We start from the raw sequence: 72,089 nt of genomic DNA, 5'->3' as shown, positions 1-72,089 counted from the left end.
TCACATAAGCTTTGCGCATTAATTTTTTATTCCTATAGTCTGCACTGGCTAAGCGTAAGCTTAAGTTTTATAATTTGTTATGAAATTTGTACAGAGACTTGGGGAAATGTAAATAAATTAGCAACGCAAATAAAATGAATTGTTCAGCATGAATTGCATATTAAACTGTTATAATTTGTTACTAGGCGCATGTGCTCGAAGAGAAGCTTAGAATATATTTTATGCTGTGCTCACTGTTGTTGTTGTCTGTCTGTCTGTCTGTATGGCAGCATTGCTGAGAGTCGCTGCGAATGGGGCACAATAAATTCCCATGACAACTAATTTAGCTGGCGGCCAGGCCAGAACGTTGCAAGTTGCAAGTTGCTGCTGCTGCTGCTGCCTGCATTTGGTTTTCTCATCTTTGCCGCCGCAGCATTTTATTGACTTTGAATTTTTAGTATTCGTTGCATTGCGCGTTTTTTTTTTTTTTGCTTTTTGGACAAATTATATGGCCCGAACTAATGATTGTCTCCATGGACTTTGAGTTGAGAGCTGAACGCGCGTTTGGGTGTCAAACGCCCACAAAGCGAAGCAGCAGCAGCAGCAAAATACAATTATTAACGATAGGAAGTTGCTTGTGGCATGTGGCAAGTCCGATGACATTGATGCGCGCGCTGCTGCTTGTTGCAAGCGTGTCCATCAGTTTGAAGCTGCAACTGCAACTGGAGCTGCAACTGAAGCTGGAGCAACTGTCTGTTGTGTTTGGCTCTTGGCTATAATTTCACACCCACGCGATTGCGCTTGCGATTGCAATTGTGGCATGTGGCATGTTGTTGAAACCTAAGCCTAAGTTTGACCCACAAAAAACTGCTAGCAATTTAACACTTTGGCAATTTGCTTGGCGTTTCTTCGCCGCAAGTTGGCCAAGCAAATTTGTCCCAAGCGCATTGTCAAAACGTTACATATAGCAGCTAAGTAACTATAAAGCTGCGCCCGAGAGAGGCGCTCGCATTGTTAATAAAGCTTAACGTTTTATGGCCACGTTGGCAGCGTCTTGTCAGCCATACTAAAGTTGCATAACTGCGGTTTAGAGCACGCGACATTTTGTCGCAAGTTTACGGTCGCTGGTCGAAGCAGAACTAGGAAGTTGTTGCATACACTAGACTACACTACACTATGCTACACACACACACGCGCACACACACAGCTGTAACGTAAGCAGAGATGAGCACAGCGCAGATAAGCGCAGCTAAATTATGATTGGCTCGCTCTTGCTGTCTCTTTCGCTCAATGCCACATGCTGTTGGCTTATCGATTACGCTCAACAATTGGCCATTGATTAATTGATAAATTGATATGCTGCCGGCCATAACATAAAACAACAAACTTTGTTACTCGAACAGTCCAAACTGCAACATTTGCATGCAATTTGCGCAAATTTTATGTCTTGCTCAGACGTTTACAATAACAGCTTGGGAATTATAAAATTGTTAAACACTTTTTGCATATTTTTCTATATTACAAAAATATTTTGAAAAAATTAAATGTATTGCTGTAAAATGTTCTACTATTAAATAAAAAAAAACATTTTAAAGTTTCAGCCAATAAAATTAATTTAAAAAAATATTTTCATTGCTCGTAGTTTAAAAAAATGTACAACGCTGTTTTATAATATTTAAAATATATTTTTAAATTAAGCATAGAACGAAATGCTTATGAGCTTTAAATTATATTTACTGCAGCAAAATTGTTTACTTTAAAATTTTCTTATTAAAAAAAAATTAAATTCAGTTGCTTGTAGTTTTAAAAAATATATTGTAAATTTATTATTGAGGACTTTTAGCATAGAAAGAAAATATATAAGCAAAATTGTTTACTTTTAAATTTGCTTATTGAAAAAATTAAATTCAGTTTCTTTGCAATAGATTTTAAAAATATATATAAAATATATAAATATTTATTATTAAGGAATTTAAGCATAGAAAGCAACGCTTAAAATTTCATTTACTGCAAAAAATATTTACTTTTAAATTTGCTTATTAAAAAAAATTAAATTCAGTTGCTTTTAGTTTTAAAAAATATATTGTAAATTTATTATTGAGGCATAAAGACAAACTTATGCGTTTTAAATTTAATTTACTGCAGCAAAGTCTTAGAGCAAAAATGTTTGCATTAAATGTGCAAATTGAAAAATTCAAATTCAGTTGCTTGCAGCTTTAACTTGTTGTAAATTTATTAACGTAGCTCTGCCTAAGCAAAAAATCAAACTAGCGTTAGGCCTATCAAATATTTATTTACTTGAAAAACATTTACTGAGCGACACAAAGACATAAAGCAAGCGACGCTTAACGCTTTAAACTTTAAAGTGCTTACAGCTCTTGAGCTCGAGTACTTATAAATGAATGCATGAGAAATTAAATATATTCTTTTGGTTTTATTGACTGCACACCGCAAATGTTTAGAGTGCTGCGCATGTTTTTGTTGTTTGTGGTTTGTTATCAACATTGGACGCAACATTTTGTACGCTCGGCTGAGTTTTCATAATTTTCTTAATCAGTCAGAAACGAAAGAATAAAAAACGAAGCAGCAAAAGCAGCAACAGCAGCAGCCGCAGCCATGTGGCATATGAGGCAGCCACTTGCTATAATTATGAGACTATATATAATATATATGTGTGTATATGTGTGTGTGTGTGTGTGTGTAATTAAGTCAACATTTGGCGTCTGCGCGCACTAAGCATAGCAAGTGCGCGATTCTCTGTCCAACCCACTGTCTATATATAAAACTATTTTTTTTTTAGTAAATTATATAATCTAAGCTAACGCTCTAGTCGTCATTGCTAGTACATTGGCTTAACATTTTGTGTTTTATTTTTTCAAGTTTTTTATTTTATGATTTATGATGCTTGAAAGATAAATTTACTCAAAGCGCTTGTTAACTGCTGCTGTCAATAGTCGCTCAGCTGCTGCTGCTGCTGCTTCTTCTTCTTCTTCTTTAGCTGATAGTGTTAATGATGTCTCGGCTTGATGTCAATGCACTATAGCGGTGAAACTGCTTAATGCCCAGGCAAGCATTCAAGTTCAACTTGGCAAGCATATTACGCATACGTTCCGTCTAACGCAGGCGCATATCATAAATACATACACACACACACACACATACACACATGAACATGTAGTTGCAAGCACTTGTAGCTTAGCGATAGCCGATAGTCTTCGATAGTCGTCATGCCAGCTTTGAAGCTGCCGCCTGCGCATAAATCAATATAAATGCAATAGCAACAACAACAGCAACAACAACAACAGCAGCAATGCAATTGCAACTTTGGCGTTGGTGTTTGTGTTTGGCATTGGCATTGGCATTCATATACCCCCCCACACCCCCCAGCCCGCTTCATTGCTTAATGTAAATTTCAGCTGGCTACGAAATTTTTTGACTTTTCTAAATTTTACGCAGTTTTTAATGCTGCAGCTATACATATATATGCTAGATATAGCATTATAGAATATAGACACAAGCACTGAGCTAAAAACAAGCAGCAGCAGTTAATAACTTGTGAAATTTAAATATGTTTCAGTTACATACAAATATTAGACTCATTTAAAAAGTGAATTAATTGTTGTTAAAACAAACTGTTAAGCTTAATATTAAGCATATATATTAAATAAAAATATATTAAATAAATAATTAAATTAAAATATTTAATAAAATATATAAATAAAAATAGTATTAAATAAGAATGTTTGCGTAGCTTTGTTTGAAATACTTTAACAGATGGTTATGCCTATGTGCCATAATAATATCTAAGTAGTACATTTTTCCATATTTTTATGGAGTTAAATGTTTAATTTACACTACATACCATGCTCAAGTAAATAAAAAAAAACTCTACACTCCCAGCAATAAAGCAGTGAATGGGCATATCAAATAATATATGTACATCTATATTTATTTACCTTGTCCACCTGCCATAAGCAGTACAGCAACATGACCGTTGCTTATTTGCTGTAGTCCCTCCTCCCGATAGACGTTCAATTTGTTTTTAATTTAAATAAACTTGCATAAATGAATGAATTGATTTTTAATAGATTTATTAACTATTTAACTAAATATATTGAAAAGTTTAGTATATATATATTTTCTTTTAATTTTAAAACAAACTTGCATTGTTTTTTTAAACATTTCGATGCAAACGTTATAGAAATCAATTTGATTTTAATTTTGAAAGCATTTTTAATACATTTAATTAGCTAATTAACTAAATATGTTTATAGCAAACGAGCGTTTTGTTTGGTGAACAAAAGCCACAATTGTTAGCTCGACTAATTCAGTTAACAGGATTTTGTGTTTAATTTGGATTGACAGCTTTGTTGTTCGTAGCGTGTGAATCATAAACTTCTGGCAAACAACTACAACAACTAATTAAATCAAACACTTTCAAAAACCAAAATACAAATACATACATATGTATATTGATGTTAATCTACAAATAAATTTTCAATTTCTAGCACGGCAGGGTGGCCAGCAGCACGAAGAAGAAGAAGAGCAGCAGCAGCAGCAACAAGTGTTGTGTGTTGTGTCTCGACAGCGCAATAAAAATTAATAAACGTTGAGAAAATTTTCAACGTTGTTGGCGACAAGCAGGAAATTTAAATGGAATTCATTAGTTTGAAAAGAGCAGACACATAAATTTTAATTAAACAGTGAAAATTCTCTACTTTTTTTTTTCCAATGCGGCTGCAAAATTACAACAAATCGATTACCAGCAATAAGAGCAACAGCAACAGCAAGAAACAAAAAAAAAAGTTTATGTAAATGTGCATTTAATTTAAGCACAAGTGTTTATGTGTGTGTGTGTGTGTGTGTGAGATTTTTATAGTGCGCTTTGCTTGGCGCATTCGTGCTTACCGTTAGCATAAAATGCTCGGCAAAACATTAATTAAATTAATTAAGCAACTCGTGCCAAGCATTTCACAGCAATAACAACAGCAACAACAACAAAGTAGCAGCAGCTTGCTAGACGGCACGCCAAAATCCAATAATAAATTGTAGGCAAGGGTAACAAAACGCATAATTAATGCGCTCAGTGCCCAGAACCAGATTAAAGTGCGCGCAGTCGCAGTCGCTGCTGGCGTCGCTGCTCGCATTTATGCTAACCCAATTTAAAATAGAGAACTATCAACTGCTGCCGCTTCTCATGCATTGCATATATACAAAAAAGTTAAATCGTTTTCATAGAATATCATAATTCTATATCGCCCCCTCCTCCCCCCCTCCCACCACAGCACACTTGACTTTGCCCGCTGGCCTGATAGCTGATTCGGAAGCATAGATAGAACGCTTTAAGTTATTTATGACTGTTTGATCGCTCTGTACTCGCTTTGCGGCCTTTCCTCCTCAACTGGCTTAAGAGCCGGTTCGACTGTTTGCAGGTGCACACCAAAAAAAAAAATACACACACACACACATGTGCACAATATTTACAACTTTAATTTTTAGCAAGCTAATGCAATTCATAAGTATTTTCTATGCCGCTTTCGTAAGCGTGCAGTCAAGTTCGTTGCCTAAGTCTTTTGTTTTTGGCAAGCGCAGCTAAAACTAAATTTAATGAACTCATAAATGTGCACTTAGTAATAAATTCTTTGTTTGCTCAAAAAGAAATAAATTAATGCAGCAAAAATATTTAATTGAAATTTCTAATTATTAAAAATATTTTTAAGCAATATTTTTAATTAATTGTCAATTCGAATATATATATATAATAAATATTTTTTCTTACCTCGTGTAATATTATTTTATTTTTTTAATAACATAATTTTTTTCATATATTATTTTATGTTATATACTCAATTTATTTATTTACAGTTTTAATTTATCTTTTCATCTGTGCTGTGATTATATTATTTTATGCATATAATATTATTTTATATGTAGTTACTAAATTATTAGTTCAATTTTGACTATTTATTTTCAAATATGCTTTTATTTGTTTCAAATTCTAATTAACTTTCATCTGGTGCTGTGCTAATATTTTTTATATGTTTTATTTTTAGTTTATTTATTCAGTTTCTTCATTTGTTTTCAACATTTTTTATTTAACTTTTCATCAGTGCTGTGATTAAAATTTTTTATATATTTATTTTTTATGTTTTATACTTAATTTATTTATTTAGTTTCTTTATTTGTTTTCAACAACTTTATTTAACTTTTCATCAGACGAGACTTGTCAATCAACAATTCAAATATTCGTTATTTTCTCCGCGTTGAAATGTCTCGCATTCCGCATTCGCTTTTTAAAATATGTCAATAAAATTGCCAAAGCAGCGATTTAGATTCCTCACAATAATGGCCAGTTAATAATGGAGTCTGAGTTTTTGCACTTTATGAGACATTATTAATTAATTTTGCATGCTATTAAGAACTAAATGTGAAAATTAGGCATAACAAATAAATTGCCATGCAAATATAAATAATGTATACATATTTTTCTTTTTAGAAAGGTAAAATATATTTATATATTGGGCGCTACCTAAAAAAAAAAAACGAATTATTTGCATTTTTCATAAATTCTTTTCTTTTTCTGTGTGCAAAAATTTGAAATGCAAATCGACAAAAATGTTGAAGCAACACGTGCCAAGACGCAGACAGACAGACAGCTCAGAGACAAATCAATTGATGTATTGATTGCATGAACAAATCGCAGCAAAGCAAAACACAAAGCAAACACACACACGAAAAACAACATCGAAATCTATTTGACACGAGTGTGAATTTGAAATAAAGTAGCGCTTAATTGCGAGCGATTAATGAGGCAAGAATTTCAACAATAATAACATTGGCTGCAGGCAAACGTCGTCGAGAGGTGTCTGCTGCTGCTTCTGCTGCTGCTGCTTCTGCTGCTGCTGCTGCTGCTGCTGCTGATGTCAAATGTCAAAGCAATGGCAAAAGTTTAACGGTGCTTTCAGCAGCAGCAGTTTTCGCTTTGAGTTTCAATCAACGCCACAACACACACACAACCAACTGCCCGCTGGCTAAGCAACGATCAACGACCAATGACCAATGACCAACGAGCGACTCAGCGACGTCAAGCGGAAGGTCACGCGCACGCAGCTTGCAAGATAAATACAGCAAAATATATATAAATTGCTAAATGAAAAACATATACACATGCATGTGTGTGTGTATAAAAGTTAAAATATTGCTCGACTTGCCTATAACTTTTCATTAACAGTTAAATACTTCATTTAGTTACATTAAATTTGCTTTGACTTTAAAAAAATAATTCACATATATGTATTGTAAATAATTATTAACCAGCATGTTGAAAATAATATTTAAAAATGTTGCAAACAAGTTATATAAATTAAAATAGGAAAAACATTTGCAAAAAGAGTAAGAGAAAAATTATATTGCAAATGTTGGCAACATTTTTTGATAAATAATTCAATTCAAAAAATTAATTTAAGATTTAATTTTTCAAATTTTACATTTTTAAATATACTGTATTTAAATATAATTCAGCAAAACCAATGAAAATAAAAAATGTTTCAATATTTAATATGAAAATATTATTATATATTATATGAAAATTATATTGCAAATGTTGGCAACATTTTTTGTCTGTTATAAATTCAGAAAAATAATTTAAGAAATCATTTGTAATATTTTACATTTAAATATACATCAGCAAAATCAATAAAAATAAAAAATATTGCAATAATTTAGCAATACTTTTAATATGTAAAAAAATGTCTGATAAAGGCAAAATATATAATTATTAATATGCTGCAATTATAAAAATAGTCTAGCAATAAATTATAATATAATATAAAAATATATTTTGTATTCTAAATGTTTCAAATATATGCAACATATATTCTTAGTCTTTAACTAAGGTTAACTAATATATATAAAATGCTTTTAGCTTTGGTCTCTAAACTAATTTAGAATAATTGTTTACTTAATATAAAAATTATGCCAAACTGTATCAATAATAATTAATATATATATTTGTATTAACTGTTTGCTTAAGCTGCATTAATATTAGTTAAATATACAAAGACGCCTTTGCTATTTTTGCGCCTAAGCATTAATGAGTTATGAGCAAGCCAAAAGGCATTAAATAAATAAAGAGAGACAAAAGTTTAAGTAGCACAATTGAATGCAATTGTGCGTTGCCAAAACCAAAAGCGTGCCACCTTGCGTTCAATGCCTTGTGGCAAGTTATTGCGAACTGATTTTGATACGCGTCGCGTGACACAATTTACACACACATGTGCGTGTGTGTGTGTAAAGTACTTGGGTGGTTGCGGGAGCACAGGAAGTGCACACAGACTTGACTACAAAATACAAAATATAATTAATATGGGGAACGTTTGACAGGCGTTCGTCGTAAATGGTGCGTTAACTTCCGATTGGTAGTAGCGTTGCTCATTTTTGGCAGCAAAGGAGTTACATGTTGCTTCATGAGCAGCAGAGAGGGTTGGGGGGAGCGCTCAGCTGCAGCTGTTGATATGCATAGCCGATTGCCACCTGTGGTTAGGCATAGAACCACACGCAGCCAGTCAAAACAAATAATAATAAAGAAAAACAAAAAAAAACGCAGCAGACGCATAAAATGAAAATTAATTATTGAAAAATATTGCTACGAACTTGAAAATACACTAACAAAAGCTAAACAATAAAAAGAATGAAAAAATGTCAGCAATAAAAAATAATTATTAGTAAATATTTAAAATATTTTAGCAGCATTAAAAACTATAATTTTTAATTGCATTATTTTTATATTTAATACATTTTTTATAGCACTATGCTCTAAAATTCTAACTCTCTAAAATTCTGAGAAAATCAAACGCATATAGAAAATATTATGAAATTAATTTATTTTCAAGCAACGAAAAATGCATAAAATCAATGTAAATAAACAAATGGACAGACAGACAGTCAAAGCAGCAACAACAACAAGCGAATGCCGTTAAGTTATTGTCAGCTAGCAATGAATTGTTTATTATTGTTTGGCAGTCCAGTGCTGGCCGCAGCTTTAAATACAATGTTAATTAAGTTCCATCCAATTCTTGGACAGCATCAATAACTTAATAAATTGCTTAATTAAATGCGCGCACAAACGCAACGGGTGGCAGTAAACTAAAGTGAATGTTCGTCTATCTGGGCAGATATATCTCTCATTGTATCGCAATCGCTTGTGGGGTTGACAATGTTTGTATGGAACGCGCAACTAATTTCAGCACATTAATCAAAATTATGCCGCCACTCAAATGTTATTGAAATTCTCACTTCAGTCAGTCCGTCCAGTCAGTTGAAGCGACCAAAAGGCAGACAAAAGGTGCATAGAAAATTCTTAGCCATTGACAACTTGTTTAACTGTTTAACACTTGAAAATTGATTTTAAATCAGAAGTTCATATTTCAATACGTATGAAATTAAATGAATTGAGCGTTAATATAAACAGCAAAATAAATGTAAAAATTATAATAAATATATTAAAATATAAATAAAAAAATTAATATAAAAAAAATATTATGTAATTAATTGATTAGACTTAAGCTCAAACTTTTCAATATTAAAAACCATTTTGTAATAATTATAAAGCTAAAAATATATATAAATATATAATTAATAATTATATAATAATAATATAAATATATATAATATATAAGATAATAAATAAATAAATTAATAAATATTTACAGCGCTATATAAAAAGATATATATAAACTGAAGCGCGCATGAAATAATATTATAATAATAATATTATTATTATAATATTTAAGAATAACAAATTGTAATCAAATTGTAAGCCATAAATTAAAATACTATAATATATGTATATATAAATAAAAAATTAATAAAAAACAATATATAATAATAATAATAAAGACAAATCAAATTGTATTAGATTGTAAAACTGACAAGCAATAAATTAATCATTTTAATAAGCTACAAATATTTTAACTAAAAATATAGTTAAATTAAATAAATTAATAGCAGAAATATTGAATTTAAATTTATATAAATTATATGCCTGATATTAACAATTTAAGCATTTCCTACACGTTTGGCTTAAGCTCTGCGCCAAGCTAATTTCAAATTTAATAAGCGCACTTTGGATTAATTAAAGCAACTGTATTGTGTTTAGCAATTTGTGTGTGCTTGCCACATGTGGCAACGGATTATGCAATCAGTTGGCAAACTGTGCGTTGAGTGGCTGCTCCATTTGCAATTGTCGCCCGGAAAAGTCAATCGCAGTAGTCTGTGTAGTCTAGTGTAGTCTCTAGTCTCTAGTGTTGCATGCTAGGGCGCGGTGTGTGGCATCGCTGGTGTCTATTGGAAGCATTTAAATTTGCCGTTGCATTAATCATGCTAAAAATTATTGCAACTACGAGCAGCAGCAGCAGCAGCAGCAGCTTTTAAAAAGATATTACCAATGTGGGAAATGAAAATTATATACAAACATAGTATATCAAATGTCAGGCGCTTGACATGACGTGTCTCTCTGCGCTGTGTGTGTGTGTGTGGCGCGTGTGGGACTCGTGACAAACATAAACTGGCAGCATATATATATATATACATATGTTCTACTACAAGATCCTCGCTCTAGTCAAAGTCCAACAAATAAATAGCATCAATCAGCAGTCAAGCTTGTTGCACTAGCGTGTATCGTGTCACGCTCACTGCGCTAGTGCCAAAGCTTCTTTTGTGTGTGTGTGTGTGCTGAGCAATATAATTTGATATAATTTTCTATAATTAAACTATTAAATCAGCAAATCAGCGCTCAAGCTAAAGCTGATGCTGCTGCCTGTCCAGACATTGAATAATTGCATTTTAATATCTCTATGCTTGCTCTCTTTCTCACTCTCTGCCTCTCGCTCTCTCTATCTACACTTTGTTGTCCAAGTCACGAACTTTGTAGCAGCATAAACAGTTCTTAAATCCAATGACTCAATTAACAATTTTATTATATTATTATTAATATTGAAAAAAATATATTTAAACATATATTTATGCAAAAGTAAAATTATGCAGTTATTAAAAAGAAATAAGTGAATAATTAATTAATAGCAAACGTATTTTTGTTATTTGCGAGAGTGGTGGCAGCTAATTAAAATTTTAAGCATAAACTGAATGTGCTGCGTGCATTAAAGCAGCTCTATAAAAAATTTGGCATCCCTAGTGCTGCTAGTTTTTTGAGATCTTGTTGCTCATACAGACGAACGCGGACAGAATATCGATTTAGTTCGTCTTGCTGCTGCTTATACAAATTATCAAAGTGCATAAGTAGCATAAACTTAATTATAATATGGCAAATTGATTTCATAATTAAATTAAATATTCAGGCACTAACAATTTTGTTTTCTTTTTTAAGTCTTCACATTCATTAAGTGCGCGACGCTAGCTTTAATAGTTTATAGATTCTTGTTGCTCATACAGACTTTGATAATTTGTATAAGCAGCATAAACGTAATTGTAATTAAATAAATATTGTAAAATCAAAAATACACTGTCCAAAACTCTATGAGCGAATATGGAAATGCTAGCTTAGCTTAAAGTGTCACAAAGTCTCAACTACAAACTCACATTTTGAGGAGTTTAAAACAAAAATCAGCAACAACAGAAACATGCAGCAAAATGCAAACTCTTGAAACATTATTTACACAAATATTTTATATGAGTGATTTTCGAATTTTCGTTCATCATTTGTTTTCTATTTGTCAAAATTTATTGTAAGCGTAGTATGTCAGAGCTGGAAGTTGTGTTGCTTATGTTGATCATGACGCTGCTGCTGCGGACGCAGAGCGTGCAGCTGCAACAGGAGTCGCCGGAGCAGATGCCGACGCCGACGACGACGCCGACGCCGACGGCGGGCCAGAATACGAGCTCCACCCCAGTCCCCAACAAGCAGAATTTGCCGCAGCGCTGTCAATATTTGCAAGAGAATCAGGAGCTGTTGCATTTGAAGTGCCACGGACGCTATCCACTGGTGGCGTATACGAAATTTCGCGACACATTCATGAAGCAGGACGATAAGATGGCGTTGTATATGACAACGGACAAGGCGACCATAATGGTGGCACTCAAGGAGTCCGAGCTGCACGACTGCAAGAGCATCCAAGTGCTGCAGGCGAATGAGTTCTATTGCTTCGACGAGGAGGGCGGCAAGCAGGAGATCAAACTGGAGTCGGCCGCAATTTATTGCTTTCCATTTCATATTCAGGTGACGGACGATTTGATGCACGAGTGCATGATCGAGCGCACGGGCACAGTGGATGAGGATCTGGAGCGGGAAACGGTGTCCACCAAACGTGGCATTATCCATTATGCATTCCGCACGGGCGCGGCATTGCGTGCGGCAAGCAGCAGCAGCAGCTTAATGTTGTTCTTGCTGCTGCTGCTGCTGCTTTGTTGTGGCTCTGACCAAAATTAGCAATCGTTAAGTTTTATGTGCAATATGCGCATAAAGATTCATCAGCCCGAGCAACAACAATGCGCTAAATGCTGCAAGCTAAGCTGCGCTGTTGTTATTTTCTTTCTTTCATTTAAGCGCGTTTTTTTTTTTTTTTTTTTTTTTATATAAACATTATCAACAATGCAACAATCTCTGTAAATATTTAATAAAGTTGCGCAGTTTACTTTAATTGGTTAACGCCCCAAAAATATTTTATTCATTTGCTATTGTTGTTGTTGTTGTTGTTGCTTCAACATCACGTTGCAATTTGAGAGTCGGTCACCTGCATGCGCCTGTGCGTATCAATTAATGCAGATTGCGAAAAGAACAAAAAAAAAACGAACAAACGCATTGCGTTCCATTTGCATTTTTCCCATTCATCCGGTGCGCTGCCTAGGCACTTACTATATATATATATATATATATTCGTATATTTGTCTGTCAGGATTAGCGGTTCGCTGCACGGAAAGCCTTGGCGTCGTGCATTGCCCTCGGCCGACTCCGGGGGTGAGACTTGTTCCAAGTCTTTAAAGGGGCTGCTCAGACACCTCGCAAAGCTGTTGACACAACATTTGTTGTTGCATTTGCAAATATGCCGTTGTCTGGCCTCGCACAGTGGTGCCAAACACACGTAAAATGTGCGCAAATTCAAGCAAACTATTTTAACAATTCTTTAATTCAAGCTTGCATTCAAAGTTTAAATTAATTAAATAAATTATGCTTACTAATTTGCTAATTTTTATACGATTACTCTAAAGCAAAATAAATAATTTTTTTAGCTGCCAAAGCTTGACTCAAATTAGTAAATTTTATTATACGCCAAGTTTTATAAAAAAAATGTTAAGCAATATTTGTAAATATTTATAAAATAAATTTAACTGCAGGTGTTGCAAAATTTAAGTGTAATTTTGCAAAAACTTGTGCTTTGATTGAATAAAATATTAAAAAATGCATATAAAATATAAAAAATAAATTTAGCTACATCAGTTGACAAGTGTTGCAAAAATTTAAATTCAATTCGATTCAAACAACAAATGCATAGCATAGATCAACAATTTAGTTGACTAAAATATAAAAAATGCATATAAAATTTAAATCAATTTTAAATTCATATGCAGTTTAAATTAATTAAATTAATTATTTGTTAATTTTGATACGTATACGATTCATATAATAAATTTGACTACATCAATTGCCAAGTGTTGGCACAAATTTAAATTAGATTATTATTGAAGCATATAAATTAAAACAATTAAAATTCACAGCAAGTGTCTAAATTAAATGACATTAAATGATTGATTATGTTTGATTACGATAGTTGAAAAATGTCAATAAAAAATTACTAAACAACAATAGGCCAGAGTTGGCACAATTAAAACTTCAATTAGCCAGAAACCTGAGCATATAAACGATAAAATTAATTTATTTTTCTACTTTTGCCCCCTGTCCGCACCAACCTACAACGCAGACAAGTGTCGAACTGCCGCTGCAATAATTCATTCCATTTGCCAATACTCAGTCATTTCAATTTCAATTGAACGCGCAGCCCGCGGCGCAACTGCAGGCGGCAATGCGTCCTGGCGGCGGCGTCGGCACGGCTCACGCGGATGCGTCACGACATAAGCTGGTCGCAGTATATACGTCTATCAATGTAAGTACACACGTGAGTTCAAATTGAATGCCACCAGTGAGCTGCGCGCACAATAATGCGCTAACAACACGCAGCACGAAAAAAAAAAAACAAAAAAAAAAACCCACGACAACGTAAAAAAAAAAAGTCAAATGTCGCACAATTTGCATAAATGAGCAGACCCACGGGGCAGCAACAAACGGTGCCAATGCTGATGCGAATTCCTGCCACTGTTGCAAGCATGGCGACGGCAGTGCAGCTTGCTAAAGTCCATCATAAACCATAAACATAAACAATAATTAGGCTTGCAAAGTGATGCTCAAAAACGGTCTGCTGCTGCTCGCATGTGCCAGTGCAAGCTGGCTTGGCTTAAAGCAATAATAACGAAACTGATTCAAAATTAAACAACTACATTTAAGTTTACAGCGACGCGACTGCGACGAGACTGAGCGTGACATTATTAATTGGGCGCCCGCTAAAGCGTAACAAACATCTTTCGTGGATTCATGTGCCTGCTAATAAGACAGCGCGGGTAGGCGGGACGCCATACAAGAAAAACATCATTCAAAAGATAAAACAACAAAAACAGCATAACGCAGACAAAGCAAATGTGCAGTTAACTTAACGGTGTTGCGTGAAGAAATACATAAATAAAAGCTACCAAAAAAAATAAAAACAAATGCCGACACACAAAAAATAATATGCGACAATACCATGCGCCCCCCTTTTCGGCCCTTGGCCCAAACCAATCGATGCTGACTTATGAACTTTGCCTCAAGTTCTGCTTGAAACTTTACCGTTCATCACTCGCTATTGCCAGCTCACTCGCACACTTTTGTTAACAATAAAACGAGGCAGCCTTTTGTTTCATCTTTGCTGTTCGTTGACATTTGTCATGAGAAATATACAAAAAAAAAATAAATAAATTAAGGCAACAATTTCCAGGCTAAACTAAATTTAAGTTAGCGTCACTAATATAAAGCAATTTTTTATTTGCCTTTGCGCTTTGTTATAAATTATATCATCGATTTGCTGCGCTCGTTTATTCAATTGCAAAATCTGCGCCTATTTTTGGCGCATTTTTATGCAAATTTTAAGTTATGTGTTTCAAATTATTGAAAGGTCTAGACGCTAAGTTGAACTCTTAAAGGGCTACTGTCGCTAGCTACAGTGCAGCTTCGTTAATGACTAACAATGCGATTGAAGTAAGAAAAGTTTATAGCTGCTAAAATATTTGAAGCATTCTAAATTCATTTATTTGTTTTTGTTTGCAGCAGCACCAAGTATCACTAACAAGTTACTACTGTACTTATGTATATTTATTTATTAGCTAACACTAAGCTGACAAGCTCTGAGCTGTATTAAAAATAAGCTGGACTTACCATATTTCCACTTCAAGTGTCTGGCTGCAAATATATTGAAAAAAAAGCAATAAATTAATTATACGTAAGGCCATAAATTTCAAATATTAATACACTAAAAATTGTTGTCTTTTATTTTTAGTCAAAAACCAACAACGAAAATCTAATGCTTATAAATTTAGCTGCATGTAGACAATACTAATAATAAAATGTAGAAAAAATATATAAATAAATTAATAAGAAGCAAAATTAGCATTTTTTGCATTGCATTTATTGCTTATTTATTGTTTTTTAATATTTCGCTAATAATTATAATTTAATTTATTTAGCATTTTGCATGAGCAGCTTCAATTGCATTTATTGCTTATTTATTGTTTTTTAATATTATAATTTATTTAAGCGCATCTTAAACTCACTATAGGTGTTTATTTTATTTTAAAAATAAATACACAATGCAAAAAAAATGTTGGCATTTATTTTTAGTCAAAAACCAACATTAAAAACTGAATGCTTCTAATTTTAGCTATTTGTACACAATACTAATAAAATAAAATATATAAAAAAATATAAATAAATTAATTACAAGCAAAATTAGCATTCTTTTCATTGCATTTATTGCTTATTTATTGTTTTTTAAAATTTCGCTAATGATTAGAATTTAATTTATATTTGTTTATTTTATTTGTGTGCTTAGAATTTTTTTTTATTTATTAATGCCAAAGCTAAGTATGCTAAGTTTTAAATTAATACGCAGCAGCTTGCGAATTTTTTCTTTATATTTTTTGTTTTGTTGCTGCCTGTCATTAAATTCATAATCCTCGCTGCTAATTGTGGGCCAAGCTCGAGTACCTATAAAGCCGAAGAGAAGAACGCCCACTTAGGTAGCTTGATTGCTGGTGGGCGTGTGAGCAGCAACACTTGAGCGTCGAGAGCTGTGAGTGTGAATTCTAAGCAAGTGCATGTGCATGTGTATGTGTGTGTGTGTGAGGCCTTCGTAGCCTTGTTAGCACTAGCAGCTGTAGCATCATTAATTAGGCAAGCCATAACGAGGCGCAGACGACTGGAATGTGGCAAGAACGAAAGAGAGGGAAAGAGAGAGAGAGAGCGAGTCTCTCTCTCAACGCTGATAAAGTTATAAACGAAGCGTTTGCGATTAAAGTTGATTGTCAAAAAATTTGCAAACAAATGAAATATTTGCTATGTTATGATTTAGTATAGAACGTGGCCAGGTAATTGCTAACGCCACAAACTGTGGCACGGGGCCCGGTTTTGCGAGATGGCCAGGCCACCTGTAGCCAACGATTTGCCAGTTGCGCCCCGGACACTAAATCGAGTCGCTCTGTTGCATGCAACGCCTTCTTAATAGCATTTGGAAATTTGTCAATCGCTGTTGGCAGCAGCAGCAGCAGCAGCAGCGACGACGACGACGCTGCCTCGGCCCCCGTCGCTAGCGGAAGTGTAAAAATTTAAAGCTAAAGCGGTTCTGCCTCGCTCGCTTAGGTTACTGCCACACATTCGACTTGGCCAGGCCATCTAACGAAGCAATTAATTTGGCTTGCCACGTTCCTAAGCCTCAGCTGCTGCTTCTTCCGCTGCTGCAACAGCCTCTGGTTTGGCTGCTGTTGCAATTTAAGCTGATGTTGCACTAAGTGCTGCCAATGGCAGCGGCATCATTTAAATGACGAATCGAGCCAGCAGCTTCAACCGGCTAAACAACAACAAAATGCTCGTGCCACGCGCCATTTGCAGCAATTTGATATATACTGACAACTGCCTGTTAAATGTTGCAATGTTGCACAGTTGCAAGTCTGTCTAAGTACGTGCGAAGGCCATAATAATACTGTTAATTTGCTTGCTGCCAATAGCTGAAGATTGAGAGAGGGTGAGGTGAGCGGGCGAAACTCGTAATGAACTCAAGTGTTTTACTAGATTTGAAGACATTAATTGTTTCTATGCCAATAAATCTTAAAAAAAAAAACAAAAATGTTGTAAGCAAACAGTTGAAGAAAAAATTAAATTAAAAAAAAATAGTTAACAGTGAGGCTTTGTTGGCTTTATTTTTAAAAAATTATATTTTTATTTTAATAGAAAATTTGAAGAAAAAAAAAACTAAATTTAAAAAAAGTAGTTAACTATGAGCTGATCAGAAAAAATATTGTTGACCTGCATTTTATAAAATTTATATTTTTATTAAAAAAAAATTAGTTAGCTAAGAGCTGAGCAGAAAAAATATTGTTGACCCGTATTTTATAAAATTTATATTTTTATTAAAATAAAAAATTTTCAAAAAAAGAGGTCAATTGAAAAAAATTATCTTTTTGTTATAATAAAAATTTAAGAAAAATAAAACGGTCCAAAATATTTAAAAATAGTGAAGCGTCAACTAGTTCAGCTTTTGCCAAAGGGAACATTTTTTTTCACTGTTTACTAAATTACAATAATATGAATTATAATAAAATATTTTTTTGATATAGTTTATTTAAGCTTTTAGTATTAATAAATACATAACATTTAATTGGGTCAAGTCAAGTCAAAATTGAAAGCTTGCCTAAATAAATAATTGTTTAAATAAAATATGAAATATTTTTATCAAGTTTTTCTACCATTTTTTATATAACTGCAAAGAATATTTTAGCCAATTTTTATTTAAAAAATTTAGGCAATAAGTTATAAGCAGCAAAATATTGTACACTTGCTACAAACTCCCAAAAGCTTTGTTGAGCCAAAGTAAAATAAAAAAATTAGCTAAAATAAACTTCAAGTTGATTTTTGGACTTTTGAGTTTAATTCAATGCAGCTTAGCTGCTCGACAAATAGATGGACAGCATTTGATCGCAAGGGAACTGCTGAACTGCTGCCTGAAATGCCTTGTGCCCAAACAAAGGCAACAGCAGCAGCAGCTCATCTAAGCTATAGAAATACCAAACCATTTTCGTTAAGCAGCAAGAACTTCTTTTCTTTTCTTTTATAACTAACAATTTAAATGCAATGTGCGCTTGGGCTGCATATATGCGACTCATTATGCAATTCCACAGAGAGCGAGCGAGTGAAAAACTGAGAATTGTGTTAAAAAAAAAAAAGTGTAAATAAATGTGGCAACTACAAGCAGCAGCAGCAGCAGCAGCTATGATTAGCTGTAACGTGTGTAGAAACAAACAAACAACATACACATACAACTGTGTGTGTGTGTGTGTGTGTGTGTTTGTGTACATAGCCAGGTGGCAATGACAACGCAACACTTGATGCATACAACATGTCGCTTGATTACGCCATAAGCGGTAATACCAAGTTCAAGCTGCAAGCTCAGCTCAGCTCAGCTCAGAGCTCAGTGTGCGAAAGAGAGCGCGCGAACGAGACAGCGAATTACAAGAATGGTGTTAATTGTCATAAAACGAAACAAAAGAACGCTTAGCGCAAGAATTAAATAAATTGTAGCCGTGTCTCTCTCTCTTTGATGATAACACACAACACGCGGCGTTTCGAGCTTTACAATCTAATGTGAGGTGGGGTGGGTTGGGAAGTATCAGCAACTTGCTTTGTCTTTGTCACATTCTTTGCCAAAAAATTCACTACACCCCGCACTTTGATTGCTGCTGCTTTATGGCGTCATTATGCTAATAGCCAATTGTGCACTGTTTACTCGCCAAAAAAAAAACAACAAAAAAATACGTAAGCCTAACGAAATTATTGTACAACATTTACAGTTGGCGACAATTCCATTCAAATATGCGCAAACGCATATTTCATTAGCATATTACTATATACTAGCTATAGCTTTTGGATATTGATTGCTATTTGCGACGCCAGCATGACCCAATTTATTAAACAAATATTATTTACTTTGTTTTTTCCGGTTTGGCTGCGCAGAACGTTGCTTACGATATGCGCATTTACGATATTCGCACTTACGATATTCAAGTAAAGTGCTTATAAACATAAGAAGCATTTACGATATTCATGTTAAGCGATATGCTATTTTACGATATACAAATATCTGTTTTTACGCTTTGACTAAGCGAAAAGCATTTACAATATACAATTAAAATGCATGTAATAAGCTATTAAGTAAAACATATGATTTACGATATTCGTTTGAGTGATTTGCTATTTTACGATATACAAATAAACGCTTTTTACGCTTTAGCTTATGATACAGTGCGCAGAATGTCGCGTACGATATTCGCACTTCAATTAAAATACATGCGATAAGGTGCAGTAAATATAACAAATATAATTTACGATATTCGTTTGAGTAATATGCTATTTACGATATACGCATAACACAATACGTAAGCTCGTCAAAATTGCATGCAAAAGAATTGAAAAGCTTACACTTCTTTTTATTTTTGTCAGAGTTTCGACCCATTTACGACTTATCAGACAATATATGAGCTTAGCCATATGACATACGATAAGTTAACAATATAAAGGGTTTATGCCAAAATAAAACAAAAAAAGTTCAGTTGAGGGTATTATGAAGAGGCGCAGCAGCATGCCAAGGCACTCAGACAGATATTTTATGGACGATATAATAAATGACGAAACACACACACACATGTGTCCGTATGTGTGTGTGTGTGTGTGTGCAGACTAATAAAAAGCCATTAAGGCAAGTTCAGGCAGGTCATGTGACTCAGAGAAGAGACGCCGTGGTCTGTAGTCTGTGTCTGAGTCTGCGGGATCGGGATCGGAACTACCAGGCAGGCAGTCTGGCCCTGCTCTCGCTCTCGCTCTCTCACTCTCGTTGGCGGCGGCGGCGGCAGCGGCTGCTGCGTGAGGCTCATAAATCAGTGAAATTAGAAATGGCATCAGCACTAACTGCCAGCTTGGCAAATTCTTTTTTTTTTTATATACATAAATATCTTTTTTCGCCAGCTAAATGCAATTTTCAAATATTTTTCTACACGCCCCAAAGAGCGAGAGAGAGAGAGCGAGAGAGAGACAGCAATGCAGCTTGTCTGGCGTCTGGCTGCCCTTCGAATCTGCGCCACCCAATCTCCAATCTTCAACAGCAGCCTCCTTGGCTTTGGCTCTTTTGGTTTTCTTTGTTTTGGCTCTTGGCTCTTGCCTTTGCTTTGTTTCTCAGAAAGCAACTGTATTTGAAAAGGAAAAGGGAGAAACTAGTTTGCAGTGTTTTGTCTTTTTGCTCATTTTCCTTTTTTGCACACATTTTAGCTTTAAAATTCTTTTGCTTTGCCAACTCCTTTGTGCCAGGTTCTTAATTTGCATTGATTTGCTGCCTATTTTTATTGCTAGCACACATTTAAAACTTTAATACAAAAACAAAATAAAATAAAGTACTAAATCGTAAATTAAATTAAATTTAAATACAACAACAATAAAATATAACTAAAATTTAAATTGCATAAAAATAAATAAAAGAAAATTATTTAAAAAATAATTGCATACAATTTCATATATAAATAAAAAATTTAAATTTAAATGTGTATATAAATAAAGCAAATTAATTGCATATAAAAATAAATAAAATAAAAAAAATTGTATAAAAAATAATATAATATATATCGAAAAAATTGCGCTAAGAAAAACTTTTCTAGGAATAAAAAAACATTTTGCAGTTAATGAGCTTTTAAAACCTAAATGGTGAACCCCGTGCCACAAGCGCGTGTAGCATGAATCACATAGCATAGCCAGTGGCGTAGCCAAAGAGGGTTACAAGTTAAAAGTGCAAAATATCTGGAAAGTTTCAAAGTGCCGCCTACGCTAATGGCAGCAACAATATTGAAATTGTTATATTAAAGCGCTTAAATAACAATTTCTGACGCTGGGCGATAACAATAAGTTGTATGCAATTTATAATTTTATATGTAAATATCTTATCAATTGATTAGCTTTGATTGATAAGTGCGACAAAATGAATATAAAAATGTAAGCAGCAATTACAGCCAGTTTCAGTAGCAAATTTCAAAATGTGGCAAACTGTTGTGTTGCTATTGGTGGTGCTGGTGGCGGTGGTGCAAGCGCGTTCCGGCGTTGAGCTGCCGCGCATAGAATTGCAGCGAGTGAGGAATGTGAGAACACAGGAGTCGATCAATGCGGAGTGCAGACATTTGAGTGCCAAATATAATGTGATGGCTGCCAGCAGCAATCAAACCACTGAGCCACTGACCAACGATATTAATATGGAGTACTATGGCTCGATAGCCATTGGCACACCACCGCAATATTTTCAGGTTATGTTCGACACAGGCAGCTCCAATCTGTGGGTGCCCTCGTCGAATTGCTTCTCCGCCGCCTGTTTGCTGCACAATGTTTACAACTCGGCGGACTCGACAACTTATGCAAATGTTGGCACTGATATTTCATTGAGCTATGGCAAGGGCGGCATCGACGGCGTGCTGGCCTCGGATGTGCTCAACATCAGCGGCCTGATCATACCCACGCAGGTGTTTGCCGTGGCCACAAGCGAGCTGGACAGCACTTTCGATGATGCCGGCTTCGATGGCATTCTGGGCATGGGCTACCAGGCACTGGCGCAGGATAATGTAGTGCCGCCTTTTTATAATCTCGTCTCGCTGGGCTTGATACCACAGCCTGTGTTTTCATTCTATCTAATGCGCAATGAGGAGACTACACAGGGCGGCTACTTGGTGCTGGGTGGCTCCGACTCGAGCTTGTATGCCGGACCGCTCACCTATGTGCCTGTCACCAAGCAGGACTATTGGCAATTTCAGCTGGACGCTGCCTCACTTGGTGGCCAAGTGCTCTGCAGCAATTGTCAAGCTGTTGCCGACACGGGCACTTCGCTCATTGCCGCGCCCCTTGATGCCTATGAAACTATTTTGGCTACAATTGCACCAAATGGAAACTTGGATTGCAGCACCATCAACAGCTTGCCCATTCTGAAGTTAACCATTGGCGGTGGCTACTTCAATCTTGCGCCACAGAACTATGTCCTGGAAACTGATGGTATCTGCTTGCTCGGCATTGTTAGCATTAGCACGGACTTTTGGATCTTGGGCGATGTTTTCTTGGGACAATATTACTCTGAATTTGATTTGGGCAACAATCGTGTGGGCTTTGCGCCCATTTCAGGCGGACACTGTCCCAACTCAGCGTCAAGAGCGAGCTTCTTCTTATTCTAGTAGCCTTTAAATATTAATTTTTTTTTTGAGTGCAATGTTTTTTAAAGTTTGTTTTGTGTATTGTATAAAAATTAAGTGATTAATTATATTTTGTGTGTCTAAAAAATGTATTTACTTGTGCTAAAATATATAAATAAATAATTTAAAAATTTTTGTAACTTACTCTGAGCAGTAGAAATATAACAAATAATTTGAAACCCTGCAAAAAAATATTTTAAATATTAAAAAAAATAAGCAATGTATTGGAAATGCAGAAAAAATATTTAGAAGCATATAAAAAGTATTTAGATAATTATGCAAACAAATTAAATATTTTATATATGCAAGAGAAAAAAACATGCATTTTATTTAATTAAATAACGCTAGAAAAAATATTTTAAATATTAAAAAAACAAGAAATGTATTGGAAATGCAGAAAAAAATATTTTATATAACTATGCATAAATTTAAATATTTTATATACTCAAGAAGAGAAAAACAAATGCATTCTTGAAAGAAGAAAATAATCATTAATAATAATCCTAGAAAAAATTTTTTAAATATGATATTAAAAAAAGAAATGTATTGGAAATGCAGTAACTAATTTAGGGATATATAAAAATTATTTTATAAAACAAGAAAATAAAAAAAAAACATTTTTGCAAGCAAAAAATCATTAAGAGCGTTAAAAAAATATTTTGAAAAATTTATTCAAGCATATTTAATTTATTCGAATTAATAACGCAAGCTAAGCCTACATAGATATAGCAACCGTTAGATTTAGCCGCCAAAGAGCAGAAGCTTCTACGAAATTGTGTTATCAACTGATTTGAAATGAATAATGTGAAACACTTAGGCAAATAATTAGCTTAGTGCGCATTTGAAGAAATCAAAAGCCACCAGCTGAGCGCGCAAATGATGACTGATGCAGCTGCTGGCAACTTGTCATTGACGCATTCGTGCGATTCACACACTGCAGAGCAAGCGTAGCGGACAGACAGACGGACAGGCAGTTGGTAAATTATGCTAGCTGTTTGCCACAGTTGATAGCAATCCGGTAGCTGTGGCTATGGCCAACATGGGTGTCTGTGTGTCGTATACGTAATGTGCGCTAGTAAAGCTTGGCATTAATTGCATTCGCATTGCTTTGCTCAATTAATCTGCATGATAATCGTATTAATTGCCTGTCTTCAAGCTGCTGCTGCGCTGCTGCTGCTGCTGCTGCTTCGTTTGCTTTTGGGCAATCAAAATGCAAGACACTGCCGCGAAAGCGAAAAGTTCTAAGCGCAGTTAAAACTTAAACCCAATGCCTTACATAGCCAAAGTCCAACAATCAGCAGCAGCAGCAGAAGCGCTAGGCAATGGCAGCACTTCTGCTGCTTGTTTGGCTTGGATCGAAGGCCGAACAGCTGCGGCAACGAACTTTGCAAGAACTAGCAGCAAAAAAAGGAATCACAGTTGGGCCCCACAACAGAAGACCAAAGCATAATAAAATAAATGAAGAACAGGATACTGGAAATTCCGGTTTCTCTTTTTTTAGTTTTAGTTTTAGTTTTTCTTTCTCACTCACACTGTCTTATTATTGCTAAACTATGCTACAGTTTTGTATAAAATGTGTGCCTGTGTTGGCTGCTAAAAAATTCAAAACATAAAAAATATTTAAAATAAAATGCAAGCAATAATAAATTGCAATTGCACTTATAGCAAAATATATATATACAAGCTTAATAAATTAGTATATTAAATAATTAATACTAACCTAATAAAATTGTCACAAGACAGATTGTAAATAAAAAATTAAAAAAAAACAAAACTTAATAAAAAGCAATAAAATAAATATTTTACTAGCAGGCAGCAAATAAAAAAAAAAATTATATATGTATAAAGCGAAATAAAATGCAAAATAAAATTAAAATAATTTTTAAAAATAAAATAAACTAAAATAATCAATGCGCAAATTAGGCGCAGCTTAAATAAAATAATAATAAAGATTACTCAGAATCTAAAAATAAAAATATTAATAAGTTTATGCTTAAAAAATTTATATAATATTAAACTTTGTTTTTTGTCATTTTGCCTTTATATTTTATTAATCATTTTATTTTTGCATTGCGCCGCTGCTTATCTGAAAATTGCATAGATTTTTTATTATTGATTTATTTTTATTCGTTTTTCAATCAACGTCTAATGCCGGCAACTGGCCCAGAGCAGAAACAGGAATTTTTTCGCTGCTCTGCGCGCATGAAACAAGTGGGAGCTAGTTTACAATTGGCTGCAAATATATATATATATATATATATATATATAATGCTAGTAGCTGCTGCTAGGCTCGCAGCCTTGCTGCTTGCTGTCTCTGTTTAACAAGTTGCTGGTTCTTTTGCTTTGCTTGGCATGGGCCAGGCCAGGCCGTGACTTGTGTTTGTTGCCCATGTCTCTCTGTTTGTTTGTTTGTTGCAGTCGCTGTGGCTTGGCTATTTTTATACAAAAAAAAAAAGGATACACACAGCTGCAAAGTGTATGAGAGGCGACCGCCTAATGTGCGGGCCCGTTGGGTGGAAACAATTTTTTTCTTTTTTTCTGCGCTTTTAATTGAAACTGGTTTTTGGACATTGGCCATGGCCATGGCCAGTGCCATCTAACAGGCTGTGGCTTGCCTGCAGTTTATTGATTGCTCTGGGTCTGTGGGCAAGCGCCCTACGCACCAAACAAAATAACAGCAACTACTCAAGATTCGCTGCTCTAACAATTAGCCTATTTGACTATCTAATTTGAAATTGACAAAATTTATGTGCTACAGTTTCGCAAGCTGGCTATGCTAATTAGCCAAGCGCTTTTCAATTAATTGACAGCCGCACACACTTGTTGCAGCCTCTAATGGAAAATTGTTAGCACTTGACATTCGCTTGCAGCATCGTTTGCATAAATGAACCAAAAATGCCAATGCCAATGGCAATGCCGCCGCTGCTGATGCTAACAAGCAAATCTAATTAAAGCCAATTTTATATTTGCACGCTAGGCTGTGGCTGTGGCGCTCTTTGATCTTGTTACAGTTTAAGTGCCACATTTTATTGCAAAGGCGACAAATTGTAGTTTGGCCTCCGCTTGTTTTCAAACTAATGCATTTTTAAGTGCCATGCTGATAATTTCTATTAAGCATTATTTATTGCAGAATTGCAAGCAGCAGCAGCAGCAGCAGCTACAGCAGCGAAATTTAGCAATTTGAGTTTAGATATATAGATCAAAGACGTCGCCGCTGTGGCCAACTGTAAAAGCAAAGAAAAAATTCGTTTTGCTGCTGCTGCTGCTTCAAGAAATTAATTGCATTATTCACTAAATTTAATAACAAATTTCAACTAAAGCTGCGAAATTAATAAAATTAATTAATATATAAACATTAAACTGCTTTAATTCAAGCAGTTATATTTTAATATTCTTCAGCTAGTTTGTTATTAATATTGCTTGTTATATCAAATGAAGAATATTGCAGCGAATCATAAACAGTTCAATTCAAAATATGCTTAGCTTCAATTTTGTGCAATTATTAATAAACCTAAAAATATTATTTATCAATTTAATAATAAACCAAAGATTGCTGGATCGAATACAGAAAATAAATTTGTTATCATTATCAATTTATTGCATTTAAATTAATATTTTTTAATGCATTTTGTTACAGTTCTCATTTCTCACTTTTTATTTTCAAAATTTATCAAGAAATCTGTTGAATTTGTTAGCATATCATATTCGCCAATAAAGCAATTATATGTATGAAATATATATATACGCATATATATCATATATGTATATATATGTATACCTCGCTCTTTATTAAACATTAAACCCAACTACATCGTTTTTCTTTAACAAAATCAACATAAACTTTTTATAACAAAATCTGTTTAATAATTTGTACTTTTAATTTTTTATGGAGTCGATGCCTCGCACTCAACACTGTAAATTAAATATTATATTTTGTATATTAATTAAGCTGCTGGATAAATATATAATAAATTTTAAAAGCCAAGTCGCAGCTTTATTATTTTTATAATTGATTCTATATGCAAACTGATTTAGTTTAAGCGACTTGTTAATCAAAATTAGTTACATAAAATATTATATAATTTTATGTAGTTCATAACGCTGCTTTGCTTTGATTTTTTAGCAATAATGTTGCTTAATTTATTGTTGTTGCTGCTGCATTCCCCAAATGCCAACCAAGTGACTTATTGATGCAGCATGATACACGCGAGTGCCGGCAACAATTACACACGACTTTAAACTAGCTATAGCTATATCGATATATATATATATATAATGTATATAAAACGCACGCATTGTAGCGCAACTTGGTGCGTCAGCTCACGTACGCAATTGCTTTGATTATTGCAAAGAAAATGCCAAATGGCGTTCTCAGCCAAGCTCAGCACGTTGACAACGCCCGTTGCCAACACACACACACATACAAAGCTGCATGTGTGTGTGTGTGTGTGTGTGCGTGGCTAGACACATAGTTCATTCAGTTGGCCGAGCGCTGGCTGCATTGAATTTCCACGAAAGTGATTGATTACAATCAAAACGCAACGCAGAGCAAAACGTAAGTCAGACTAAAGCGATCAATTAAAACGACTGATGATGATCAATTATCGGGCCAAAGCTGCAACCTGCCTCAGCACTCTTCAAATACGTTACAAATCAAAGCAAAAGTTGTCTACGCTGACAATGACAATGATGCGCAATGGGAATGGCAATGCCAATGCCAATGGCAATGGGAATTCGAATGGGGCAGCAGCTTTAAAGTTTCGGGGCATGGGACAATGACAATGACGATCGAGCTTGACTCGGGCTCGCTCTTGGCCCAGTCATCATTGTCATCAATGCTCTTATAGCAGCTCTTGCTGCTCTTCCAGTCATGCCCCATTCCATATGCCAGCAATGCATGCAACGTCATGGCCAAGTCTTAGTTCTTATCGCGCGCTCGCTCGCTGCTTGCAACAATTTTAACACATCATAAAGCTGCTTAGAGTGTCGCTCTCGTTGTTGTTGTTGTTGTTGTTGTTGTTGTTGTTGTTGTTGTTGCACCTTTAGCTGCTGCCCCATGTTGTAAGCATGTTTGCCGCTGACATTACATAACTTGGGCCGACACTAGTTTAAAGTTCTGTGAGCGCATGACAATTGAATTAATGATCAGCGGGCTAACTGTTGGCATCTCTCAATGCTTACAATGTTACCAACTGACAGGCGATAGTACACAGCAGGACAGACAGACGGACAGACAGACAGGCAGAGAAAAAGAGAGCAACACTTGTATGCAATTGTTTTATAAATTAATGAAAGTCAGTTAATATTCAAGCTTAATGTATTATCAAAAAAAATTCAAAATAAATTAGCACTAAATACATTGTAAATTTAATAAGTAGAAATTAGAATATAGTATATTAAATAAATTAAATTAAATAAATATTCATGCTTAAATGTATTGCTAAGTAATAAAACTTTTAAAAAGAAATTAGCACTAAATACATTGAAAAAAATAATAAGTAAAAATTACAAAATATATATTATATCAAATAAATATTCAAACAAGTAACAAAATTAAAATTAAATATAAATTATGACAAAATAAATTGTAAATTTAATAAGTAAAAATTAAAAAAATATATTATATCAAATAAATATTCAAACAAGTAATAAAAAAATTGAAAATATTTATATTAAATAAATTAAATTAAATAAATATTCATGCTTATATGTATTGCTAGGTAAAAACAAAATTAAAAATAAATTATCACTAAATACATTGAAAAAAGCAATAAGTAAATATTAAAATATATTATTTTTAAATATAAAATATTAATCAAATTTATTTGCATGTAAACAAAAATAATAAAATTAAAGCAGCAGCACCAAATTAATATCAGCTCATTAATAAGAAATTAATAATAATTAATTCAAAAATATATGTATGCATATTAATTATATTTAATGCATTTTAAGTAAGTATTGCCAAATTAATTAAATAGCATTAAAATTATAATAAATATTCATATTCAAATTGGCATTGAAAGCCATAACTAATAATTATATAAGATTAAATTATATTAAAGTTTCAAATTGAATGCTAATAATTATATTTAATTAAATTATATTAAAGTTTTATAAAATAACAAATGATGTGCTTAACAATAAATAGAATTGCAGCATTAACAACAATTGTTTAATGCACTTTAAGTAAACTGCATGGTTCACTCATTTAAGCTTAAGCTAAGCCACGCATTAACTTAATCAACAACTAGCAAAGCTGCTTTAAAACTTGCGACTGCTGTCACATAATTCTGCTGCGACTGGGCCACAAATTTTTAATGCGCCAGACATTTGAACAAATGTATTTTTATTACTAATTGTATGGCACTTAAACTACGGAGTTTTTGCTTTTACGAGCGTCTCATCAAATTGATTCCAAGCCAAATGCAGATCATATAATAAATGCCTACAAATACGTGTGTGTATGCCTGTGTGTGTGTGTGCACATAAAACTCATAAGTTTAAGTTGCCAATCAGCGTTTTATGTTTCAAAGTTCTAGCAGCAGCTGCAGCTAAGAGACAAAATAAAAAAAAAAAAGCGCGCTGAACTTTAAAGTTAAAATTTTATTTAGACAAGTTAATTTTACTATAGAATGCTTGTGTGTGTGTGTGTGCTATAAATCAATAATAAGTTTTTAAAGCGCCAGCGCTGCGTGTGTCAATATTGTGAAAGCCAAGTTCGTTGCCTAAGTCTTTTGTTTTGTGCGAAGGAAATTTCAAAGGCTGCTGCGCTAATTTTGCAATAAATCTTTACAAATAAAAAAAAAAGCAGCTGCGTGTGCTCGCAATTTGAAAGTTGCCAAAATATATATATATATATATATAAATCTATGTGTTGCGTTTTTCATAATTTGTTGTTTTTGTGAAAGGAAGTTTAAGTCATATGCAAATTGCAACTGTTTGAACAGACAAAAGACACGACAACAAACAAGCAGCAGCAGCAGCAACGGATGAAGCGTAAATCACCAGCCAAGCCACAGCTGCAAACAACTTGGCGACAGTCAAGACACAACCCCAAGAAAGTTAGAAAAAACAGTCAACTTGAGATTTGTGTGATGCGCTATCGACGCTGTCAGTGATTTGTCTTGCATTCAATCAGCAGCAGCAGCAGCAGCAGCAGCAACTTCAACTTACCCCAAATGCCAATTGCATGTGCGCTGCGGTTTGGTCCTGGCCAATTGACACTTGAGGCGTTGGCTATAAGCGAGCGGCAAGGCTGCAGCTGCTGCTGCTTTGGCTGCTGCCAGGCAATTTATAAACGAAATAAATTCAATTGACTTGTTTGCCGCAGCATTTACAGTTGGCAACAATTGCAGCAATGCCATAAATCGTTTTGCCTGTGTACACGCGCGCACTCTCTCTATCTTTCTCTCTCTCGCTCTTGCGACAACAAGCCGAAAAGCATTTTATACCATTCCAGTGGCCAAACTGCGTAACAATAAATTTTCAATGCAAACAAGTTGCAGCCAGCACTTGGAAATCGGAGAGCTGTCGCCCCATCGCAAGCAACTGCAGCGGCAAGTTCAAGTTGCAACTGCTTCCTCTGCTGCTGCTGCGGCTTCTTCTGCTGGCTGCATTTGTTATTTGAATTTTCGCAAAATTATGGGCACAAATTTGTTTTATTGCCATAGTCAAGGCGTGCAATCATTAAATGCAAGCAGCATGCGGTCCAGCTTCAAGCACCTGAGCAGCAGCAATAACAACAACAACAGCAACAACACACAGCTGTGTCCGCAGCTAAACAAAGAGCTGAGCATAAGCGACAAACAGTCACCAAAGTCAGCAGCCCAAGTATTTGTAATTTTCGTTAGTTGCAAAATAAATCAAAGACAATGGGCAACGCATGAATTGGCGATATATAAATAAAAATAAATATAAAGAAATTAAGCAATAAATAAAATTGTCTATTTAAATGAAATATAAGCGCAGCAGCTGAGCTTGACATTAGCTAATGCCATAGATTGAGGCCTTAGCTCAAGCGCTGCAGCTTATCAAATAATTTAAAATTAAACTTATCACTTGGCAGGAATTATAAATTATAAGTAATTGTAATTTTTTTAGTATCAAAGCTTAAGAGCGACTTTGAATTATTTTTAATAGCTGAAGCTCTAATCAATTTATTAAATAAATCAAAGACAATGGAAACGCTTGAGCTGCTGAAATATAAAAAAATAAATATAAATATAAAGAATTAATAAAATTGTCAATTTAAATGAAGCGACAAACAATCAACTTGGCATTAGTTAATGCCATAGACTGAAGCTTAGCTCAAGCGCTGCAGCTTATCAAATAATTTCTAATTAAACTTAATTTAATGCAAGCAATGGATTTAGACTAATTGTATTTTGTTTTAGCATCAAAGCTTATGAGCAATTGATTTAAATTATTTTTAACTGCTGCAGCGCTAATCATTTTATTAAATCAATTTAAATTCCCAATCAATCAATACTAGCAAATGAACAAATAATTTCTAATTCAATTTAACTCACTTAGTTTTAATTATAAATTAATGCAGTTAGTGCAAGTCTAACGTTGTTTATTTTTTAGAGTTAAAAAAAAGTGTCAATTGCAGACTAATTTGTATAAATTTTAACTTTTATTAAATAAATTAAATACATAAACCAAGTGTAGTAAATGAAAATGATGCTCATTGTGTGGAATCAACTACAATCAATCAATATTAGCTTATGCGCATAATAATTTCTAATTTAATTTAAATCACTTAGTAGCAATTATAAATTAATGCAATTATTGCAAGTTTAATTGTTTATTTTTGTTAGAGTTAAAAAAAGTGTCAATGGCAGACTAATTTGTATTAATTTTAACAGCTGCAGCTTTAATCAATTTATTAAATAAATTAAATATATAAACCAAATGTACTAAATGAAAATGAAGCTCATTGTTTGGATTTTACCACAATCTATTAATATTAGCTATTGTACAAATAATTTCTATAACTTATTATAAGTGCAAGTCTAATTATAATCTTTTATACACTTTGATATTTTTTTTAGCATCAAAGCTTATGAGCGACTAATTTAAATTATGTTTAACAGCTGCAGCTATAATCAATTTATTAAATAAATAAAATGTAAATGAAAATGAAAATGAAGCTCATCGTTTTATAGGTTCCACAATCAATCAATATTAGATTATGAACATATAATTTCTAATTTAATTTTAAATCACTTAGTATTAATTATTAATAAATACAAGTCTAAGTGTTTATATTTTTAGATTTAAAAAATGTGTCAATGGCACATTTGAATTATTTTTAAAAGCTGCAGCTCTAATCAATTTATTATATATATATTAAATAAATGAAATATTTATATTAAATAAATGCAAATGAATTTTGCGCTTTGCCAACTGCAGTCCTTGCACCTTGCACTAGCAACAGCAACAACAAGAGCAACATGATTTGCTAGTAGTGCAAAAAACTGTGCCAAATCGCTTCAACTAATTCTTTTCTTTTTTTTTTTTGAACAATATGCCGGCTGCACATTCTTATGCATAACAGCAGAAGTTGCAACAAGGCACAAGCTGTGGCTGCCTGCCTCGCCTTGTTGCTGTTGCTGTTGCTGTTGTCGAGGCTTAAATTATGGCTAGCACTAAGAGCGTTTCAGCTAACTTTAAATATGAGCACATCATTAGCCTAAAATTGTTAGTTTGCGGCCAAAGCAGAGGAAGAAGAAGCAGAAGAAGAGAGCACGTACCGACGCTGCCGCCGTCATCTGTTTGTCTGTTTTATGTGGCAAGTTGCAGACGAGATTTAGTGAGGCTGGGGCAAGCAAATGCGGCCAGGCGGCGGCAGCAGCAGCAGTCTAAGCAATGTCTGATTAACACGTGCGCAAATTATAAGATTTTATGCATTAGCCACAGATATCTCTAAAATGCTAGAGCGAGAGCGAGAGAGAGAGAGAGAGATTTAAAAAAAAATGCCTTAGACGCGCCGCCGCCAAATGCTTTGCAACGCTTTGCTGCACTCATCAATTTCTAGCGTTATGCTTAATGTTTATGCATGTGCAACACGCACACACACACACACACACACGTATACTGAGAGACACCTGTGGCAACACTTTTGAGCACTTTATTAGCGCATCGAGCCGCGCAGCCTGCCTAAATATATGGCCAACAACACACAAAGTGGCCAAAAGCTAGTGCGTCCAAAATCACAGCAAACACTGCAGGCAACAAAATAAAAAAAATACATATGAGCATAATATACATTTTATATGCTTATGTGTGTGTGTGTTCGTGTGTGTGTTGTTGCAAAATGAACGTTTATTTAAAGGGGCGTGGTGAGCAGCACAGCGGGACTCTTAAAGCGTATTGACCCACATACATTTCTTATATATTTTCTATGTGTGTGTGTGTGTGTGTGTGCTGGCTTATTATGCATTTGTTCATGCCATTTTATATATGCTTAAATATGCTTAAAATTTACTGCCTTAAGTTAAAATAGCAGCAGCAAGCTTAAGTCGTGGAATTGCAGGCCCACCTACAATAATTGAGTTTATTATGTTTATTAAAGCAATTTGTTATACTAAAATAACAAATAATAGCTTCAAATAAATACGCTTTAGTTTAAATTATTTTAAAACAAATTTTTGCATTATAGCAATTAGTATAAAATAATTATAAATGCGGCAAATGTTTAATTGTGTTTAATTTTAACTTGTAAATATTTTTATACTCAAAATTAATTATTTTTTAAATTTTTATTTAATTGCAAAACCATTTTATTTTTGCACAATAAAGTTTACTTTAGTTTAAATTATTTTAAAACAAATTTTTGCATAATAGCAATTAACAAAAAATAATTGTAAATGCAGCAAATGCTAAATCGTGTTTAATTATAGCATGTAAATATTTTTATTAAATTTTGAAATATTTTTTTATTTTAGATTTAATTGCAAAACTGTTTTATTTATTCAATGAATTTTACTTTTGTTTCAATTATTTTAAAACAAATTTTTGAAATTAATAAAAAATAATTGTAAGTCCAGCATATTTATCGTGTTTAATTATAACTTGTAAATATTTTTATTTAATTTTAAATTATTTTGTAATTTTTTTATTTAATTGCAAAACTGTTTTATTTAATCACAATAGATTTTACTTTAGTTTAAATTAATTAAAAACAAATTTTTGCATAATAAAAATTAATAAAAAATAATTATAAATGCGACAAATAGTTAATTGCGTTTAATTATAGCTTGTAAATATTTTTATTTAATTTGGAAAAAGAAAAATATTTTATTTATTCACAATGAATTTTATCAAAGTGGCTATTCTATTAATTTTATCTAAGCTGCACTTTATTTATTTTTTATTGTGAAAATAATAAATTATTCATATTTTTTCATTTATTTTAAGCACTTTTTGCATTTACTTGCCATTTGCTGCTTTTAATTTACGCATACAACAGTAATTATGCCCACAAGCCATAAGTTAAATATAATAACTGTTAAGTGAAACAATAAATTTATCCTTATTGTAGGTCAAACGAAAAACAATTAACAAAGCAACTAGCCAAGCAACCAACTCAACCCACGCCACAACGACAAGCGGCGCGGCGGCAATGAAATTTTAATTATTTCCCAATAAATATCAAATGGAAATCTTAACGATTTGCCGATAGATAAGCGCATATAGATATATATATATCTAACAATGATGCCTACACCAGCAATAACTGCTAAATGGCCAACAAACTGACCAAGCCAGGCCGCCGCCTTATTTGCCATACGCACATTTGGGCGAAAGCATAATGCAAACAACTATTTTAAAGCTATTAAAAGCGATATGGGGCTGGCTGCTTGGGCCGCCCACTGTGCGCGCACCAAACAGAAAAGGAAGAAGAAGAAAACAGCGTTGCAGTTTGCTTTGCTTTTAGGCTATCGTTAGATTTGCCTGCATTTTAAACGAGAGCCACAGTAGCTACTGCAGTGCTCTGTTTCCTGTTTTTCTATATTTCTTTTTTTTTTTTGACAAAATGTGCCGCTAAATTTGCGTTGGCCACGTTGCGCAGGTTCTTTTGGGCTGGGCTGCTGCCCACTGCTGTGGCTGCTGCCACGCCCACAATGGCAGTTAAAAAAAGTAAAGCTAGCATAGCCAGCGGAATCAATAATATAATAGCGCTATATGCGCTAATTAAATACACTAAAAAAATAAGCAAACAAATATTAAAACTGTACAATATTTTAATTATAAATGCAAGCGCATTAAAACTTTCATTAGCAGCATAAAAATATATATATAAATATTTTTATGGCGCTTAGCTAGAATTGTATAAATGCTAATGCTCTTGCTTTAAGTTAGAAAATCAAAAATGAAAAGCAATAAAGTAAATCAAATAATTATTGTTTTTACATTCATTATTTAAATAATTTTTATTACAAAATAAGTACAGCAATATTTATTTAAAAAATCAAAACTTGTAGTGCTTCCTAACATTTTAGCAATTTGTCGTTAGTTGTTTTATTTTAAAATCAATAATGAAAAGCAATAAAGTAAATCAAATAATTGTTAATGTAAAAGTTTCATTATTCAAATTTTTCATTTCAAAATATTTACAGCAACAATAAATGCACAAAACTGTAGTGCAATTAAATTTTTTTGCTTCCTAACATTTTAGCAATTTATTGTTATTTGTTTTACTTTAACTTTTGTCTGACACCAAAAAAATTCTAAATATTTGTACTTTAATTTCTGTCTATTTATTTTTTAAGAATTTTTCCATTATTATTTCTTAAGCTTAAGATAAATAGTTCAAAGTATTTTTACTTTAATTTCTGCCTATTTATTTAAGAATTCTTTCATTCTGTTTTTTAAAATTAAAATTAAACAATTCTAAATATTTGTACTTTAATTTCTGCCTTTTTTTCCATTCTTAAAAAATTCTAAATATTTGTACTTTAATTTCTGCCTATTAATTTTTAAGAATTTTTCCATTCTTTTTTCTTAAGCTTAAAATAAATAATTCTAAGTATTTTTACTTTTATTTCTGCCTATTTATTTTTTACGAATTCTTCCATTCCTTTTTCTTAAGCTTAAAATTAAATAATGCTAAATATTTGTATCTAAATTTCTGCCTTTTTATTTATTAAGCATTATATTTTGTATGCTATTAACTTTGCCTAATTTTAAATAAACAATTGACAGGCAAGTAAAAATATTTCTAAGCTTATTTATGAAATTTTATAGCGCACATTGGTAACTAATTTTAGCTAGCCTACAAATGTAGGGTATACAACAATTTAAATCAATGAAAAGCACCACAAATCTTAAAGTGAGTATTTATCCAACGCGTACGCTAATTTTAGAGTTTGCACAGTTAAAAAACTGAAGAGAGAGAGTGAAAGAGAGAGAACGCAGCACAGGCTGTAATTACTTCCTAGCCACAATGCAGGGCAACAACAGCAGCAAACAAAACTAAGCCTAAAGTCAAAGCTAAAGCCAAAACCAAAGCCGTAGCAGTTGCCTACACTTGAGTTTATTTTATTTTAATATACATGTATAGTATTTTTTTTTTATTTTCAATTACATGAGTGCTGCGCGCCTGTTGTAAGCCATGGCCAATAGTCAAAGTCAGAGTCAAAGCTAAAGCCAAAGCTAAAGCTAAAGCCAAAGCCAAAGCCTTGGCCATCCAATCAGTTGCGATGCGATCCGGTCAGCGGCAAGAAATGTGGTGCGCGTGTTTGGTGGCGTTGCGTGTCTCTTGGCATGTGTCCACGCGAAATTGATATCGAACATAATTTTAGCAGCAAGCCAAACACACACACAAATACATGTGTGTGCATTGGTATTAGTGCATAAAAGGAAATGGCTGAAAAATGCTAACAAGATTTGCGCGTTCAACTTGGCCAAACTCTGCCGCTGCCAACGCCGTTGACAAGGCTGCAAGGTTACAAGTTTTTCCAGCTCAGAGACGACGACGACGACGACGGCACAGAGCCCCACTGACTAGGCTAACACACACGTACACACACACACACACTTAACAGATCGTAAACACTTTGGCTTTATCTAACAGCAGCCTTTGCTTGCTGTCGTTGTTGCTGTTGTTGTTGATAACGTGCCAATGCAGACAATTGCAATTGTTGTTGCTTTTTTTTTTTTGCTGCTTTAGTTATTTCGCTCATGTTCAATTTCAATTTGATATTTAAATTTGCACAACAAGCTAATCAAACAGCAAACAAGTGTATACAACACTTTTAACTAACATCAGCGCATACAGCGAGCAACAAATGCACATGGGAGTGAGTGAAAGAGTGTTAGAAAGAGAGCGCGCGCTAGACTAGTAACTGTTATTAAACTATAGCTCATATTTGAAATGGCTTCAACAGCTTAATCTATGCCAACTTGATAGACTTGAAATAGAATTGTTGGCATTATTATTATTTTTACTGCAATCAGCCAATTGTTTCTATTTATATATTATTTTTATTTTTTTTTACTAGCATTGTAAGCATTAAGTTTTCACGCCTTGCTCTATATATTAATAAAAAACTAATTTAAAAATATATACAAAAATTTAATAAATGAGAATTAATCTCTAAACTGTTGTGCGATATGTTGCATTTAAAATTTAAAATATTCCATGTATAAAATTAAGTGCGATTTTTAATTAAAAACTGTGGCTTTTGTTTAGTTGAATAGCTTAATATAATAAAATTGTCAGTTAATGGCAAAAGAAAATTAAACAAAAATATAGCTTACATTTATTTGTTAATTTATTTAATTGTAACTTAGCATTAATTCTATATTACAAGCAACTGAGGCCTGCAGGCTGTTTTTTCATATATTGCCTATTTCTTATATTTAGTATTTAATATTCAAAAAAAACTTTGCTTAAAACTGTCAACATTTTGCACTTTATAAATTTGAATTAATTTTGTTTAATACTTGGCTATAAACTAAATGAGCTTTGCTAATGCTTGAGTCTAGACCAGACAGTCTATTATATATATATTTATCTAATACATTTATTTAAATTATTATGAAGCTCTAGCTTTGCTTTTATGGCGCTTTTAATAGCTGCTGGGCTATAAATAACTATTCGAAAGCAGCTTCCGCCACCTTCACCCTTAAACACCAAAGCTAAGAATAGACTTTGGCTTGAGCTACGTGCTGCGCATAATTAGTTAAAGCAAAAAAAACTTTAGCGCTCCTGTCGCGGCTGCTGCTGACTCTGGCCTTGCCCAAAATACAAAATCAAAAACAAATTTGCATGCGCCGAACGCCGTTAGCAGCGCCACAAATTGGAGCACAAAATGTGTTCGACAGATAAAATAGTAAGGCAATTGCCAAGGTGCACGCTGGATTGTTTGATTGTCTTAATGTCTGCTCGGGTTCGGCTAATAAACTCAACAGTTTTATGTGCATTTACTGCATAATATTTTGGTTTTTAAATTGGGTTTTATCATTGCACTTGTCTCATAAGCTTGGCAAATTTAATGCGTGTAAATGGATTTCAAAGAGTTCTGCGTACTCTGTAGAGAAAAATACAGAAAGGGTCTGTTAGTTTGGCTGTATGAGATGAAGAAGAAGAAGAGTACAAAGAAGAAGAAAAATACGAAGAAAAATACAAAGAAGAGGCAGACGTAGAAAAAGACGAATACGAGGAAGAAGAATACGAAGAAGAAGAGTACGAAGAATAAAGAATGCGAAGAAGAAAAAGAAGATATTGCTTATGTATTCTGGATCAGCTTAAAAATATTCAACTCTAAATTTTACCAACTCAACAGTTTTCTCCATATCCTATAGCCTATATCTTACTCTATTTCTATCTTACTCTTCTCTCTCTATTCTTCTCTCTCTACTCTTCTCTCTCTACTCTTCTCTCTCTACCCTTCTCTCTCTACTCTTCTCTCTCTACTCTTCTCTCTCTACTCTTCTCTCTCCACTCTTCTCTCTCCACTCTTCTCTCTCCACTCTTCTCTCTCTACTCTTCTACTACTTCATAATCTGTTCTATATTCTACTCTATATCCTTCTCTAACTCTTGCTTCTATATTCTTCTCCAAACTCCACTCTATATTCGTCTATATTCCACTCTTTAGTCTTTTTTATATTTCTCACTAAAACTTTTTGCTTTATTTTAATTTGACTAAAATTTAGTCACTACCTTCACTTCTTACAGAGTCTCGCTTGTCGGCTATGCTGCGTTCTACGTTCTACGTTCTATTGCGTGAGTTGTTGGTATTTTTGTTTTTGTTGGTCTTTCTTTTATTGGCTGCTGCTAATAGAATCATTTCATTTGCACTAAGCAATGCTTGAAGTTGTGGTCCCGGTTTAGCAACATTTTGACTAATTAACTGCAAAGTTTTATGCGCTACGCAACTGACAGCGGCAGGGAGTAGGGCGGGGGGGAGCCACTAGAAGGGGAGCGAACTAGTAGAAAGGCCTAGCAGGCAGCATCTCTTCTTTTTTTTTAGCATTTCCTGTGTCTGTTAGTTAATGCTGCGGCCAGGGCGACGACAATCATAATCGCCATTGGCATTGGCATTGGCTTTGGTCGAGTGTGGGTATTGGCCTATTGGTATTGGTTAGATCATTGGCCAATTGGCTTATAAGTATTGGTCGCTGCCATATGCATATGTCGCCGCGCTCGGGATAGTCCATGGCAACTGGTATTACTGGCATGCCATATTCACGCACTCGTCTCGGAGCTTTTGACCAACTTGCAACATTGCTGCAACTGCAACTGCTGCAGCCGGTGGCAACTATTTTGCCTGCTGTCGCAGCAGTCGGGGCTGCCACTGCTGCTTATTAACAAATGTCTTATGGCCCAGTCGTAGTCGAGAGACAAGTTCTGTCAGCCAATATATTTTATTGCATTTGCGTTTGCCAGCCAAATGATACAGGATTTCGGCCATTCTATAATGATGTAAGATAACAAGCAAAACGCAAACACTACGCGCCGTAAATTGTCTGCCACTAACCAATGCGGTTATTTATCAGCAAAATTTGTCAATGCAAATTAGTAACTTATACTTGAATTTGAATTTCAAGCAACGCCTAGTGAGAGAAACAGGCTGTGAAGTTATTGGGAGAGAGAGAGAAGGGTGAAAGAGAGAGAGAGAAAAGGGTGAAAGAGAGAGAGAGAGAGAGAAAAGGGTGAGAGAGAGAGAGAGAGAGAGAAAAGGGTGAGAGCGAAAGAGAAAGAGAGAGAGAAGGGTGAGAAAGAGAGAGAGATATATAGAGAGAGAAGCGTGAGAAAGAGAGAGAGAGAGAAGGGTGAGAAAGAGAGAGAGAAAAAGGTGAGAGAGTTGAAGAGTATTTTTTGCTCACCATAGACAAAAAAAAAATATTAAATAAATATTTAAAATATTTTTTAAAAAAAATTGCATGTCAATAATTTCATAATTAGCAAATTTATAATATAATAATTTCTTATTCTAACAAAACTGCTAAAAATATATTTTGAACAAATTTTGCGTTAATTCAAATTTGATTTATTTACTTGAATTAATTTCATAATAATTTCATAATTAGCAAAAATTATAATAAAATAAATTCATTTGCTAAAATATATTTTGAAATAATTTTGCTTTAACTCAAATTTGATTTATTTACTTGAATTAAAATTACAGCTGCTTGAATTTAATCTAAACCCAACTCAAGCTACAGTTAAAGCGATTCATTGCAATAGATTAAGACACACACACACAGCTGTAACTGATCAATTGGTACACCTGTTTGTCTGATTGATTGCCAAGGGCGCTACAAAATGCTTTTTGTTGCTGTTTCTGTTTTTTTCTTTTTGCATCAATTGTTGATATGCATATCCAAAGCGGCTCAAGCTGTCTTGTCTTGTCACTTCATTCAATTCAATTAAGCTTAGATCTCAAATTATCTTTTGATAAAAATATAACAACACAGCTAAGCAAAAAATTACAGCTATGGCAAACAAACAAAATAATAATAATGTACAAAAAGCAAAAGAAAAAAAAACGATTTATTAAGTTCGCACATTGAAACAGCACTTGAGGCTGACAATTAAAAAGCACTTGGCAAACGTATTGGGTAGGTAGATGCTTGTGGCAGCAAAGGGGAGCGGGAGGGGGGCAGCGGGACGGAGACAAAGAGTCAAGAATGAAAAATCGAGATTTGCCATTTTGTGTTGGTAAACGAGTAAATCTTATGTTTGATGCTTGCCAGATTGACAGTTGCTCTATAAAAATTAAAGCAAATTGAGTGATTGATAAAAAATATAAATTAATGCAATTGGAAAACAATATTGTTAATATTTATTTTATATTGTATACTTGATATACTCAATCAATTGATACAATTTCAATTTTGCCACATGGATAAAAAATATTTATTAGCCCAATTAACAAATAATAAAATAATAAATATATTAAAATATTATTTCAATAACAATAAGCTGCAAAAACTACATGGAAACCAATAAATAATAATAATAATAAAATTAATAATAATAATAATAATATTAATAATAATAATAATAAAAGTAATAATAATAATAATAAAAGTAATAATAATAATAATAATAATAATAATACTAAACAATTTGTAACTTAAGTTTTTGCACATTTAGTGCGCAGTCTTGCAATTCTGCTTCGAATTAAAAAAATAAAAAATGCTTACAAATAATAATTTTGAGATTCCTAAACAGCCTGAAGGCTTCAGTTGCTCTAAATTAATTATTTAAATATTTAAATAAATTCCTTAAATATTCCAGCAAGCAAAAATGCTTTGATATATTAAAAAATTAACAATACACTTTATATAAATGTACAGGGTAACTAAGCGTTCAAAGGCGCCACACGCAAGTGCATGTGTGTGTGTGTATGTGTGTGTATGTGTGTGTATGTGTGTGTATGTGTGTGTGTGTGTGTGTACAAAGGCACTTGATATGTCAGTTCAACTGTCTCACCGACGTCTCTCGCCGCCGCTGCGCGCTCTGAATTGTTTGATTATGTTTTGGGCTCAATTGAGCTCGTGTGTGCGCCTCTGCGCTCGTTTAATGGCAGCAACAAATTATCTGCTTAATTGTGAGAAATAAATAACAACAAAAGCGCACCAAACATACGAAATGAAATTGAATACCAATCAAAGCTAAAAAAGCTTAAAAGTAATTTTTGCATTAATTACATTTTTATATATTTTTGGCAATGTCTGTGTGTGTGTGTGGGTGTCTTAAAACAATTTAATATATGTATTGTTGGCTATTGTTGTTAAACAGTTTAAAGCGTTAGCGCAATTAAATGCATATTAAAGATCAATAGTAGCAATAGCAGTTAAAATTTAAATGTTCGTGCATGGGAATGTTTGTTTAACAAGTGGCAAGCTTAGTTCTTGACATGGTTCAAACGGTTAAAAGAAAGTCGCAATCAGCGCTTGCCACAGATGGCAGCAGCAGCAGCAACAACAGCAGTGGCAATCAGATCATCGCCACATCAGGCAATTGTCAACGGTCAACTGCAACAATTTTTCTACATACGTTGTACGCTTCTTTTATTTTTTTTTGGCCACAAAAATGTGTTGCACAAATTAAAATTGAACACAATAATCATTGCAGCAGCAACATGTTGGCAATTGCCATTGCCGTTGTTGCAGTTATTCGCTAGAATAAACAACAAACTTCTCTAGCCACGCCGCACTTGTTGGGGCTCTGTCGTCTGGTACTGTCTGCTGGCTGTCGTCGTGTTGCTGTTGCATGCGTAATTTGCCTGCTGCATGCCACACCAGAGAGTGTAGCACATGTTGCACACGGCCGGCCGCAGCAAATGACTTTATTATAGGTTTTTAAATTTATAAACACAACATTTAACCGACTAAACACTCAAATTCTCCAGCTGCTCTCGCCGCTCTCTTCCCAATCCCCAAAGCAAACGCAAACGCAACACGTACAATCATTTTTCGTTTCGTCTGTCTCTGGCTCTGTCTCTGTCTCTGTTGTTTTGTCTGTTGCTTTGTGTCCTGGGCAATTTGTTATAATTGAGCATTCGTCGTAGACAGCGTAACGAGTGCAAGTTTTAGGCTGAAGAGGACTGAGACTGTCTTCTTCTTATAATAATGCTCTGGGAAAAGCTAATGATTTCAATTTTGTGCTTGCCAAATGCCACAAATTGAAAGGATTTAATTCAATTTGAAGCCTTGAGGGCTGCACAGAGAGCTTTGGCCAAATTAATTTTGTGCGTATTTTAAAATGTAAGCGGATTTCATGCTGAATATTTATACTAACAAAAAATTTGTAAACATTTTTAAAACATAATTAGCTATATTTATTAAAATATTTATATTGAAAAATATATTAATAAAATGAATTTAAAAATATAGATTAAAAAATGTATTGATAAAATTAACTAAGAAATATTTTATGAACTAAGAAATATTTCATAAAATATATATATAAATATTTTGTGTCTAAAAAAAGTTAATGATTAAGTTAAACTCACTCAATTAAATATTGTATAAAATATTCAAATAGTTCAATTAAAAATAATAATTAAAAAACAATTAAAATATATATTTAATGTTAAATATTGAAGAAAAATAATTTCAATATTTAATATTTTCAAAATTATTAAAATCTGTATATTGAAAAATATAGATAAAAAAAATTTATTGATAAAATGAACTAAGAAATATTTTGTAAAATATATAGATAAATATTTTGTTGCAAAAAAAACTTTTTCTAATATTTAAGTAAAATGTATTAATACTATATTTTATATGCCTAAATATTGTCTAAAATATTCAAATAGTTGCAATCAAAATAATAATTAAAAGCTTTCTTTAATGTTAACCATTGCTTATTGCTGCTATTTGTAAATTTTCTGTTTTGCACACTAAAGAATCGCAGCTTGGCTATAAATGAATTAACTTGTTGTCTATTAAATGTTGAAATGCACATGTGTGTGGGGCGAGGCTGCAATTGCTGTGGCCAACTAACAACTGGCAGCTGGCAACTGGCAGCTGACAGCTTACGGCCCACAGGCGGCAATAACTTGAACTCAAACAGTCGATGCCACCCAAGAGCAAGTGTTGGAGCCAAAGAGCAGCTTTGGCCATTTAGCTTAGCTTAACAAATGTTTGAAAAAGCGTTGACTAAATGGCCAGTTAAGACCTACGCAGTGAAAAGTTTAAGGGCGTGGGCATTTTGATAGTTTAGCTGTTAGAATCTGTGGACACCAAACAAAAGCTAAGCCACTGCGGCATGCACATAATTTGTAGCATTAGCATTAGGCCAGTTGCTACTATAAAATTAAGAACAGGCAGTTCGGAAGTTCCGAAAAGTTATGAATGAGCATAAGAGTTGAAATGTATTTTGCCACTTGTTGTGGGTTTCTTTCAACAGCAAGAGAGTAATGCCACAAAATGTGGCAGCTACGAAATGACTTCAATCGCTTATTGTTGCAGCAGCAGCAGCAGCAACATTTACGACTATGACTACTATTATTATTTTCTATAGTTTAAGCGCTTGAGAAAGTTCTGACGTTCATTGCTGCTAGCCAAAGGGATCATTCAATTTGCCGCATTAAGTTCCGAAATAAAAAAAAAAATAATATGCGCAGCATTAAATTTATATCACACTCTTGAACAACAAGTGCCGGCTTGCCTTTTATATATTAAACACCCCACCCCACCCCGCCTCACAATCACTGCTTCGGCTCTTTCATATTTACTGGCTCTTTGCTCTGTTCATTGCTTAACCCGCAGGCCAAAGCGAATTTATGCGAATTTCTCGTGCTTCTCATGGCTGATTGCTGTTGTTCTTGTTGCCATTTCATAAATATACACACACAGGCATATATATATGTGTGTATGTGTGTGTGTGTGCAGTTCTTGTTTAATTAGAGTGCTTGGCTTGCGTGCTCAACATTTGCGCCTATGCTCACAAGCGAGAGGGTCAAGTTGTAGCAAAAAAGAAAAAAAAAAGAATCAAGCTACGGTCAAGTTATCTTCCCATATATAAAGCAACAATTTAACCTTATGCAAATCATAAAATATGCACAATTTATATTCACTTTGCCTTATTGTCTAGTGAAGTTTTCATGAACTTGCCCAGCCATATTAAATTTAATGTTAATTCAAGTTAACAAGCTTAACATTGTTTAACAATGTAAAATTTTAATAAAGATTTTGCAAGTGAAGATTTTGCATTATTTAGTTAGTTAATTTTTTACTAAGCTTAAAAATAAAAAGAACATTAAGTAGCATAATTAAGCATCATTTTTAAGCATTTTACCTAAATTTATAATATTTTTATTTTTCATTTTAAATTTTTTTGCAACTAAATATCAATATTTTTTTAAATTTAAATTGCATTTTATTTTCCACTTAATAAACCTTTCTATTTATTATTTATTTATGCCCAAAAAACCCTCAACACTCCCTTCAACAATTTTTATCTCATTTTCATTTGACACTTTGTTGACATAAACAACAAAATAAAATAAAAAAAATACAACAAGCTAAAATGTTTCACTTATTTATTTGTTAGCAGCTTTGTTAGTAGCGGGGAGGTCGTACCCCCACCCCCAAAAAACAGTTGCCAATCCAGCCAAACAACAACAATAATTTGCAGATGCCGCAGCAAACAAAATTCTGTGTGTGTTTTTTAACGTAAACATTGCTCGAATTTTTGTCTATAAACGTGGCCATGCTGAACTATACACTGCCCTTATCCTTGGGCATACTGGCAGGACTGCTGGGCTTTGTGGTGGGCATGCTGCTGCAGCAGGACTCAAGTTATCGCAGCATAAACAAAGCCATATCCAATGATCCGTATATATATGAGCGACGTCAGCAGATCTACGAGGCGGTAAGTGCATAACTTTAATTTAAGACACATTAATCATTATTTGCATATTGGGGGAAGCAGCTGCGCTTGTTGGGCAAGCAGCAAAATGCACAAACAGCGTCGCCCAGAGGTCAAGAGCAAGAGGATGAGCTGAGCAGACAGTGGGAGCTGGCAAGCAGAACTTGCGCTGAGATGCGTTTGTTTGAGGAGCAGCAGAATGAATCGGTTGTCGCCCATTATATGCGACGATTGCAGTCAAATATACATTCTGTGGTAAGTTGTGCAGCAACGATATTGATATCGATAGTATCGATTGTTACTAAATGGTAAACTCTTTTAATTCATATATATATTACAAATAAACTTTTATTCAAAATAATGATATCGATGCTGCTAAATATTTCTTAGCTTTCTTAAATTCTCTAAACATAAAATAATTTATGTGGCTTTATCGATTAGCGCTAAACATCGCTGCAATTAATTTGAAATACACTAAGTTTATATCTTGTATTCTATATAAATTTTATATTAATTTATATTTAAATTCGATAATTTGTCGATTAATAATTAATAATTTAATCGAGATCTATTACACACAAATCAAATCTAATTCTAATTCGCTGCCTACCTCTCCCTTTCTCTTTCTTTTATGCTAGACCATGTTCTTCTCCTATTCCTGCTCAATAGACCCACCCCAGCGTACGCCCTGCGCTGTAAGCACACTAATGAAATATGGCTTTCCCGGTCTGGATGATATACATATCTATCGAAACTTTGTGCTGTCCTACGATAGACGCAATCGCATTGCCCATTGGGTGTGCGAGCATTTGGCACGCGACAAACTGGACTGCGATGATCCGGTGGTGCATAAGCCATCCGAATTTCTGGTGGACACCAGTATACCGTTATTATTTCGCGCTAGTGCACGCGACTTTTACAAATCGGATTGGGTGGGCTCACAGCTGGCATCGCCGCTAAATTACAAGTGCAATGCTTACGATTATTTCGAGACCTATATGCTGACAAATATCGTGCCCGTCTCTCGTGGCCTCAAGACGAACGTTTGGTCCCGTCTGGAGCAGCATGTGCGACAATTGGCTCAGCAGCACGGCTCGGTGTATGTGTACACGGGTCCGTTGTTTATGCCGCAGCGCATTACGTTTCGCAATTGGGCGATCAAACATCAAGTGATTGGCGTCAATACGGTGGCAGTGCCAACGCATTTCTTCAAAGTCATCATTGTGGAGAATGAGGAGAATTGTGATCAACTGCCCTACATGGAGGGCTATGTGGTGCCGAATGCTGAACTGGATAAGGAAATCGAACTGAGCGTATTTCTAAGCGAAATACGCGATATTGAGCACTTTGCTGGCCTCAAGTTCTTCGAGGGCGATCGCAGGGAATATCAAAATTTAATTGAAAATGTCGAATCGCGAGCTACGCTTGATACTTAAAATAGAAAACTTAATGCAATAGCAACTCAATCATGTCAGTCAGCGTTTGAGCATTAAAAAAAATAAGTTATGCTTTGATAAATTGTGTTTTGATTTCAGTTCAGGAAATTGTTTAACTTGTTGCAAGGATTTCTGCTTAGTGGGGTGGACTTAAGAAATGGTTTGAACCAGATTTGAAAAACAGTCGGAACGACAGAAAAATTTGTTGCTTTTTCTATATATTAAAAAAAATATTTAGAAATTGCCAGAAAATAATCTTTAGTTTAATTCTTGCTTAATTGTTTTTTTTTTTTTTAGTTTTTTCAACATTAAAAAAAAGAATACAAAATATATATTATTGAAATAATTAAAACAAAAATTAAAATAAAATATAATAAATAAATATATATAATATAATATAAAATATATATATTCATATATAATATAATAAAAAAAAGTCAAAGAATCATATACAAAACATATAAAAATATAATTTTTACTTAATTGCAGTCTAAATGATTTTTAAGTAAATTTTTCGTATGAAAAAAAATTTGCTCTAGGGTTTTGTTTTTTTTTTTTAGCCAAACTGAAAGCAGAACCGCTCGCTCTTGGGCAAGTCAAGTGGTTACAGCTTGATCGGCAAGATCAGTTCCCAGCGCGAGCGACTGTCGAGCAACGTTTAGCATAACAAATGACTTAAGACACAAACAGCGAACAGCGCGCACTGTGCGCTGCAATTGACCCCGCAGCGCAGGCACTTAACGGTAAAAACTCAAGCTAGTATGCGCCATGACCTTCAGCAAACAAAATTCACTTATTCAACAGTAGAGAGGGAGAGAGAGAGAGAGAGAGAACTAAACTAAAAATAGTTTCACACAAAGTTGTGTGCGCGGCTGTCAAGTGCGTTCAGCCATTTACATAATTGTCACACTGTGCCTGTATTAGTGTGTGTGTGCCATTAGCTAACTGAAGCTAGCAACATTTCAATTTGCCTTGCTTTAGTTATATTTGTTGTTTATTCTTCCAAGCTCTTCAAAATGTAATTAACCTCAAGCTAAAGTTTGTGTTGCTGCTGCTGCTTTTTTCGTTTGTTTGTTTGTTTATTTCTTGCGACCTTTTTTTTTGCGTCACTTTAAGAACAGAGCGACGAGTAATTAAGCAAAGCTAAAAGTTCATGTTAATTGTCCAGCACAACAAAACAGGTACACACACACACACGCGCGCACACACGCACACGCACAACAATTATGCGCCGCAAAGGTCAAAGACTAAAAGAATTGTCAACCATGGAGTAACTTCAAGCCAATATGAGTTACCAAGTGGGGCTGTTTGGGGGGGCGGGGCTGATGTTGTGTTTTTTAGTTGGGAAATGTTTTAACCACAGCGGGTTTGAGTCATTGAAGCGGCCGCCGCTTTTGTTGGTTCTCGAGCTCAGAGCGGAAGCAACGAACGACAACTTTTTTTTTTCTTTTTTAGTTTTTGTTTTTTGTTCTTTGTTTATTTTTAGTCTTACGCGCTATCGCGCTCACTTACACACTCATTGCGTTTGCCTATTTGTTGTCTTTGTTCATTATTATTATTATTTTAGCAAAATGCCGTTAGTTTTGTGCGAACACGCGGTGTGAATGATACTTTAATTACATGCGCGCACAGCAAACAAAAAACTACAAAAACAAAAACTAAGCCCAAGCACAAAATTATAATGAAAATTAAGCATGTACAGTGGGCATTGTTTTGTTTTTGTTTTCGCTGCTAACAAGAGATCCTCAAAGATAAATTAGCTTGGCGTATCCGTTTTTGGAAGCTGCTCGCAGATCAAATGTCATAAATTTTGGCTGGCAGCAAAGTTTGGGGAATTTATGGAAAGTAGAATGGGAAAAAAGAATTTTCCTAGCTTTATGTATTGATAAAAATTTGATAAAATTTGTAAGAAATTAATATAAAAAATTATATATATATTTTTTATTATTTTATTACTTTACACAATGCACTTTGCTGCCTTTGCTTTTGTTATTATAAATGTGCAAATTTTCCAAACTTTATATATTGACAAAAATTTAGTTTATTGTTATTGCATAATTTTTTTAAGAAATTTAATATTAAAAATTTATCCATTTTATTTAAATTTTATTATTACTTTTTTTATTATTTATAGTTATTATTATGGATTATTTATTTAAGTAAATTAATTTTTAACGTGCATTAAAAGAATTTTCTAAAAATTTATATTGATGAAAATTGCTTTTGTTGTTGCCTAATTTTGTAAAGAATTAAAATTTATAGAAATTAAATATATTACAAATTTATTCATATTTTTGAAATTTTACTAATACTTTGTTTTATAACTAGTTGTTATTTATTTTTATTATTATTATTGTGTATTATTTTTCACGAAATTTGGGTCCAAAATTTATTTTAACAGCTGCATGTGAAAAAATTTATTTTTTGAATTTTATTATTTTTATTATTATTTTATTATTATTTTTGTTATAATTTTTATTATTTTTTTTTTTTTAATTATTATTTTTATATATTTGTTATCATTTTTAACGCAAACCTTTTAATTATTTAAATAACTTTCTAACAATAATAGTTTTCTTGCATATCTAAAACATCGAATTATAATTAAAATATAATTTAAATAAAACACTTACCACACAGGCAACACTCAAAGCGCCTTTTTCTGAAATTACACAATAAATTAGAACAATTTAATAAGTATATAATCAATAGTTATAAATTAAATGATATGCTAACGCTTTATAGAATTTTAATGAACAAAGCTTTGTGTGCTTTTATAAATGTTTATGTTTAAATTTCGAATCGAGACTCTTTAGAATCGCTGCATAAAATTAGTTAATTGTGATCAAATAAATTTTTGGAACGCAGACAGAGTCTGCATTTGAAAGTGCTATAAATGCCATAAAGCAGAGCTTAAATATTTATAAATATTTGGCTGCTGATGGTGATTGCATTTAGTTATCAATTTACAGCTGAGTCAGCTGCTGCAAAGAAGTTTTGACCAAATGCAGCTCGCAGACTCGACTCATTAGGGCACTAACAAAAGAAAAATTTATATATTTAATTATAATAAAACAAAAGCAAAAGCCGTTAGAGACAAAGCGGCAATCATTTAGAAGAGGAAGAGCACTATCAACGTTTAAAAGCGCATCTGTCTCTAGAGTTTACAGGTAGCTAATGGCAGTGGGGGGAGTGGGAACTGTGTGGACTGGGCGCTGGCGTTTATCAAGGCACGAGTTGGCTACCGAAAATTAAAGTTATTCATCTAAAATGCCGACAGCAGCAGCAGCAACAGCAACAACTCTGTGGCATGCATAAATATTTACATTAATTTTCAATTAAGTTAATTTGCATTACATTTAAGCTACAAACACAGACACCCTACAAGCGTAGCATAGACAAATTTACCGTAAGACAGCAACAACAAGAGCAACAACAACACACTTTGCCATAATAGATGAGCTACCAAGGCAAGCAGCAGCAGCAGGAGCAGCAGAAAAAAAATCTTTTAAGCGTTGTTCAAAATCAATACAATTTATCGACACGTATCTAGGATATTAAATAGGAGAAAATGAAAATGCTGCAGCTTTAGCTGCAGCAACAACAACGCTGATGATGACGACGACGACGACGACGACGACATAACACAAGGCAATTAATCAACGAAATGAGTTTTATGCATTTTAAATGGTCGCTCATCCTCAAGCCTCCACCCCCCAAACTCCACCTGCTGTCTTTATATAAAGAGACGCTCTCCCACTCTCTTGTCTAGGCACCGTTAGCTGTCGTTTGTCGTCGTCGTCGTCGTCGTCGTCGCCACGTTCAGCAAATGGCCGCTGGCCAGACTTGGGCAGTCAATCAACATTGGCGAGCGAGCAACAGACGCGACTCCTGCCCAGCCAGCCAGCCACGCCAAATGCTTAAGCAAACACTTAGATGCAACATGCACTGCAAGAAAAGTGTTTTAAGAATGCCCAGGGCATTAAATAAAAATAAAAAATTTAAGCTTTAATTTTTTAACATATTTAGTTGCTTTATTTGTTTATTTTCTTATTGATTTAATTATTTGCTTTAATTTTTAATGCCATTCAATTGTGTTCAGTTTATTTTCTGCTATTTTATTTATATTTGCTTGCATTAGTTTCATTTAAATTATTATTTTGCTATTTATTTTTTTTAGATGCAACATGCACTGCAAGAAAAATGCTTAAAGAACGCCAAGAGCATAAAATAAAAATAAAATATTTAAGCTAAACTAATTTATGCAGCATACTTTATTTTAATTAAATGCTTATTTATTGAATTATTAGATTTTATTTGATGCTGATTTTTTAATACATATTTTTCTGCTTGATTAATTTGTGTCGCATATTATTCTTATTAGCTATTATTAATCTTTGATAATACATTTTTAGGCTGATGTTATTGAGTTATTAGAATTTATTTACTGCTGATTTTTTATTTATTATATATTTTTTTTTGCTTGCTTATTAGTTTTCATTAGCTTTTATTAATTTCACATAATTTTATATATTTATTTAGGCACTATTATTGTTTAATATATTTGTATTTTTTATTATTTTTGCTATCAATATTTTTTTTATTTATTTGATTGTCATTTATTTTGTTAATATGTATTTTAGAATTTTAATTCTGCTGCTCAATTATTTTTGCATGTTGATTGTCTTTTAATTATTAATTTGACAATCTTTGCAGCTCTGTATTTCTCTCAGTGCACACTTAGTAGACAGCGCAGCATATGCAATTTTGCCAAATCAAATTCGCTTTCATGCCATTTGGCCAGCACAAACAGCAGAAAAAATAAATAAAAACTTAAAATCTGTATTTTTTTTTTTTTTGCTTAAGTTTTGTGCGCACGGCTGCCGCACATAAATTTAATAAAAGGCTACGCCCGTAGCCAACTGCTTATCCGTGCCTGGGTAATACACAGATGCACTTAATGTGCATTAGCTGCCCGCCCGCCCCCCGCGCTGCCCACTCTGCAAGCTGCAGCTGCTAATGGGGTGTGGCATTGGCCAGTGCAAATAAATTAAAGAGCAAAGCGCGAAAAACAAAAATAAAAAAAGCAAAGAAGAACACACAGAGATTCAGCGAAAATTCACAGTCCACTCACACACACGCACACACACACAACTGACTGCAAGTCAAGTCAAAATGTTGTAAGGAGCCAGTGTGAGGGGTGGGGAGGGGCTGGGGCTGGCAACATTTTGATTGCATTTCATTAGAAGAGCGTGGCCAGGCGTCGCATCCTGCGATTTGCTTTTTGCTTGTTTGCTTTGCAAATTGCGCTCAAGTGCGCGCGCCAGCAAACCGAGAGAGGAGCGCGGAGTGCGGAGTGCAGCTTGTGGCTTATGATTTCTTATCTCTGCAGACATTTGGCGCTCTGTGTGCGCTGCAGCTGCCACCGTTTGTTGCTGCTGCTGCTGCTGCGTGTGTCACTCCTTGAGCAAATAATGGCAACAATTACCAAAAAGGCAAAACCAACGTCGGACCAAGTGCAGCCGCTCGCTCGCTCGATTCCTTTTGGACGATTATGCAATTTAGCAGCTTGTAAGTGATTATTTGTTGGGCGGCGTTCTGTACCCCACACCCCCCTTGCCCTGCCACTGCACTGCACAATCTTGCAGCCAAATCGCAGTGCACTGCTTCAACTGCAAGGTGCAAGCTGCTGCCCCAGCAGCTGTGCTTTTCCCAAAAAAAATACACAGAGTTCTGAATTTCTGTTGCACATTCATTTAGAATTCTTTTTTGGCAATTTTTATGTGTGTGTGTGTGTTTTTTTTTACGTGCGCTGATTGTTACAATTTTTGTGCAGCAGTTGCAATTTGTTTTATCCCCCTCTTTGTGTCTTCTGGGGAGGAAGCTACAAATTCAAAGCACGCACATGCCCATGCAGGCAGCTACAACAAGTAAAGAGTTCAAAGAGTCGCACAGCTGTTGCTCTTGCTGTATTAAAATATTGACAGTAACACTAGACAAAAAAAAACATAATTAATTAAACCAAAATAACACAATTGATTGACAAAATCGTACTTATTTTTATGTATTATTTTATTTTAATGTAATGATTGCTTTTCAGAAATGCTTTATTTTTTTTTTTATTAATTTCCTTTTATTTATTTTTTTTATTAATTTCCTTTTATTTATTTTTTTTATTATTTTTATTTTATTCTATTTTTTATTGTAATGGTTGTTAAATTCAATAATAAAAAAAATACTACTTATATTTATGTATTATTTGCTTTTCATTATTATTGATTTATGTTGCCTTCTCATTATTTGTATTTATTTATTTTTATTGTACTTATTTTTCTTTTATCTTTTAATTTATATAAACATATTTAGTTCTTAATTTGTTGTCATTTTGCTATTATTATTTAATTGCTTAATTTTTATTGCCATTAAATGTGTTCAGTTTATTTTCTGTCATTATTATGTTTTTCTTGCATTATTTTCATTAAATTTAATTTTGTAGAAATTTTTTTTTTTTTTTTTTTTTTGTATTTTTTGGGGGAAAAATTTTATATTTAAAAAAATTTTTATTTATTTTTATTATAATTTTTTATTCTACTAAAAATTAATATTTAATTTACTTTAATTTTTATTCATTTGTCTAATTTTTACTTGCTTTAAGTTTTAATGCCTCATTAAATTTGTTCAATTTATTTTCTGATATTTTATTTATACCCTTTGCTGCCATTGTTTCATTTAAAAATATTTTTTTGCTATTTATTATTTATTTTTTTATTAATTTTTAATTAAATTCAATTTTTATTTAATTTTTTTATTTTATTTAATTTTTTTATTTTATTATATATTTTTATATGTATTTTATTATTATTTTTTTTTATTGTTTTATTTATTTTTATTTTATTTCTTGCATTATTTTCATTTAAAGTTATAACTTTTTGCTATTTATTTATATTTATATACTTTTGTAACAAAGCTCAAAATCTGGCAACTCTCTATATGGCAACCCGCTCATCTTCAAGTTAGTGTATTTCAATTGAGCTAATGATGAGCTGTTGCATTTATACGGGCAAATGAAATGCACGTACACATTTAACAGCTGCCGAGACAGCAGCAGCAGCAGCAAATTGAAAGCAAAGTAAAAAGAACAAGCACACACACACACACACCAACACACACACACACACATATAACTCAATCATTTCAAGGTCAGTTGGTAGCGCAGGCTCAAAAGAAATTCATTCAACTGACGATTGCACAAAAATTTTGACAACGCCCATTGGCGTTATTTGCAATAATGCTGACAATTCTTTGTTGTTGTTTTTATTATTATTTTTCTTTGCTTGTTTGCTTATGCCGAGTCGAGTGTTTTACAAATTGTTACCGCAAATTAATTTCAGTCAATTGACCAAGTCATAGGCCCGAGCAAAAAGCTGCGGTTAATCAAGGCGTTTACGCTCTTTACTTTATATAAAAAAAAAAGTCTGAGTCGCTATCCTGCTTACACTTGCGGTCAGCTCAGAGCGTCCAGGACACAAAGTAGCAGCGCGTCAAAGAATTTAAGCTTAAGTTGTTTTTATATTTGGGCAGAGACATCAGCTCATTAATCATATGACAAACGCTTTATTTTTTGCCTTTGTTCGTTTCACAGCAGCAGCAGCAGCAGCTTTATGAAATTTATGCGCGCTGTGTTGCGATTTTGACAACAACAAGAACAACAACAAAATACAGAGATTCAGTTTCGAGTTGCTTCGATTTGTTTCGTTGCATTTGCTGCATTCAGCATTTGGGTGAACTGTTGCTCTTGCTGATTCATGGAGAATCGAGAGAACACAAAGTGAGGCGTTCAGGCAATTAAAAGTCTTTGCGGTGATTCAGTGAGGCAAAAGCTTATACAAAAACAAAACGCACATAAATTAATTCCAATCAACTGTAAATTGAGCAGCGCAGAAAATTGCGAAAGTAAATTTATGACAAAAATCAGTTTGTTATAGTATTTTGTTTAATATTAATATAACAATTGCAATAAGCAGCTAAAGCAGTAAAACAATTTGTATTGCATTTTTGTTATTAATACTACACAACAAAAAATTTGTATAGCTTTTTTTTATATTTATTCATTTATAATTTTTCTATTATTATTTTTTATTTTTATTTGCATATTTTTATAGCAATAATATTATCTTGTTTAGCTTTATTTATTAATAGAAAGTTCTATCTGATCTAATTTAATTACTAATTAAAAGTATTAATCAAAATCGTTAAAAAAAATTGTATATAAAATAATTCAAAATTAAATAAACTATTGAAATCATTAAGACAGAAAATAAGTTCAATTCAAAATAAATAAATTTTTTTTATTATTACTTGCTGTTTGTAATATTTTATTTTATTATTATTTAATTTTTAGGTTTATAATTTTTTTATAGCACTTTTTTTAAATGTATACATCAAATACGTTGAAAATAATGTATATAATATAATTCAAAATTTACGTATACTATTGAAATTATTAAGACAGAAAATAAATTCAGTTTTTAGAATAAATTTATATTTATTCATTTATAATTTTTCTATTATAATTATGTGTTTTTTGTTATATTTTATTTTATTATTACTATTAACTTGAATTCATTTTATTTTATTAATTTATTATTATTAGAAAATTAAAATTACTTCGAATACTTTTCAATTTGTTTCTATTATAATTTTAGCTTTACTTGCCCAACTGTTGAATTTGTTGGCATCATATGTATGAAATATATATATATATATATACTTATCATATATATACGATATACCTCACTCTTAATTATACATTAAGCCCGACCCACTTCGTTTTTCTCTAACATTGGGTATGGGCGCATTTATTGAATTTGAATTTCAAAGGATCTCAACTTCTCACCAAGCGACGCGCCACAGACTTTATCGATTCAACATGCTAGGCCATGCTTCGTGGCCATTGCAGCGAAGATGCGCGCCAGCTTCATATTTTGTTGCTTTCAGCATTTATGATTAGTTTTGGTTTTGTCAGCTGCTTGATAATGCAAGTTATTGTACATTTTGCATGCAAGCATAATAATTGCATAAATATATAAAGAAATATAAGTATAAGCAAAAGCATTCCAAAGCTGCAAACCACAAGCAGCAGCAGAACCAAAACTCAATGCATAGTTATGCGAAAACAAAAATAAAAGAAAAGACTGACGTTGAATTCTCAGTAACATCATGGGAGCGTGTGTGTGTGTGTGTGTGTTGGAATGCTACACATAATTTTGCATAGTTTTATTAGACAATAATGCAACTGCCAGCCTAACTGACTTGACTAACTTGGACTTAGTTTGGCTGAGGGCCAAAGTGAAGTGCTCGACATTTATATGCGCATCACTTAGAAGCGCAAAAAAAAAACAACACACTTTGGCTCTTGGTTTGGCTGACTGACTGGCTGACTGGCTGGTTGGTTGGTTGGTTGGTTCGTTGAACAGCTGAGCAGAATGCATAAGAACTTTGATGTGAAACTGTCTGAGTATCCCAGACTTACCTAGTTAGCTATACATAAGTTCTAGACTGACGGCTGAATTAGTATATATATATATATATATTATATGTGCATGTGTGTGTGTGTTTTGCTGTTTGGGCTATGACATAAGAAAATGCCTTTTAAATGCAACATTTTCATGGCGTAATTGCAAAGAGCAGCCAACAGCAACTAAGCACAACAACAATGAGCGGCAACAACAACAACAGCAACTAGCTAAATTCACTTGAGCGCAAAAACAAAAGCGGAAGCTTTGGCAATGATCATGCAAACTGCTCATTCATAGGATAATTATTCCATGAGTTCATCATGTAGCAACACATACAAACAATTGTTGTTGTTGTTGTTGTGGCACCTTTTGCTGCATTCATTGCGTTGTTCTACAACACCAAAGCCAATGTCGTGGGAGTCGCACACACACACACACATAGACAGCGCGTTGATTGCATTGCATTTGTAATGTTTACATCGCGTTAAATGCATAAATAATAAAAAGCAAATGCTGAGAATTTTTATTACTGCACACAGACAGACACTCTAGAGAAAATATTTTGGCATGAGCACAAGAGATAAGCAAACAAAAATAATAAATATTCTAAGAATTAGCTGCCAAGCAGCAGTTGCATAAATATTTTTAGTTTGTCAGCAGAGTTAACAAATTATTTTATAAAGCTTTTAAATCTATCTTTATTTTTAATGCAAGCAATATACAAATAAATATTTATTTTATTTGCAATTAGTTTTAGTTTGGCACACATATTTTTTTATATATTAAATAATTACTATTAGCATTTAATTTGAATGCAAGAAAATATGCAAATAATTATTTAATTTATTTTCAATTATTTGAAATAGTTATAATTATTTTTAGTTTGCCAAAACTTAGCCTTATAGCTTTTAAATCTAATCTAAGCATTTAGTTTTATTTTATTTTTATATACTATACAAATAATTCTTTGCAATTATTTTTATTTCGTCAGAACTGAGTTAACAAATTATTTTATAAAGCTTGTAAATTTTAAATAATTACTATTGGCAATTTATTTATTTTATGCCAGCAATTTATAAATAATTCTTTACTTTATATCTCAATTTATTTCACTTCAGCATATATTTTTATATATTTTTTAATTACAAATTTCTAGCTTCTAATGCACGCTATGTACCCTTAATTATACATTTAATGCCAATTAATATGAACATAACGATTCGCACACTCACCGCCGCCCCAGCACTCACTTAATACAAAATTCAATTTCATGACACAGTTTTTAATTAGAAATTGAACAACGAATTGCATTGTTTGCTGCTTGATGGCCCTGCCCTGGGCTACTACCAAGTTACTCAGACATATATATATGTATATATATATATATATACTATATACACCCACGCGATGCATGATTAACCAGTTTTCAAGTCTGTTCGTTCGCAGAGCAAATATGCCAAAAATAAAATTCTTTGACAATGACAATGACTGAGTGGTTCGGTTCATATGAACAGTCTGAACTCTGAAGCTTGAAATTTCTTATTTTGTTTATTTACATTCGCTTGTTGTTGTTATTTGCTTAGCAAATTATGCAGTACTAATAAAATAAAGGCTACTATACACATATTTGTTTTTATATTTGCGCACTTTGCGTTCTCGCTCTTTCTTTTTTCAGCGCTTATTTCGTATTTGCGTATTCCTTTCGCTGAAAACGGTAAAAAAGTAAATTTTTATTCAATAACAACAACAACAACAACAACAAGCGAGCAAACAGCACAAAGACTGTGACTTGTTTATTGTTGTTGCTGCAGCTTTTGTTGTTTAAAATTCTGCGAATTTTTATTGACAAATTTCATTAGAACTTGTAGTACTTATATGTATGTGTGTGAGTGTGCGTGTGTGTGTGTGTGTGCTAAGCTTGCGGCTACTTGCTGCTGTAGTGAACTGCGTTGAACCGCAAACAGTTGGCTAAAAATAATTTTAGTTAAGTGAAAAAAAGGCGAAGAGCAACAAAAGACTTAGGCAACGAACTTGAAATGAAGTAGCTACTGTGTGCGTAAAGATATTGCAATTAAATTCAATTAAATTAAAATATAAGCAAAAATAATAAACAACAAAAATTAATAAAAAAAAATATTTAATACAATAAAATAGTTTAATAAAAACAAAACTATAAAAATGCTTGCTAAATTATTTAGATCGCATATTAATAATAAAACAACTTAACTAAACTCTAAAAAATTGTTGCTTATTCTTTAAATATTTAAAACATTTGTCAGCTGGCAAAGAACATAAATCTACTGCTCAAATAGGGAGAAATCTTAAAAACGAATCAGATCAAAGATCAAAGCAGATTATTCGCATACAATTTATAGCTTTTTTTCATGTCTTGCGACAATCTCTTTGGCCATTAATGCAACTGGCCGTCATATTGAGTCGAAACGGCTTCATTTCGAAATTCAATTAAGCTAACGCTGCTCATATCAGGAGGGGGGCAAGTAGAATTAGCGGTTTGCTTAAATGCCTAATCAGCTCAGTCAAATTTCTCACTGATCTGTCATGATAGGGGCCAAAAGAATGCTGTTTACCACTTGGCATGTGTTTCTTAGTTTTTCACTCCACTGCCCACTGCCCACTGCCCACTCCACTTCATGCGACGCGACGCAACGCGACAGCGAATTCTAATTAAGTAGCTTATTGCATACAACAGTTTGTCAGCGATAGAGCAAAAACAAATTCATTAGCCTCGAAAAAAATGCAGCAGCAGCAGCAGCCGCAGCCAAACAAATCAAAATTGCTACGAATGTCAAGCAGCCAGTTTTGGTTTTTAATGTTTTTATTAGCTTGATGAAAAAAAAAACAACTTAAACGATCAAATTTCTTTAAAGCGTACACCAAAATTACAATTAACTCAATTGCTAATTTGTCTACCAGTCTTCCATCAAGCGTTTGTCTGTCTGTCTGTCTGCCTGTCTGTGTATGTGTGTGTGCGTGTGTTTGTGTGTTCAGAGCAGCGTGACAGACAAGCAAACAGCACAACAAAACAAAAATAAAACTACAACATAATGCAAAATATTTGGATTCAACAAGTTCCATTGCAGACTACTTTATACACTTAAATATTTAAAAACTAAGCTAAAATTTTAAGTAATAATAAAAAATTTAAAAAGTAACATAAATGAAAAAACTTATAAAATATTCACAAAAACATTGATAAAAGTAAGAAAATGTAAAAAATAAAGTATAAAAAAAATAATATGTAATAAAATATAATATAAAAAAATATATAAAAAAATATATAAAAAAATAATATATAAAAAAAATATAAAAATTTAAATATAAAAAGTATATATAAAAATATAGAAAAAAAAATAAAAAAAAAAATAAAAAAAAAAATAAAATAAAAAATATATAAAAAAATAAAATAAAAATAGATATAAAAAATTATAAAATATAAAAAAAAAGATAAGAAATTATATAATGAAAAAAGTAAGAAATAAATTAATAAAATAAAAGAATATAAATAAAGAAGTAAGAAACTAGGAGCTGCAAATACGTTACGTAAAAAATTCTAAGGACTGCGAAACAACTTATATAAAAAAATATTTACAATTTTGTAAATAATATAGTTAAACATTTATTTACAAAAAAATTAGTGAGTTGCAGTTAGACGTCAAATAAATAGAATAGTTACAAATTAAATAAATAAATCCACAGTTAGCTCAATTTTCCAAGCTGCATATGAAGAAATTGCACTTGAATTTAATTGAAATTGAAATGTAAATCAAATTTTGATGCGCGCTATACTCTAAAAGTAGTTGCTGTTTATTGTTGTTGTAGTAGTCACAACTACAGCTAAGGCATGCCATGTGTTTATTACTGTTGTTGTTGTTGTTGCTGTAAGTGTTAAAGTTCGTGTGAATGTTGTTATTGTTATTGTTAGTGTTATGTTGGTGTTGGTGTTCGCCTGTTGTCATTGTGGTCGATGTACAAGGGGGCGTGGGGAGGTCACTGGAATAATAGCAAGCAGAACGGCATTGGTGAACATCATTATCATGCCAAGCTAAACACACACACAAACACGCAGACACACACACACAGACACATAAAATGTGTTTGCCATTGTTTTGCTTTTGTTATTACAATGAGAGCTCTTTGTATAACAATTGCAATCAAACAGGCAGCAAGTGTTTTTAAGCAACAACAACAACAACAATGACGCAGAGCTGAAAACTTGTCCATTTTCGGCCACAGAGAATGCGCCATTAAAACTTACATTGTAATTTGTTGTTGTTGTTGTTGCTGTCGTTGTGTTTGTTTCTATTTCTGGCTTTTGCATACTTAGTTAACAATGTCTTGAATTTTGGAGTTGCAAGAATTGGCCCATTGTTGTTGTTGTTGGTTCTAACTCGTTTACGTTTGCCTTTGCAGTCTTTACGCTTTATGGTTCTTGCTTTTGCCTTTTGTGCTTTGCACCTTTTTTATTATTATTGTTATTGTTGTTGTTGTTGTTTGCTGCTGGCTTTATTCAATTCCATTTGAGTGTTGTCTGCACTTTTTCTTTCAGCACCTTTAACAAAAGCTCAAAGGCGCTCAAAATCAATGAGGAAGTAATTAGATTAGATTTGATTAGATTTCATCTACGTCTGTCTGTCCGTCTGTCTGTCTGTCTGTCTGTCTTATGTGCGTGTTCTGCTCTTTAGGGCACTTGCAAAAGCAATTTAAACTGAACTTCATTTTCCTTTTATACTTGGCATGCTAACTTTTTGTTGTTTGTTTATAAATCAAGTGTTAGTGACATTGAAATTTATTGTGTAGTTGTTGTTGCTAGTTGTGTGTTTCAGTTAGTTATTGTTTTGTCTTGGTCTAGTGCGTGTGACTGAGTTGGTTGGAGGGCTCTAAAAAAAATATTTTTATACATATATATATATATTTTTTTATTTTAAATGTGCATTAAACTTATTTGTTAAACTAGTTTGCCTAAAAATATTTTTAAAATAATATTTGTACTATTTGCAATTATTTTAAATATTAACAAATAATTCTGCATTATTTCTTAGCATTATTAATTGCTATTGGGCATAATTTTATTGATGAGTAAGCGTAATTGTTATTGATTATATATTAAATATATATTAATAATATTTGAGCTTGGCCTGATCATTTAAATATAACGCAACTCAGCTGCAGCTTCAAACAATTTTCGAATTGAGTTTTGCTTACAAGAGAGCAACGTATTAAATTTGCATTTACAACTTCCTGTGCGTTTGGCGTGCTCGCGCTTTTGAACATTTAAAGTTTTACACAGAAAAAGACTTGAAATTATATTTACAGCCAGCTAGCATCAAAGCGAGTCATATAAGCTGGGCCAATTAGAAGCGACAACGCAATGAAGTTTTGATTGATGCTCGGTCTGGAACATGATATTCAATTTTGTAGCATCTTGCGGCTGAAGGGGGCGGCAAGTGAATTGAAGTTGAGTTGAAGCACTGAGACACGCACAAACGGCACTTTATTTTTTATTTTTTGTTTGGGGCGAAACAAAAGCCGCAGCAAATCGGCCGATGTGTGGCTTTAACTCGTCTCATTATTAAAGCTGACCAGCTGTCTATGTGTGCGTGTGTCTGTGTGTGTGTGTGTGCGTATTGTGGGGTAGTTTTGTAGCAGAGCTTAGAAGATAATGAACACACGATTTTTGGTTTGGTTAATTTCGTTAGTTTCGTTTGTCTGCCTTTTGTTGCTGCTGCTGTTGTTGTTGTTGTTGTTTCTTGCTCGCCATGCGGCGGCCTTGGCCTTGACGTCGGTTATTGGCAGCCATAAACGCGCCACGTTGAACCGTAACTAAAATAAAGCGAAATATATTTTTTTCGCCTAGTTCAAAGCCCAAAAAAAAATATATATCTAATAAAATATACAGCTAATGCGGCAGGTGTTCGAAATAATTTATAGTTTGCAAGATTAAAAAAAAATACATAAAAAAATTTAAAAAAAATATAGTAAAAAAATATAATAAAAATATATAATAAAAAAAAATTATAATAAAAAAATTTAATAAAAAAAATAATAAAAACATAAATGAAATTATAAATATTATATATATGATAATAATAAAAAAATTACTTGTCAGCTGCAAAAAAATAATAAATTAATAAATTAAAAAAAATTTAAAAAAAAACAATAAAAATAAATAAAAAAAAAAATAAATATTAAAAAAAATAATACAAATTAAATAAATAAAAAACAGAAAACAAAATAACAATTAAATTTAAAAACTTGTTCAAAAAATAATTTTTACTTCGAAAGATTAAAATAAATATACTGAAAAAAATATAAATAATCAGAATAAAAATAAAATTAATAAGAAAAAAATAAATAAATTATGAATAGCCATATTTTCTTTAAATTATATATATTTTATTAGTTTATTTATTAGTAGCTATTATAAAAAAAAATAGAATATATAAAATTCATAAGAAATATTTACTTAATTACATGATGTTCAATTCTTTTTAAAATTTCTTAGCACACTTTGGAAAGTCCAAGTTTAGGTTCAGCTAAGATTTTAATGATCTCGCAGCAACTACAATAAACTACTAAACTCTCGCCACATTATGCAGAATGAATATGACGCGAGTTTTATCGACAGTCTGTGTCTCTTTCTCTATTAAGTCAACGTCTCAATCGCATTGATATACGACGGATGTACCTGCCCAGCTGGCCAGCAATGTCCGGGCAGGAAATTCACACGTGAATTGTTTAATTAATGCGTTAGCCAAAAAACACAAAGCAACACAATCATAAATTAAAAACAAAACTCAGAAGCAAACTGAGACAAGTTGCTGTTGACAAACAAGAGAGGGAGCGAGCGAGCTAATGCGCTTAACGGTTTTCTTATTGTTAACAAATATAATAAAATATAAATACATGTTTATGTTCTCTGTTCAACTTTGTGCAAACTTAATGCAATTTATCAAGACATAGCTTGGACTATTAACTGTACTGTTAAGCGGCTTTTGAATTTTATTTTTTTTTTTTTGGCAAGACTTTGGTGTCATGCTCGTAAGCTAGCCAACAATTCAATTAATGCGCCAATAAATAAAATAAAATATTTCTAGCTGCGCACAGGCAACGGTAAACTTAAGATTTTGTACTTAGCTAACGGTAAATTTGGGCTATAAACAAAGCAGCTTAACTTTTGCGTAAATAATCTTTGCTGCTTTACTTTATTAGTCAGTCAACTTTCAACTTAAAAGCCTTTGCCCAAAAGAAATAAATGTAAAGAATAAATAATAATAAATATAAACACACAAGCCGAGCCAAGCCGCTGCCCCATTATGCAAAATATGCAAGAACAACAAAATGAAGAGCAAATAATAATAATACGACTCATTCACTTAGTCAGAGCTTGGCAGCAGGGCCCACCTGCATAGCCCGGCCAAAGTTATGTCTGTTAGTACAAATTGGACTTATAGCAGTCAGTCAGCCAGTCAGTCAGTCAGTCAGTCAATGAACTGCAAGCAAATCTGCAGCAGGCCACACAAATTGGTTTTTAAGCGATTTTGACGCGCCCCACAGACTTGACCGACTGCAATAATGCGCTACGATTTATATAAAAATAAAGAGTAACAAGTTAAATTTATTTATGTATGAATAAATATTTTTTATATTCTTTTGAAGAGGTTTCGGGGCTGAATCTTATTGAAAGCGAATAAATATAAACAAAAAACACATCAATATATATATAAAAAAAATACATCAATAAATATAAAAAATAAATCAATAAATGTTAAAAAAAAAATATATCAATAATATAAAAAAAATAAATCAAAAATATAAAAAAATACATAATAAATATTAAACACACAAAATATTACAAAAATAAATAATCAATAAATATGTAGAAAAAAAATACATCAATTAAATAAATAAAAATGCGACCTTAAGCATTAAAGATAATAAATCAATAAATATAAAAAAAAATACAAAGAAAAAATAAAATAAATAAATAAAGAAAAACGTACACCAAATAAAATAAAAAAAAAAACCAACAGTGAAAATTTTAATAAAAAAAATATGAATAAATATTTAAAAGCTTATTTTAACGCTTATTATTTGAAAATTTATAAATGATCAATAAAGTGCATCAAAAATTACTTCAAAAATATTTTCAAATTATTTTATTATTATAGCTCAAAAGTTTATTTTCATATAATTATAAGTTTATTATTTGATTTATTTTTTTTTTATTTATTATTGTATTTAAAAGCAGATTTTAAACTTTTTTTATTTTAATTTAAATTTTTAAGCACATTTTAAATATGCACAAAAATCGCTTCAATTTAAATCTCAGTCGTTAAAGCAGCACACAACAAGCCAACAAAAAATTCTAGCGAAAAAATCAAAAACAATTTCGTTGAATGAATGCAGACATAAAATAACAATAATTTGTACAGAAAATAAATTCAGCAAAGCAAAACAAGCAAGAAGCAGAGAGAAAAATTACACGTATATAGTTATACACAGAGCCGATGTAGCTGCCACAACTAATAACAGTTGTTATACATTCTTAATTTACTGATTGCTAAGGCGAGCAGCGAGTGAACCAAAAGGCAACAAAAATAGCGCCGAAAATGGCAACAGAGAGAGAGAGAGAGAGAGAGAGAGAGCGAGCAACTAAAAATAGTTGCAAACTTTGAAGTTTGGAGGCTTGGGTGGGTGTTAAGCTGCTGCGGCTGCGGCTACGGCTAAGTGGGTTGGACGCCCAGTTAGGCTGCAAAAGAGACTGTTGTTAATTACTAACTGTCATTGATCATTGGTTAGAAAATTGTGGCGAGAGCACACCAAGAGAGTCAATTAGAGCGAACGCGCCGCCGCCAATCATTAGGAAGAAAAAAGAAGAAAGAAAAAAAAAACGCTAAACAATTGCAGTTGTTTTATTTTTTTTCGACCAGCGACAACAATTTCAGTCAGTCAATGATAGATAGCCAAAGCGCAGCGCCAAGTGTAGGCCAAGTGCAAGACAATTGGTTAACTGCTCATAGAGACAGCGGCTGCGGCTCTCTGGCTAGTTGGGATAGTTGTATAGCTGGATAGTTTTGTAGTTGAGAATGTATTGGCATGCGATCGTCTGCCATTTGTGGATATATCAAAGCGGGAGCGGCCCGCTTTAAGTGACTAATTTATGGCCTTTTATGTATGCGATATACGTACCAATAATACGACTATGTGCACGTAATGTAATGCAATGGTAACAATCAAGCTCAAGCGCTTACTACTCTTACTACCGCTCAGCTGCTCAGTGTTTGATTTTCGGTTGCTGAACAGGGGGAGGGTGGGGGGTGGGGGCACACAGCTCTCACACACTAATTGCCGCCGCTGCCCCAGTTGATGGACATCACCACACACATAGACGCAAGAGTGAACTATTATCAGTCACATATGGATAAATTGTATGCCATAGATTTTATTAGGCTTGGTGGCATCAATTTTCAGACAAGCCAGTGCGAGCTGCATTTAAAACAAATCTTAAGTATTAATAAATAACAATAAAATAAAATGCGCAGCTATAAAATATGCATAAGAATTGTTAGTAAGATTTTGATTGTTTGTTTAAAATAGTGTAAGCAAAAATAATTGAAAAATTGTTACCACAATTTTCAATTTTCTTAGCATTAAAATAATAAAATAGTTGACAATAAATAAATAATAATATACAATTGTATTTTAAAAAATATATTAAATATATAATATATTATGTATAATTAATAATTAATGCATACAAACAATTTAATTTTTATATTAAAATGAAGATAAAAATAAATGTAAAAAAAATTAATAAAAACAAACATTGATGAAAAAAATATACAATATATAATAAAAATAAATTGCCACACATATTTTATCACTAATTTCAAAAATAATTATAAAACAAAATATACTGAAGTAATTAATCATTTGATGAAAAAAATATATATAAAAAAAATAAACAGTTAAATATGCACACATACTTTTATACTAATTTAAAATAAATATTAAAATAATATATTAAAATTCATTTGATGAAAAAAATATAATAATAATATAAAACAAATTGCACACATATTTGAATGCTAATTTAAAATATATTAAAATAAATATGCATTTAAATATATTAAAAAAAATACAATAAAACAGTTAAATATGCACACATACTTTTCTACTAATTTAAATAAATGTTAAAATAAATTTTTAAAAAATTAAAAAATATATTAAAATTCATTTGATGAAAAAAATATACAAATAATATAAAATAAATTGCACACATACTTTTATACTAGTTTAAAATAAATATGTTAAAAAATATATTATATAAATATAAATATGCATTTGATGAAAAAAATACAAAATAAATAGTTACACTTTTATACTAATTTAAAATACAGCAATTAAATGTGTTAAAAATAATGCAAAAATTCATAAAAGCAACAGACTAAAATAAAAAAAAATATATGCAGCATATGAATTAATTTATTTTGTTTGCTCTGAGCTAATGAGACATCTGAGAACATTTTAATTTTTTTTTTGCAGCACGCCTCTTGGTCATAAATTTGAATTTCTATGCTTTTTATATATATGTAATGCACTTTTAGTGCTTTGGCATACTTGAGAGAGAATCTTTTGTGCCACTGTGCGCTGCACGCTGCTGTTGGCTGGTGGCTGCGGCTGTGGCATGTTGCTCTAACAGTTTGACAACGACCCTGGGGGCCCTATTATTCCCTGGCTCATGCGATAGATATGTGCCAAGCCAAATATGCTCAGTTACTTGTCTCCGTACGTAGTCGAAGCTATACAAGATTGCGTCACAAGAAGATGAAGAAGAAGAAGAAGAAAAACATATGTATGTACATAGGTTACTAACATGTGTATATAGTTGGGTGTATGCCACTATCTTGATGCACAAATCGTGCTGCGTTTCGCTTCGCTCATTAAGCATGTTTCATTTATAGCAGACACGTCAACAAGTAGGTTTTAAAATATATATAAAGCAATGTGTGTGTGTGTGTGTGTGTGTGTGAGTGCAAGACGAAAGCTACGCGTAATCTTTGCTCGTTTATCTAACCATGCACTTGAGTGTGTGTGAGAGCAGAGTCTGCTCATAAAGCTTTTGGGACTGGGGGGGGGTTTGTAGTCCGAAATACGCACACTAATTGGCCTAACAAGTTCTGCAGGTAGTCGGCGCTGCACTTCGTATAGGTTGCAGGGGATTGTCTAGGGTTACAGCTGCAGCTGCTGCTGCTAGTCTTGATTAACCGTAATTTAATTTTCTATTCTACATATTTTCAAGTCTGTTTATTTTCTATTTTTTGTTAATTTTTAATGACTCGAACTGATTTGCATGCCAGCCCAGCCAGCAGCAGAAGTGAAAAGAAACATTTATTTTTGGGAAAACATTTTGTATAAATGGTTTCAATTCTAGCGCCAGAGAGCCACAGCGAGCTCTGGCTATAATATGTGTCGATATCTTGGTAAATTGGCAGTTTTATGTGAAATGAATAACCATAAACGATAATGCAAGGCTGTAGTCAAAAGTTGAGAGAATTAGTGCTACATGTGTTAGGAATAAATTCAAATTAGTTTTGCCTGAGAACTTTTTGTGGTCAGCACAAGTTTAAAGAACAAACAAATGTTTAATTATTTTTCGTTAAATATGTTATAAGCAATAAGCAATTAAGTGCGCCTTTCTTTGCGCTTCTCAGTCATAATGAGCGCAATTTAAGCGCTAAAGAGTTAATTCAAAATATATTTTGAGATGGAAAACGCTTGTTTCTCATTATAACAGCCTTTCTATGCGCTTCTCACACAACATGCAACTTACATTTAGTTTTTTTTTATAGCCATTTCCTTTTAAGCTGCAGTCTATTCATATTTAAAGTTTGCTGCTGCGCCTTTCTTTGCAATTCTCAGACATTTTCATTGATTTTCGTTTCAGGAAATGAATTTCATATGCTTTAGTTTTTAATGCTCAGTAGCTTATGATGAGAATTTTAGACACACACGCACACTAATGCACACATGCTTATGTAAATCGATAATAATAAAAAATAAAAAAAAATGAAACTAACACTCTCTGACTTGAGGAGGGGCGCGACGACCTAATCAAATTGACATTAAAACCGCTAGAATGACGAGCAAACAAACAAACAAATAAAAAGAGAAGTGTTAACGAGAAAAGGAAATGCAATAAAAAGAAGCAGCGCAGCCCGTACTTACAACGTTATTACAATAGATATAGGTTTTTAAGTTGCGCATATCAATTTCCAAGCGGCTATAAAACGTAAGACGATGCTAAAAGCTAAGCTAAGATATTGGAAAGTGTCGAAAAATGTTGAATGGCAAGCATTAACTAACATGCATACTTAGAAGTTAGAAGCTGTTGACAAAAGACAACTCAACACAAAAAGCGACACACACACAAACGAATTAAAGTTTTAGATTACAAATGTTGCGCATACGCAGCGTCTGCCTGACGCTAGTCTGACGCTGTGAGCGGAAGTCAAGCTACGCATGCTGTATTTGCTATGACGTCACACACAACATTGCAAGGCAAAGCAAACAGCTGTTGCTATTGCTAATGATGCTTTGCTCTTGGCTTTGCTTTTGCTCGTAGGCTCAACAGTGTGAACAAAACGATTTCCCATGGTCAAGCCTTATATATATATATATACATAAAGTACAGCTAGTCTGATTTGCTGAGGCACGTTGCTCATCGGTCAGGGCATAAGAACAACTCAATCAAAGCTTACACTGTGCGAAAAGTATAAATCCGCAACGCCCAGCGGCTTGGGAACCGAGCGTGCCCATTACACTTGCTGCTTTGTTGCTCTTCACCATGACAAAATGCTTTAGCTTAAGCGCAAAGAACTCGTGTAATGGCGCAACAGCAAGTCAACAATAATAGAAATTATCTTGACAAAATATAAAAAACTACAACAACAACAACAACAGCCTCATGCCCAACAACTGAAATAAAATAAAAGCGATTAGTTGACCGTTTTGCAGATTTCTGATATGAACAAACAGCTAATGACTGCTAACAACAATAACAATTAGCTGACAAGTTGGCAACTTAAGCTGCTTTGCCAGCAGCAGCAGCAGCAACAACAAAAGCAAAAATAATAATAATATAACGTTGCTACAGTTAAAAATAAATATATAAAGCATAATTAGCATACGAGCATTTTACAAATTTTAGCAATAAAAATAAAATATATTCATAAATATATTTATAATTCAAAGCCTTGGCGTATTTAATGCTCATAATTTATTATAAGCACTTATAATGTTTAATTTGTTTTAACACTAAAATATTTTAATTGATTTGTCTGCATTTTTTTTAAATATTTATTTTTCATTAGAGTTCTCTCAGCAACAACAACAAAAGCAAAATAATAAAATAAGGTTGCTACAGTTAAAAAAATATATATATATATATAAAGCAAAATGTAGTAGAGCAATAAAAATTAAATATATTTATAATTCTAAGCCTGCTCATAATTTATTATTATACGAATTTATTTAACATTATAATATTTTAATTAATTTGTCTGTATTTTTGTTTTTTATTATTTTTTACTATTTATTTTTTATTTAATTCGATTTAATACTAAAATTTAAATTGATTTCTCTGCATTTATTTTTATTATTTTTACTATTTATTTTTCATTTAATTCGATTTAACACTAAAATATTTAAATTGATTTGTCTGCATTTTTTTTTTATTATTTTTTACTATTTATTTTTCATTTAATTCTATTTAACACCAAATTATTTTAATTGATTTGTCTGCATATTTTTTTCGATTTTTATTTTTTACTATTTATTTTTCATTGGTGCTCTCTCCCAGCTGTTGACACCTTTAAGTCTACAACCAATTACAACTCTATTTATAATACGCTGTCTATGCTTTTCTTTTAAATATTTGAACTGCATTTTCAACACATAACTCACTCACGTAGCTCTAATTTTCTATAGCGCATATCTAATTTCCAACAATCTTGAAACTTGCTTTCCCAACACATTCGGAAGTTCATTCTTTGAATGCCGTTCCAAGTCGATATTTCTTTTAGCTTTTGTTAACATATTTTAGCTTTTTTTTTTTTTTTTTCTTTAATAAGATTGACATTTGCTTATCAGCTTTGGTTCGTGTAATATTTATGTGGCATTTTGTCACCGCTCTGTTCCATTTGCTGTGTGACCTTTTGACTTGATACAGCGACAGGTAGAGACACTCACACCTGTGTGTGTGCGTGTGTGTGTGTGACAGCCACAGGCTTTTTCAACTTTTCAACGGCTAGAAAGAAAATTTAAATTTTAGCATAAATTTATGACGCTGCCATTGGTCAGATAAAGGGCGGCATATTCTATGGACTGCATATCATTTAGATGCGTTTTATTTATTGTGTACACACACAGGCATACTATAGATATGCATATATATATAGATATATATAATAGGTGCAAGCTATATGTAGAAGCTGTAAGTAGTTTATGCTGGAAACGGTACTTTGATTGCTCACAAGTGGCAATCAAACGAGCTAGAGAGCGAGAGAGTGGGAGAGATGGGCTGATTGAGAGTACGGGAGGCGACCAGATCAAGAGCTAAATGAAGATTGAGAAGGATTAAAAGACTTGACATATTGAGAGAATGTGCAGCAATCACTGACTAGACAGACTAAGACGGTAGTAATAGTTATTTAGAAGAAGTAGAAGATCCTTAATACTTCACGCAGTCAATAACCAGTTGAGAATTATAATCAAGATTTATAAACTGATCTAAAGACTTAGATATAGAGAGAGAGAGCAATGGAGAGAAGAGAGAGAAAGAGAGCAATAAATAGAGAGAGAGAAAGAGAGCAATAAATAGAGAGAGCGAGACAGCAAAGGATAGAGAGAGCAATAGAAAGAGAGAGAGAGGCAGAGCTATAGAGAGAGAGAGAGAGAGGCAGAGCTATAGAGAGAGAGAGAGAGGCAGAGCTATAGAGAAAGTGAGAGAGGGGCAGAGCTAGAGAGAGAGAGAGAGAGAGAGAGACAGAAATGAAAAGAGAGAGTCCAATGAAAGGAGAGAAAGCAAGACAGAGAGAGAGAGAGAGATAGAAAGAGATCACGCGAGAGAAAGATAAAAAGAGATCACGCGAGAGAGAGAGATAGAAAGAGATCACGCGAGAGAGAGATACAGAAAGACCGTAATAGAGATAGAGAAAAATAAAGCGAGAGCGTAATAGAGATTCAAAAATATAAAGCGAGATTCTTAAGGAAGAGGATACTTTAAGCTATAATCAGTTGGGAATTATTATATATATGCTGGATTATTAATTGCTAATAATTTCCTTTGCAGCCTACTCTACCAACTGTTATAACAATAATAAGCTAATAACAATAAATAAGCTTTGAATATATTTAAATAAAAATAAACAGCTATTGCTATTGCAAAATTATAATTTGCTAATATTTCGTTTAAAATTTAGATCCAATCAAAACATATTTTATGCATATGAAAATATAAAGCTTTGCAAATTTCCAGTTTACAAATTTTCAACGCTTAGTAAACTTTTAATTAAACTAACATTTAATATTAAAAAACTATAACTAAGCTATGAATATATAAATAAAACATACAGCTATTGATATTGCAAAATTATAATTTGCCCATATATCGTTTTAGCAAATGAAAACTTAAGACTTTGCAAATTTCCAG

General features: G+C 32.8%; 3 protein-coding genes across 3 annotated transcripts; all 3 read left to right on the top strand.

Annotated features, from left to right (window-relative positions):
- The first annotated feature begins 11,635 nt into the window (after window positions 1-11,635).
- On the top strand, window positions 11,636-12,543 carry LOC108606027. Its single transcript, XM_017995854.2, has one exon. It carries the CDS (start codon window positions 11,732-11,734, stop codon window positions 12,419-12,421), a length of 690 nt encoding a protein of 229 aa, XP_017851343.1. The 5' UTR covers window positions 11,636-11,731; the 3' UTR covers window positions 12,422-12,543.
- Window positions 12,544-21,363: 8,820 nt separating this feature from the next.
- LOC108605094 (lysosomal aspartic protease) lies at window positions 21,364-22,561 on the top strand. The gene has a single exon (XM_017994659.1). It carries the CDS (start codon window positions 21,364-21,366, stop codon window positions 22,537-22,539), a length of 1,176 nt encoding a protein of 391 aa, XP_017850148.1. The 3' UTR covers window positions 22,540-22,561.
- A 22,462-nt stretch (window positions 22,562-45,023) lies between these two features.
- LOC108605906 (endonuclease G, mitochondrial) lies at window positions 45,024-46,901 on the top strand. The gene is made up of 3 exons (XM_017995721.2): window positions 45,024-45,405; window positions 45,466-45,657; window positions 46,041-46,901. Exons 1-3 carry the CDS (start codon window positions 45,244-45,246, stop codon window positions 46,836-46,838), a joined length of 1,152 nt encoding a protein of 383 aa, XP_017851210.1. The 5' UTR covers window positions 45,024-45,243; the 3' UTR covers window positions 46,839-46,901.
- Window positions 46,902-72,089: the final 25,188 nt, after the last annotated feature.

Source organism: Drosophila busckii, chromosome X (assembly GCF_011750605.1).
Source record: "Drosophila busckii strain San Diego stock center, stock number 13000-0081.31 chromosome X, ASM1175060v1, whole genome shotgun sequence".
Classification (NCBI taxonomy): domain Eukaryota; kingdom Metazoa; phylum Arthropoda; class Insecta; order Diptera; family Drosophilidae; genus Drosophila; species Drosophila busckii.
Note: the sequence above shows the minus strand (reverse complement) of the source record. Positions and strands in the feature narration are given on the sequence as shown.

Excerpts from the sequence above, each read along its gene's own strand:
- LOC108605094 (XM_017994659.1), top strand. The coding sequence starts at position 21,364 with ATGTGGCAAACTGTTGTGTTGCTATTGGTGGTGCTGGTGGCGGTGGTG.
- LOC108606027 (XM_017995854.2), top strand. The coding sequence starts at position 11,732 with ATGTCAGAGCTGGAAGTTGTGTTGCTTATGTTGATCATGACGCTGCTG.
- LOC108605906 (XM_017995721.2), top strand. The coding sequence starts at position 45,244 with ATGCTGAACTATACACTGCCCTTATCCTTGGGCATACTGGCAGGACTG. Across the intron at positions 45,406-45,465 it reads GTCAGCAGATCTACGAGGCG|CTGCGCTTGTTGGGCAAGCA; the intron begins GTAAGTGCATAA and ends TGGGGGAAGCAG. Across the intron at positions 45,658-46,040 it reads AGTCAAATATACATTCTGTG|ACCATGTTCTTCTCCTATTC; the intron begins GTAAGTTGTGCA and ends CTTTTATGCTAG.